Source organism: Anas acuta, chromosome 2 (assembly GCF_963932015.1).
Source record: "Anas acuta chromosome 2, bAnaAcu1.1, whole genome shotgun sequence".
NCBI classification, from domain to species: domain Eukaryota; kingdom Metazoa; phylum Chordata; class Aves; order Anseriformes; family Anatidae; genus Anas; species Anas acuta.
The window spans coordinates 102,672,633-102,744,721 of NC_088980.1; positions in this window are offsets into that span (position 1 = coordinate 102,672,633).

Consider the following 72,089-nt stretch of genomic DNA (forward strand, 5'->3'; position numbering starts at 1 on the left):
AGGATTGTATTGAAACTGTAGAACGCAAAACATCTGATATGTATCCAAGATAAATGTTCACTGTTTTCACAAGGTGGTGCTATTGTTGATGCTTGTTTACAGACCTCTTGCTGCTTCCATTTTTACAACCAATTATTCCTGCCTAACAGTAATATTTTATTATTATTATTATTTAATTAATATCATTCTACCCTTTAAGACTTTAGTTTGTGAAGACAATTTTGAATTCTGATCTTGTTCTCCAACCTACATTCACTCCCTTCCATCATCATGGAGTTCTGAGATGTTAACAAATGTTGTTTTAATCAGTGATATCATTAGTGAAGATATTTAATGCTCAAGGGACACTCTGAATTAATCCTGTTCAATGGTTTCTTCCATTTTGACAATGAGCGATTAGTAGGTACAATTTTAAGTGCAATTTAACCCCACACAACACTACTTTTATCAAAACAATATTTCCTTAGATTTGTTTTATAAATGGCATGTGACTGCAAAAGATCGTCATGTGTAACACCTCCTGTTTTCACTATTAACCTTGTTATCCAGAATCTGAATGAAAATATTGGTTGGCATTACTCAGTTCCTTGCTATCTTGCAAATAGTTAGCTGAATTATTTGTTCCAGATTCTGAGGAACTGAAAATAACCTGACTGGCTGTCAGTTCTCTGACTTTTCTTTTTTGCCTCACCCCTTGGCCTCTTTAAAGATAGACATAATGTTTGACTTCTAGCATCCCATGAATCTTCTCAGAAATGTTTCTGAGATTTCTTCAGTTGAACAGCTGAGCTTAGTGAAATTAAACATACTGAAGTATTGCATACTCTGAAAACAACAAAGAAAATGGACAGAGAAATTTGCAAAGTGTCAATGCAGAACCTTCTTAAAGCAACACATTCTGTCAGAGTTCTAATTAAGTTGGTTTTCTTTTTTGTAATCATTTTAAAATTCAGGAATGAACTAGAGTACATCATAAAGTAATTTTAAATGCCAGTGGAAAGATTATTTCACCCTCTTGTAGACATTTTATTTTCATGAAGTGCAAGGGATGTGCATGAAGTGCGCAAGAACCAAAGTGGAAAAACAACCCTTTTGCTTTTACTGTTCAAGAACAAATCTACATAATTACAATTTTAATAAATTCATTATGCATTGTAATTGTTTATGGTGTATAACATATAGATATTTTTATTAATTATTTAGAGATATCTGCTGGTGCTGGATAAAGGAAATTAATATGATTAACTTGGGAATGTTTTTATATCATCTTATTCCTTCCATAGTTCTTCATTACTTGTCTTCTTTCTGAATGGAACAAAAGATCTAAAAGAGAAGATTACATATTCAAACTTCATTCAATGGTTTGAAATACATACTAGTGAATTTGTTTGTTTGTTGACCACTCACTTGAGTGCACGTCCTTCAAAACTTTTGTGCTTAGTGATTAGCTATTTTGCCTACATACCAAGAAACACTTTAGAAGTTGTTGGATTTTCAAGGTATAGGTATTGCTGCTGTTGAATATTGGGCTCCTTTTATGTATCTCAGTTTGGGAATGCAACAATAACTTGATAATTTTCCTTTATACTATCTGACTTTAAACTGAAAAAAGACAATTTTGAATGTGGATATCAACCATTGGGTGCTGGCCTCATGAAAGGTGAATGATTTATAACTCTCACAATTACTCCATTTTGCATCTGCTGTCTGTATCATCAGCATAAAACAGGTTTATCTTGTTGGAAAGCAATTCAAAAGTTTTCTCCATCAAGCAATCAAATTACCATACTTATTTGTGCTGTATTTTCTCTGCCTTGTTTGCCAGGCTTGCATCTATTACAGCTGGTGAGGCTAGCGAAGGTGGGAGTGGAGGCAAGGAACAAAGAAGGAAGGAGCAGAAAAAAAATGTGGGCTATGAAAATTTTAACTTGTTTAATCAAACACTGTACATTGGAGATTAAGATACATTTCGCTAAATGAAATTTGGTGTGCTTTGATGCATCTATAAACTCAGCACACTTTTCTGAATCAGTATTATGAACTAAAATGCTGATTATTATCTGCTTAGCTGATTGAACTACAAGGAGAAGAATAATTCTACATCCTTAAAGGCAATGGTCTGAAGAAAAACAAATAGCAGAAAGCGATCATGAAAGGGGCAAAAGGAGATCAGCCATTCTGCTAAGGAGGAAGCAGCCTTCAATTAGATATCTATTCATTGGTAATGAATGCCAACTAACATTAAATAAGCATTTAACAGAATATTAATCACATACTTAAGGGCTAATTGCAGTATATTAACAATTAATGGCCCTTTAAGAAACTAAATATACTATGGCACGTAATAAGTGTTAATTGAAAGCTATTTCAGGAACTTTATTTTGCTTTTCTTAATTGGACAGTGACACAATATACTGTTACTGAGCCCTTCTGTCCTTATCCTTTTAAGTAGCACAGTTGCTGCTGTGCTGTAGAATGCAGAAGTAGATTTCAACCAGTTGGTCTCCAGAAAAAAAATCATGTATGGTTTTCATTATGGCTTTCCATAATCTTCGCTGATAGCATACAGGTTTTCATCCAATTCCTTTATTTCCTTCTACCTGGATGATGGTTTAAAAGTTAGTTTATATTTAAAACTACCTTCTAGCAATAATTCACCAGAGCCACATCCCCTCACTAGAAGTCACTGAAACATTCCTGTTGAGAGCTCTAGAGCTGTTAAAAGGCCAGATAAACCTCATTTCAAGCACGCTTTATGCTGTAGCTGTGGAGACTTCATCTTGATTTATAACAGAAATAATGTTCATGATGTTGGAATATACTTGCAATAAACTGTAAGCCTAATTCTTTATCAGAAACTCCAAAAGAAGCAACGAATAGGGAAAAAAAAAATTAACTCAAAACAGGGAAAATAACGGAGGAGAAATTGTTGGGGGAACAAACTGGAGTAATAGTATAACTAAAGTACTTGGGACATATCTTCAGTTTTCTCAAGAATCTCATGAGACCCAAGTGAGAAATTTGCCCTTGACAAGATAGAAATTTTGTGTAGAGATTTTGGAAGCGTCTTGCCTCTCAGATAAGGCACACACACAGTTCCATGTGACTCCAAATCATGGGTTTGTGTTATACCTGGGGTAACAGAGGCTATAGATTCATACTAGATTCATCAAAAGAAGCTGTCTCATTTTTCACTTCAGCCCTAATTCTCATGCCCTCACTGCTCTTTCCCTTTCAACAGCAAAAATGCTCATGTAGTTACAGAGCTGAACAGCTTGGAGGCCTGAGCCAGATCAAATCACATCAGAGGATTAGTTCTAACTCAGGTCATTTCCCAGAAAAATTAAGAAAATCCCAAAGGTTCTTTGTCTAACGTGGCATGACGAGATTTTTCTAGTAGACTGAACCTCAGACTTTAGGTTAGACATCCTGTGTTACCCATTTATAGCAAAATGATGGTCATTACAGGACCAGCTGTCTGCAAATGCTTTCGGACCCTTCATGATTCTTGTAGCAAAGGAATGAAGCATTTAATGGTCAAAGAAGCACATGTTTTGTGCTGAACACAATCTGCTTCTCAAGTGGAAGACATGGAAGAAAAAAATATGTCACAATTATAAGAATACACACTTTTTGAGGAGGTTCTCACTGCAGTTTTAAAAAGTCTTCTGGAGTTGTTCATTAACCCCTAAAAGTAATTTCGCAATACCAGAACTCAGCAGTTTGCCATTTGGAACATCTGTATATATATTTTGTAAGTAATTTTGTCATATAGGAAAGTAGGCGTTTACACACATGAGGAATTTCTTTTTAATCTGTTTTGTTAGGATGACTGCCACATTCTTACTCCAGTGCAGAAGACATTAAAACAAAATCCTTGCCACCAACACTTTAACATATGGGAACAGCGAATAGCTGAAATGGTAATATTCTGAAGTGGAAAATCATTACCAGCAGATTTATAAGCATGAGGTAGTCATGAACCCATGTTTACTTAGAAATGTTGTTTATCTATTCTTTTACCACTTTGAGACCTGTATTTTATAATATATTTTAAGCTGTTTCCCTTATATTTAGATGTGAGTTCTGGGTTTGTTTCACTTAGTATTTTTAGAATATTTTTAGATATTTGTGGGTTTCTGTAAAATATGTACATATTCTTTTTATCAAAAATATTTTCCATCTTAGATTATATATTGAGACAGTGTGAATAGGTGCAATTACTGGAATGTCAGGAGAGTCATACTATTTTGGGGAAGGTAAAGATATGCCCTTTTATTCTAAATAGCTAGTAATCATAGAAGGTGTAATATCTCAAAAGAACTTACCCAGTATTTTTACTCAATTCCATTACTTTGAATAATTTTTGTTTTTATAATATTTAAGTGTTTTGCTGGAGTAGTAGGGTAAATTATTTCCACAGTGAATGACACTAGAGGATGCAAATCAAATCTGTTTTGTTTTGGTTTTGTTTGTTTGTTTGTTTTGTATGTAGTTGTAGTAGGCAAAGATAGGTGCAAAGCAGAAACAGCAGCAGCCACATCTAAAAATTCAATTGTGCTTTTCTAGTCTTCAGAATATTAAAAATAAAAAACAGAGTTCCTAAATCTGTGCTTTATATTGTGAACCAAAAAGTGTTTGTGTGCAAAATAATGCACTGCAACTTATATGCATTAGCATATATTAATATATTATTTATATTTTTATTTATTTATACAGTATTATTTTTCCGTACTAGCACAGTGTACATACTATGAAACCAAAGAGTGCTAGAGGAAGCAACAAACTGAGAAATATAAAAAAGATGTCAAACTAATCTATGCTGTGGGCCACTTTGTGTTTATCCTCTATCATCAAAATACAAGAGAGAGAGAACCTGTCTTTGCCTGTTCTTCCAATATAGCTTATCAACAATGTACTCTCTGTTTCAATTTCTCCTTAACAGATATTCTGAAATATGTATTTACATAGTATGTTCAACAACTATTAACATCATATATTTTTCTATGGGCAACTCTGAATGTTAATGGCATATCTTAATGCCACATACAAACTATGGACAATCTACAGACCACCAAGGACATCTACAGAACATTAAAATATTATCTACCAGCTTTTTGACCTAATTTTCTCTGTCTCTGTCTGAATTTCTTACTATAAACCAGATTTCTCTACATGAAAAATAAGACAAACATAACACAATACAGGCTGATCTCTGCTCCAGGAAACCTGGAAACCAGGAAATTGAAAAGTGGGTGAGCTAACACAGCTCAGCAAATGAAGTATGTACCAAAATTTTTATGTACCAAAAGCAAAGAAGGAAGTTCAGGCACAGAATTCAACAACAAGCAGCTAGTTTCATTCTTGCTGAGTACATTTAATATGTACGTTTAATCACAGAACCATACAATGGTCTGGGTGAGAAGGGACCTCAAATATTACCTAATTCCAACCCCCCTGCCACCCACTAGATCAGGTTGCTCAGGGCTTCGTCTAACTTAATCTTGAACACCTTCATGAATGGAGCATCCAAAACTTCTCTGGGCAAATAAATTAAGATATAGGCTATTAACCTCTTACTTTTTCTCTGCACATGTATTTAGTAAAAAAAAAATCCAGAATATTTCAGTAGTGAGTTTTCTTTGTACTATCATTTTTACAATAGATGCAGACTAGGAATAGAATTGTTTCATCTTTTTTTTTTCTGTCCAATAGTTAGTCCAATCTGTTCTATGTTTCAATTTCTACATAGGCTAAGGTTTCTGTTGGTTAGCATAATGACTAGCAGATCTCAAGTATTCCAGGATCTGTAATTCCCAAACTAACTTCCATGAAAGCTCTGTATCTCTGACAGTGGTGTTGCTTCTTGTGTTGAAAATAGATTTAAGGACAGAAGGCACACAAATTCGTTGATTTCCAGGGTGTGATCTTAATGACTATTTATTTGGCAGCCTAAGAATAGAAGTTATTTTCCAACAAGTAAACACAAAAGCATTTACTTCAGCTTATGTTCCAGACTTCCAAATTTCTAAATTGCCTTAATAAAAATGGCAGCAGTGCCCTCTGGTATTCAGTGATGACTAGTCCAGCTGTGAGAAGCTGGATTTCACAAACGTACCAATCATTCAGCACTGGCACAGGCTGCATATTCTGGGTTAAGATCTCCATAGCAAGCCAAGATCTTACCTATCACCCTCAACAAGAAAGCAAATGGAGAATGAGAGCTCTGAGCCTTCATTAGCATTGATTATGCTCAATGACAGCTCTAGCTTGACATGACTTTTACAAATGCACCTGATCTACCGACTCTTCTCCTTGCCTCTGTCATGCTTGCATCCTAGACAAGAATTCTCTCTTCCCTTATGAGGACTCTCTGATCCTGTTTTGTCCCTATCCAGTGTGTGCTCTTCCTTTATGAATATTATATATTCATTTTCCTAATTTGTACCCTCTAGAAGATCACTGGGAAGAGAGATCCAGTGCATAGTGCAGAGTCCCTGAAATAAGCATTTATCAGAAAATATTCCATTCCCTTATTCCATTCCCCAGGTTGAAAAAAGATTGTTCAATTTCTCCATGGGGATAGCCCCTATTATCTATAAGGTTTGAGGTGATGCACCATCTCAAATACTTTGGCCACTAAAATATGAAAAATCTTTTTTGTTAAAAAGGTGAAAAACATAGTATTGATAGTATGTGTATCCGTCTGCATGTGAATGGGATATTCAAGGGCACTGCAGAGAACTTTATTTTTTATTTCACAGAGATTGAAATTTTCCTGAGTTTGTTTTCTGAAAACTAGAGTGAAACTGAATTAGTTTGGCTGAGCTTTTGCAAAGAAAATGCAACCTAAATTCTTCTGCATCTATATATATAACATTTCAAAGAAAGTAATTAAAATGTGACTCGGTCATGAACTGTTCTCTGAGGGTTTTTCAGAAAACAATAGTACACCAATCACACCTGGAATAACAAAATGGAGTAGATACGCCAGCCAGTACATTCTTACACTGATTTTTCTTGCCCTTCTTGCAGAATGATCTCAGGAGACATCTTCCACTATGTGAGGAATGAACACATAATAGTAGATGTTAGGTGATCATACTTTAACATTATCGGTTTTCTATCTCACTTGTCTCTTACATGTTTTGCCACAATATATCACAGGATGAGGTACTAAAGAATCTCCAAGGACACTGTATTCTCCAAGGAAATCATACATCAATTTTAAAACTTTTGACTACAATTTTATATATGCATTATTCAAATAATAATAAAGGAAATGTCTCTTACAGGATTTGTGTTGCTGTTGTTAAATGATCTATATGGTAGAATTGTAGGTGGATGAAGTGATGTTATTGTAAGTGTCCTTGAAATGAAACCTTAAAATGGTACCAATCTCATTAAAAACAACTAGGCTCATCAAGATTAATGCTAGCACTAAGTAAATCAGTGGGATTAATACTGATTCATCATTAGCATGTTTCCTTGAAGAATGAAAAAAAAAAAAAAAAAAAAGTGAGAGAGAGAGGGAAGCTCCTCCAGAAGGCATAATAACATTTTAGAGTCAAACCACTGTTGGAATAAAGAACAAGGGTTTTGAATGCCTAGACATCATTTGCACCCATATATATATATGCATAATTCCTATAATTGTGATTGATGATTATTTGCTTATTTCCTTAGCAATGACTCTATTCTTGACTTTGAACACAATGCAGATATCAAAACCATCAAGGTTTACAGTTTGGAAGACAAACATGAATGATAAAACACAGTAGGAGAACTGGAGGATAAGTTCCTTGTAAATTATTTTTTTTCTTTGTTTTCTTAGGTGCAGTTTTTACTGTGTTCCTTACATGGAGATGTGAAAGAGCAGAGGTCTGCAGGGTTCTCTGAAAGTATGTGGCAGGAAATATCATTTCCTCCTGTCCCTTTTCGAACTATGGGAGGTAAAGTTTTCCAGCGGTGTTAACAGATAATTCAGTGGATTCTTGCATCCTGCTTTTTTGAATTAAGAGAACAGTTAATACCTGTTTTAGTTATAAATTGAAGATATATGATTTCAGCAGCAACATCAAATTAGCTAACTGGAAAAAGAAAAAAAAATAACAATTTTTTTACTAAATTCTTGGATAACATTGATGGTTACAGACCAAATATTTAATACCAAACTTACTAGCATCTAGAATTTTTAGCTGATAGATGAGAGGGAGAAATAAGAGGAAGAGGAATAGAAAGAAGAAAACTAGGGAGAAGAAGGAGGGAAAACAAAGAACAAACATAAGTGTAGGGAAATTACATATGCCATATAAATGGCATACATGGAAAACAGTTTTGCTTGCTTGGTGTTTTGTTTGTTTGTTTGTTTTTATATGAGAAATATTATGTACTTTGCCTTTTATATTTTATTATTTTTTGCTGATGATTGCCAATGATGTCATTGCCTGCTGGGCTCTCTAGTCTGTTTTCAAGAGAAAAAAGATGGTATCTGCTTGAGTGCTCAAATAGGAGGCAAACTACCATTGGTACATCAAGTATCAGACTTTTGACCATCAACAGTAACATTTCGATTGACAGATTCTGTGTCCCCAAACTATGACTTGCAAAGACAAAGAAAGTAATTAACTAAACTGGCATAATACCTCATACCTTGTGGGCATGCATATTGTTTCATCTGTAAATCTGAACTGCATTATCCGGTCCACTTTTGCTCTTATTAGTAGCTCACCTTACTTAAAAATGAAGTTGAAAACAAATTGATTAAAAAAAAAAAATGTTGGGGTTTAAGCTGGCTGACAGCTAAGCACCACACAGCCATTCACTCACCCTTCCCCCTCCCTCTGTGGGATGGGGAAGAGAATTGGAAAAAAAAGTGAGTGTTTGGATTGAAATAAATACAGTTTAATAGGTCAGAAAATAAAATAATAATAACAATTAATAACAATAATGTGTATGAAACAAGTGATGCACAATGCAAGTGCTCACCATCCACTGACCAATGCCCAGCCTATCCCCAAGCAGCTGGTTCCCTCACCCTGGGTAGCCACCCCATATTAATTTTTCATCATGATGCCATATGGTATGGAATATCCCTTTGGCCAGTTTGGGTCATCTGTCCTGGATCTGTCCCCTCCCGGCTCCTCCTGCACCCCCAGACTGCCCACTGGCAGGACAGAGTGAGAAGCTGAAAAGTCCTTGGCTTAGTGTAAGCACTGTTCTGCAACAATTAAAACATCAGTGTGTTATCAACATTATTCTCATCCTAAGTCCCAAATACAGCACCCTACCAACTACTAGGAGGAATATTAACTCTATCCTAGCCAAAACCAGGACAATAATCTACTGGGCCAGAATGTTATTCACTTTATCTGGTATTATTAGTTTTGGATAATGTCTATACATAGTTCCAGCTACAAAACTTAAGTCTTTTTTTCCATGATGTATTTTCTATTTTCTCTGTCTCATCTTGAAAAGACTTTTTCTGTTTTCCCCAGGTTTTATTGCAAGCTATTTTTTCACAATTCCCATTAGTAAATGTATCTTTCAAAAAGAGTTTTATGTGAAAACTAATATTTAAATAGATCTTCTAGATTTTTGTTAAAATGAGAATTTTCCCTCAAGACTGCAGAATAAAGTTTACATTAGTGACAAAGCAAATTGTGTCCATGCACAAATGAGATAGTATTTGCCCTGCCACTAGAAACAAATCTATAGTGAATCAGCATTAGCAATTAGGTGCTATTCAAACAAAGCTAAGAAAAAGCATGAACATTTCCAAGAGATTTCTTCCTTTTTGTTTAGCAAGCCCTTCTTTATTTTGAGAGAACAGTAGAAAATCTTATGGAAACACAGGATATCTGCAAAGCTTTGAATGCTGCTTTAGGTTAGGGAAATCTGACCTGTGTTTAGATGTTTAAGGGGTTATTCAGCCTACTGTCTTTTCAGTCTAAATGAACATTTTCTCTCTTGCCTCACCATACAAATTCTGCTGGATTCATCGGGAATTTATATTATTATATCTCAATATATTTTGTGTATGCATACATGCAAATGTCTACCTGTAACAAACACAACATTGGTTTAAATAGAAGAGGAGAGCAGTGTAGTCCTTGTGTTATAATGCCTAAGAATCCTTCAAAATAAGCTCATTATTGTAGCTAAATCTCAGTGAAGATGTTTTAGTGACAGGTCTTTGACTGATGTCATTCATCTATGAAACACTGATGGTTTCTCTGAAGTGAAAAGCTGGCTGTCTTTCCTTGTTCAGGATGTAATCAAGGAGAGCAAAAGCACACAAATACAAATATATATACATATACAAATGTATATTTATGAAATTAATTTAACAGAAATACAGAAAAAAGCTTGGATCTGAATGCTGTTTTTTTTTTTGCCACATCAGCTGCTTTAGTTAATACAAGTTAAGAGGAGGGACCAAATGTTTAGTATCACTGGTAAATCAAGGCCTTCTTATGGCATCTGGAGGGGCAGTGATACTTATCCAGATGGGTTTGTTCATTCTTTCTGATGAAAAATATGAAGATAGGAAATAACCATACCTTCTGGTAAACTTGCTTACAGCTAGATGAATTGCAAAGGTGATGAAGTGTATACTATTTGATAGAGGTAAGGAAAATCTAAGTGGATGACAGGATAACAACTATTGAGAAATGCCAGTTCGCCTCAATGACAGCAAACTGTGTGTATTCTGCTAACCTACATTTATGTTTTCTGTCTCCATTTTCCTATCATTTAGCTTTGCATGCTATAGAAAAAATGTGCCAGAAAATGCAGAAATTTTAAGTCTGCTTTTGTTGCTGTTTTTCCACCAGTTCTGTAGATTTTTTACTATAGCTGTCTGAGGAAGGTTCATCTGGAATGGCACTGTCAACCTGCACACCAGAAAAGTCATGATTTAACTTGTTTTGGCTTAAATGTCATTTTAAGGGAAACAAACAAACAGATATGACTGGATAATTAATCGGCATTACTTATCTCTATATGAAGTTAAAATATGTTTTCTTTTCACCACCAACATTCCTCATGCTTTTGTACGGAACTGAAGCAAGCTATGGCACAGACATGCAGTATGCAATCATTACATGGTAAATACCCACTTTCACTGAGATACAGTCAAAACAAAAGGCTGTGACACCCATAAAAGTGCATCAGTGAGGATATAATTAATATTAGCTTGTTTTGAACATGAATATAAGCATGTTAAAATAGTTAAAAACCATATAGAGGAGTTTTATAACCCTGTGAATGGAATTTTACACGTGTATGTGAGCAATGTGAGTGCTACTACTGGGGAAAATGAAGATTAGTATAGGGTAGAAAGCATTCAAGCAACAAAAACTTCCAGAGGAAAAGGTGAGCACACAGCAATGCAAATGGGTAGGCATCTTGATGAATACTCAAGAAGGATAGACAAAAGAAAAGGAAGTAAGCAATATCAAGAGAATAAGAGGAATTTATTTATTTATTTTTTAGGGGTGGGGTGGATAATTGCTTAAAAACATCAGACCTAAGTGAGGAAAACTGGTGACTTAGGACCACCAAGGCCCACAGCCATGACTAAACAGCATCAGCTCTGTATACTCACACCTATTTTAGAACACATTACATTGAACTGTCTGTATGTGTGGTGATGAAGATTAATGATTGTGGTGGTTTTACCGTGCTGGGCAGCTAAACCCCACAACCACTCTCTCACTCCCCCTCCTTAAGATGAGGAGGGGGAGAAGTAAAGCAAAGAACAACTCACGGGTTGAGATAAGGATAATTTAATTAAAGGGAAATAATTATAATAATTAAATAAAGACTACCATGAACTAAACAATTTAACTAAGGGGAAGTAAAAAGGGAAAGGGGAAAAGGGAGGGGAAAAGGAAAAATGAAAAGAAGGGAGGAAAACAAACAAACAAAATAAATGAAAGCTATATGGAAGTGCAGAGGAAAGAAATTACTCTCTACTTCCCACAAATGAGCGATGATTGACCACATCCTTGAAGCAAGGCCTCAACGCACGCAGCCGGTGTTTGAGAGGAGGACCAACGTCTTCTCAACGAGAGCCCACCCCTCCCCTCTTCTTCCTGTTTCCACCTTTTATTGCTGAGTGTGACATCACATGGTATGGAATATCCCTTTGGTTGGTTTAGGTCAGCTGCCCTGGTGATGTTTCTTTTCTCACTTTTTGCCCACCCCCTAGGAGGGTTAGAGAAAGGCCCAATGCTGTGCCACTGCTGCTCAGCAGCAGACACAACACTGGTGTGATAACACTGCTGTTCCAGCTACAAGTACAGAGTACGGCACTGTATGGGCTGCTGCCGGGAAAGTTAACATTCCAGCCAGACCCAGTACAATGAAGTGTAAGAAATTCCAAGCAGTGTATTATTAATGAATGAATTTACTAAAGTTTACACCTGGCCTGCTTTATCCATCTTCTAAACAATGACATCACAGTGATGTCCTCCATGTACATACATACATATACACATACTCAGTGACAACAGAGAGATAAACTGTCACTCAAGGACTTTCTGGGAGTATGCAGTGTTGCTCCATACCCACCATGTGTAAATTTTATGGGGGAACATTTTGTCTGTGGAGTATACTAAAGAAAGTGTGAAACAATGCTTCCTAAGGGGGAGGATTAGAAAATTCAGGTGTGGTGATATGCTTATTGGAGCACAAAAGGTCATGAAGAACAGGCTGAAAAAATCCCTACTATTTCTGTTATAACAGTGTAATTCTACATACAAGGTCTGTTCTGACAGTAGTAGGACTCATTTAAAAAAAAAAAAGAAATTATTCATGAGAATAGAACAAACTATTAGAATTTTTCGAAGTAGCACTCTTCCACATCTACACATTGCTGACAATGAGTTTTCCAGTTTCCATATGCCTCCAGAAACGCCTGGACCAGAATGCTGTTTAGCTCCCTCATCACAGCTTCTTGAAGCACCTCTACTGATGTGTGATGCTTCCCCTTGAGCGTCGATTTTATTCTCGGGAATAGAAAAAAGTCTGGCAGGGCCAAGTCAGGGTTGTCGGGGGGCTGAGGCAGCGTTGCCACCTTGTGATGGGCAAGATACTCCACTACGCGGAACGCTGTGTGGCTCGGTGCATTGTCATGGTGCAGCCGCCAATTGTTGACGATGGCTGGGCGGACACAAGCAATGCGTTTTCACAGTCTTGTGAGGACTTCCACGTAAAAAACTGCATTAACTGTTTGTCCGGGTGGTAAAAACTCTTTGTGGATGACTCCATGTCGATCAAAAAAACAAATGAGCATGGACTTTTGCTTGTATTTGCTCATTCGTGCTTTCTTGGGGCATGGGGAAGCAGGGGTGTGTCATTCTGTGCTCTGCCGCTTACTCTCCGGGTCGTATTCAAACACCCACATCTCGTCACCGGTCACTACATTGTCCAAAAAGTTGGGCTCCTCATTCACATGATGAAGAAGATCCTGGCAGATCGCTTTCCGGTTGGCCTTTTGCTCCTCTGACAACACTCATGGCAAAAACTTTGCGCACACTTTCCTCATGGCTAAGTTTTCTTTCACCATCTCAAAAACTTGGGTTTGAGGAATGCTCAAGTCATAAGCAATCATTCTGATACTCATTCTGCTATCACGGTTCAGTAAATTTTTCACTCGTGACACATTTTCGTTGGTCTTGATGGTTGAAGGGCATCCGGAGCGGTCGTCGTCTTCCACTCTTTCCCTACCTTCTCGGAACAGTTTGTGCCACTCAAAAACACCTGATCTACCCATGGCAGCATCACCGTAGGCCTCCTTAATCACATCGTGAGTCTCTTTGCCCATTTTACCAAGCTTTACACAAAATTTGATCGCATATCGCTGCTTCAGTAAACGCTCCATGATTCTCCGTGACAAGGCATTTTGACAGGTGTTCACAGTACAAGCGACCTGCTCTCTTCAATGGCTGACAGCCGATTTTTCCCAGTGTTCCCAATATCCCCCTCCACCGATCCTGCGCACGCAGACTGCCTCTCGTCTGCCCGTTCGCCCAGGCAAAAGCCAGTCCTACTACTTTCAGAACAGACCATGTATAAAAACACAGTTCTGCCAATTTCTTCCATGCCATGACATTTCCGACCCTTCCTTCCCTTCACATGGGAAACCTCCTGGCCAGGGTTTTGCCTGATATTTACAGAAATTGCTCAAGGAAAAAAAGGTCACAGATAGCGTGGCTGGGAACTTTCCATCTACCCATTGCAATGGGAAAAAACAAGTGTTTTTAGACTTAGTCTGAAGGTAATAAATGGATAGAGACTGCTTTCCCTTTGTGGCTGAAGAAGACCAGTGAATCCTTATTTATATGGCCTTTGAGATGTTTTTTGACGATGTACTCTTTAATTTGGATTATGATGCCAACATACTTCATAGTTACCGAAGGAAGTCAAACAATAAATTATGACAGGTACAGGCAGAAATGCACAAGCACAGCAAGACAAATTGAATTGGTGCAATTCCACTCACTTCAGTGGGACTACACCAGGAGATGAAATCCTCCCTCAGCATTATTTAGGGTTCAAAGAGTGCATTTAAAACACAATAAATGGATAACACCCAACTTGGGCACTTTATTACCAAGGTTTCTTGCTCTCTTGGGGGATGAGCCAGTCAGTGAGCTGTTATAACCTTTCGTTTTTCATTGGTACTAACATATATCACTATGTACCCAAAGCACTGTATATGAGAAAATCAATAAATGCAATGCTTAGATGATAAATGCTTACAATTTATTTCTTTATTGCTATCATGTCCTAATAAAAACAACACCCTCAAAAGAAAGTGAGGTAACACTTACAAAAGGGAAAACTGTTCCTCCTTAAGTACAGAACTGTGCTGTAACTAATGTTCTCTTTTTTTTTTTTTTTAAACACTAGGATATATGGGTTCAGAAAGAACTGAGTCTGGCACAAAGGAATAATGGCTAAGCTTTTTCATTGACCACAAGGTGTTACACTGAGGATTCTGTACTTAAAGCTCAGAGAAAAGCATGGACTGAACTTCATTTTTCCTTTGAATCTGTGATTTATGTGTGTAACAAATGAAATAGTAAATGTGCATCAATTCGATTGGTTATTCTGTCTCTCTGTCTCAAAATACCTTTCTTGTTGATGAAATATCTCCAAAGCTAAATAATCCAGTGTAACCATATTTTATGTGGAATGGCAATGGAGAGTCTCACATCTCTTTTGAAAGGCAAGACAACATGATATGCATTTATAATGTGACAAAGAATTTTTCTGACTTATGTATATTTTCTCTTTTAACTTAGTCAGACACTTCATAGTTGTATAGTTAGGTGATATGCCACACTAGAGAAAAAAATATTTTGCTCTCTTTCCCCAGATGATTTATTTTAGTTTACATATTTGCTGTCTGACTTTTTAATACTTTGGCAAATGTATGGGATACTTTGGTAAGTGCTGGGGCGGGGGGGGGGAGAGGGGCCAATGTGGACAGATTCAATGAAAACTAAAATCCCTGTAAGCTACATCTTTCTTATCTCATAATTGGTACATTATCTAATATTCATTACCTCACTTTACAACCTGTAACTAAAACACCCTTCATAACAATGCTATCTTTATCTCCGGTACTATTTTTCCTGAAAACAACAACAACAAAACCCAATATATTTCACTGTAAGGAAAAATAAAATAATAATTAAAAAAAAAAAGTATGATTAATCTTTGTGTCCCCATCCTGAATATGAAGTATAGCTTCATCCAGACACTCACTAAAAGAGTAGGAGTAGACATGGCTATTTTTTCTGACCATAAAGGCACTCAGAAATCATTCTGAAAAGAAAACATTGACTGGAATAAGGGTGTTGCTTTCCCAGCCCTGAATGGAGACTGCTTCTGAAGAGGGTCACATTTTTACAGAAGTGATTAATGAAAATTTTCCCATTTTCTCACATTTTATATGGAAATATTAACACACATTGTGCCCCTCCTCTAAAACTGGAACATCTGGCGTAGTCAAGGAGTCAAGGTCTAAGTCAAAAAGATAATTATGAAAATTTGACACTCTGCAGAACTGTATATCCCCTTGCCAAAAAGGAAAAAAAAAAAAAAAAAAAGCTTTTCCGTTTAATTCCGTTCTGTTGAAACATACATGCATACAAGAGGCTGAGATGTTGGAAATAATCAGTTTTCATATTTTTAAGATGGTCATATTTAGAGAAACACTGGCTTGTCTTTGTTCATTGTATTGTAGAAAATAAGCAACATGGTGCCCTTAAGAAATGATGAATAAATCAGCTTATTCTGCAGATTTTGGAGCTATGCTAAAACCAAATTGTAAAATGAAACCAAGTCTAAGAGTAAAAAAAGAAGAAAGAAAAAGACATCCTTAGTGCATGTAAATAATGGTTAGTCTGTGAGAGAATATTACCAAAAGAAACTGAAAACAGTTAAAAAGGTGAAAAATATAGTGAATCTCTTGGTTCAAAATGATAAGTGAATATTTTTCTTGTAACTGAAAAACAATAAGCAAAAACACTGTATTTAAATAAGAAGTAAATTGAAAAAATTAGAACAAAATTTGAACATCATTATCTGTGCATGTAAGATGAATAGAAATATATATAAAAATCAAGTTAAACGGTTTAAGAACTACTTCACTGGTAGATTACAAAAGTTAATGTACACAAGAAATAACCATCCACAAAGGATGTTTTTCCTACTGGTATCTTGGATCGATTCTTGGTTTAGAACAGTAAATATCATTAGCAATATTGACAAAGAAACTAAAAAGCTTTCAGATGCTGTTAAAAATTAACAAATGTCACAGAAGTGTGTGGAATGTTAAATAATGATGGGACAAGCTGTTGTTCTAAAATGTGGATTCCTTTGTATGTTCCTTTGATGCTGTAATGTAACCAAATACAGGTTCAGGCACTAGGAAATAAGAATGTAGGTCATATTTATGAGAAGAAATGTATTCTGGATTGCAGTAACATTGAAAGAGATTTAAGGGTCAAGAGAGATAATGAAATGAAGAGTGAAATGCTGTAACTAACAGGGTGAGCATAATCCTAGGATACGGAAGCAAGAAAATATCAGATATGAGAAAAGAGACTCTCACTAATGGCATTCATTGAAATGAAAGAACTTGTGTGCAGCTCAGGTATTTTCTCAGTAAATCATTAATGAATTGGCAAGAGTTTTAGATGATGGCCATGAAAGAACACTAAAAACAAATAAACAAAAAGTTTGGGCAACTTGTAGCAATACTGTGAAGCTCAAAGTCTGTACTATCAATCAATAAATAAATATGCCTCAGTACTAGTCCACAGAAGGAAATGTAAGGAAGTGAATTTAGACTTAACTTCCAGTGCAAGATGAGAGAGGATCTAGTGGTTGAAATCTGAAACCAGGAAGATTAGATTTCAATACAAACAATAGTTAGAAAGAGTTATCTAGAGATATGTTGATACAGCTAATGCAAATCTCAAACGAGGCTGAATATGCTTCTAAAATGTATGTCGTAGACAGGTTTAGAGGCTTGAAACTACTTGAGATTTGGTTCTACATCCTGGATAGAAAGATTAAATTCTCTGTACCAGCCTTAAATTTATAAGGACAATGTACTCGAGTCTCCAGGACATAGTCCAAGATTTTTCTCCTAAAGCATGAAAATTAGCAAGCAACAAGCTGGTTCTCCTAGGAAATTTCAGAAAATGGGTAAAATTTTCATGTAAATTTGAAATGGTCAAGATAAACAATCTCATTAGGAATACTATCCAAAACAAGCGAAAAGTAAGACCTATAGTTACTGGGAGAAAAGGCTGCTAAAATGGCTGCTAAAATTCAACTGATTAGACAGGAAGATCACAGGAAATATTTGTTAAACCTTTGAAGTTAACTGCTGTCCTCCTACACTTACAAAAGATGTATCCTACATATGCTATATCATTATATTTTTGATTAAGAACCTTTTCCAGCACACCATAACTTTTCTCTGTAGTAAATTTAGCTCTAACTGTTGAAATTCCACAGGTAGTTTAAAACTTTTCTGATAGATCTTCATTAGAATAATAACTAATACTATAGGTTGAAATAGCCTATATATATTTTAGCAGTATGAACAAAATTCTCTGACCAAGTATTCTCTGACCACCTTTCTTTCATCCTTCAGCCTTTAGGAATTAACTTGTCTGAACACACAATGGATTTGTTTTCAAAAGTGATTACCAGGTAACAGACATCACAAACAAATGTTCCAAAAGCTAATCTTTAATTTGATAATTATATAGAATTAAATCTTCAAAACAGCACAGCAGTTTATGTTCCTAGAAGGAAAATCTTAATGCTTTTTCTATTCTTTCTGTTGTATTTTAATAAAAAATGGTCATTTTAAATGGTCATTTTCCTTATATGGCTTCCTTATGTGGCCTTCTGGTCATGTTCCTCATCATACTTGTGTATGACCTGTGTAAATTAGATCTGGGCACAGATTTGGTTGTCCTATTTGTATTGTTAAGCCTCTTGACTTCACAATATAATAATAATAATAATAATAATAATAATAGTAATATATTCTGTAATAATAATATAACATTCTGTATAGATTCTTCAGGATGATTATTACAGACACAGGAAGTATCAGCTCATTTGCTTTACTGTGATCCATTTTTCCCTGGCAGTGTATTTTTTGCATCTCCTACTAAATTGTCAGAGACTGATTAGGTTGCAGACTACTTTCCTCTCTGTGAGTATCTCTGCTTCTCTCAGATTTGCTGCACATAAGTTAAAGTGAAAATTTTACAACAGTGTTTTAAAAATATCTGTGTAGCTCCATGTGGTGGTTTCAAATTCCCAGAACAAATTAACATGTTTCTTCAGGAACAACCAGCAAAACCCCAAAAGGCTACATAGTCTTCAATGACATCTGGTAATCTAGAGACATTCCTTTTCAGAATTTTTGGGAAGGAGCAAAGGAGTGCTTTTTCTTGCACAAAGAAGTAGATGTCTTCTATAAAGAGTCACCGATTTATTTCTAACATACTTATCTCAAACTAATAACTGCGTGTGTATTCAATGTCTGATGATAGGACTTACTTGGAACAGTCAACTTTTCCTGTTTCAATTTTTATGTTTATATTCATGCATTTTCTGTAGAAGAAACTACTTCAAATAGCACCAATAGGCAGCTTGTTTACCAACTTAACTAAAAGAAACATTTGCTTATGGTTTATGTGCATGCTCAGGATTTTTTTTTATTAGCTTTAAAAACAGAAAAAAAAAAAAAAAAAAAAAAAAAAATCTTGAAGAAATCTTGCCTGATTATTTTGATGCTAAATGTTTACAGTGTGCTGTCCATTCTTTTATAGTGCAATTATTTCTTTGTCCATATGGCCACCTACCGTGGTCAGATTTTTTTAAGCAGGAACACAAGCATTTAAAATGAGAGGAGACAAATTTTTGTCCATTAGTAATACTTAATGTGTACTATTTTATCCACACTAACTCAGGTGCTATGTGGTTGTTTTCTCTCATTAAATTGGTTTCTTTCTCTTTTCTCGCTCATTAATGAATGAATTCTTCTCTCCCATCCCTCCACCACAGTATTCGAGATTGCATTCCAAGTCCTTTCTTGGTAATAAGATAAAGGTCCAGCATGCAAGAGCAGATCAGTAATTACTAAGGAATCTGAAATCCAGTGTGCCTCTCTCACTTCAGAGAGGAAATTACTAAAGCAGCCATCAGCACCTGTGCACATGCAACCACACAGCTTTCACCTGTGTGTTGAGCTAGTTGATCTGTCAACAGGCTTCAACTACTACTTTGTGAAAGGACACGTTGAACCACTGTGTTACAATGCTTAGAAACAGGAGCTGGTAGCTTTTCCTGCCAGGCACCAAGGTATCTGTCATCACTTTAAATCACTAGGCGCTGTGAAGGAGGTGAAAGTCCTTTTGATCAGCAGTCCAAACATGTTTATAATTTAAAATATAAAATTGCACTGTCATCTGACACATTTAAAAATCAGAGCTGGCCCACCACAGAACGATTCCATGATTCTAGGGCTTTTAACACTTAATGAAAGGATGGGAGAGAACATCCTTTTGTATAACAGAAGATAATACCCATGAACAGTCACTGCATTTCTTAGTCTATAAAGTCTGCAACTAATGAGCTAAAAATAGGTCTGTTGTGCAATATTATGCACGTAGCAATTATCACAAAGGAATTTGATTATATTCATTCATATTAATGGAGCAGTTTTCATTTATAGGTTTGTAAACATTTCAAACTCTATTACCTAACAGTATTATTTCATTCTGTTGACAGAATATATTATCTTTTGTTTTATAGCCACAATGGAATGCAAAGAAGCCTATAGCAGCCAAAAATTCAGTCTAGATAATAAAACTGAACTTGAATGCTAGCAATATAGAGGTTCTCTTCAAAGGTCACTGCAATGGATACAAAATCTATTTGTCATCCTCATCTATCATCTGAATCCATCTCTCTCAGAATGTTAGGAGTTCATCACCATAGAAACCACTTATGAAATTGGCAAAGTTGAAAATTTAAATGATCTATTTGGAGAATGCATTTAATTGCAAATGGAGACCTTTAAAAACCTAGCTTACTACTCAAGATATAGGAAATTCTCCTGATACTTAAAAACGTGAAATTATTCTGTAGGAAAAGTGTAACTGAGAAGGATAAAGAGGGGAGAGGGTGGTGATTTTTCATGGTGGGTCAAAAATGAAGTTTAAGTTCTGTGGTACAGTGAATCAAAAGACATCATCAAAAGTGACTGAGAAGAGCTCAGCTCTGTAGGCTAAAATTTTAGATCCTTGCTGTGGAAGCACAGCTGCAGCAAAATTAATCTTGTTACAATGTTTCTTGCCTTTTGCCAAGTTTAGCAATATGTTTTTGAACATATTACCACTTCAGCTAATAAAGATTTCCCTCTAACATTTTTCTCCAATGTATCTGTTAAAATTAAAAATAAAAATAAAAAATGCATTACTGTATTATATTGCTTGGGTTTGACTCTTTACTGACAGCCAGAATTCAGTAAATATATATATATATTTAATCAACATGAGGCATAAGAATAATTTAATAATTTGTTGTCAGACTCTTATGCTTTCGTGGCTTGGAAAACCTGTTGGCTTCAATAGTAGCTAAGTGCAAGCATATACTTTTACATGACTTGAGTGCAAATCTCCAAAGTGCAGAATTTCTGAATGAAATTATCTTGCCCTATTTTTAGGGTTGCATAAGTGATCCCATTTCAAATGTCTTCCATTCATTTCAATGAGAGTTCTATAAATAAAGTATTCCAAAATTATCAGTACATAAAGCTCTCATAGTCTAGATTTTCCAGTGTCCAGTGCTATCAAACCAGCCTAGGGGGATGTTTGCAGAAGTACTAAGCTCTCATTTTATAGCTTCAGTAAGATCTGGGAGTGATTGTGGACAGTCCGCTGAATATGAGCCAGCAGTGTGCTCAGGTGGCCAAGAAGGCCAATGGCATCTTGGCTTGTATCAGAAACAGTGTAACCAGCAGGGCTAGGGAGGTGATCGTCCCCCTGTACTCGGCTCTGGTGAGGCCGCACCTCGAGTACTGTGTTCAGTTTTGGGCCCCTCACTACAAGAAGGACATCGAGGTGCTTGAGCGGGTCCAGAGAAGGGCGACGAAGCTGGTGAGGGGCCTGGAGAACAAGTCCTACGAGGAGCGGCTAAAGGAGCTAGGCTTGTTCAGCCTGGAGAAGAGGAGGCTCAGGGGCAACCTTATTGCTCTTTACAGATACCTTAAAGGAGGCTGTAGAGAGGTGCGGGTTGGCCTGTTCTCCCACGCGCCTGGTGACAGGACGAGGGGGAATGGGCTTAAGTTGCGCCAGGGGAGTTTTAGGTTAGATGTTAGGAAGAACTTCTTTACTGAGAGAGTTGTTAGACATTGGAACAGGCTGCCCAGGGAAGTGGTGGAGTCACCATCCCTGGAGGTCTTTAAAAGACGTTTAGATGTAGAGATTAAGGATATGGTTTAGTGGGGACTGTTAGCGTTAGGTCAGAGGTTGGACTTGATGATCTTGAGGTCTCTTCCAACCTAGAAATTCTGTGATTCTGTGATCTAGATTTTCACAACTGTTCTGAATACAACATAACATTTCTGAAAGTCCAATTAGTTATTCAACAGAATAAAACGAATGTCCTTGAAGACTTGGAATGCCAGTTGTCAGTACTAATTTCTATAAAAGAACAACCCTTACTTCAGTTAGAGTGTTCTATTTTAATTCAACATTCCTGATGAAACGGAAGATGTTGATTTCCCCTTTCCTGTCTATGGCTTATTGCAGCACTACTCAATATGATTATGTTCATAGCTTCATTAGTTCAATAGCATAGACAAAAGAAAAACAAATTTTGTTAGACATAGTGCTTTCAGTAAACATAAGCCCTACTTACTTTACAAAATCTCCATAACTAGGCTAAAAAGTTATGGCTCATTTATATTTACATATATATGTATTTTCATAAAAAAAATTTTGGTAAATGTACTTTTGTTCGGTTGACCTTTAGTTACTCCTGTTACAAATGAAGTCTCATCTCAATCTAAATTTAGTAATATTTATAAAAGAATATTTATAAAAGGTATAAAAGGCAAGTAAACAGCACTGGGTGTGCGGGGAGTCTACGCTCCACCAACAAGCACACACGAACATCAAACATTAACATTGCTTTTACATACTAAACCTGAGTATGCCTATACATACCTACAATCAGGAAAGGTAACAAATAGTCCTTTAAGTTCCATGACTTAACAGTCTCCATTTTCCATTCCTTTTGAACAATATGTCTATACTTTAAGTTGTCAAGCAACTCGCTCTTTGGGCCTTATGTATCCCGTTCTTCCCAAATCGAAGAAAAGCATATCTGCCTCCTTTTCAAGGCCAATAGGGCCTGGATCAAAAGGCACGAATGACATGGACATGGACATGTTTTTGTTCAATCCATGAAGATTAGGATATATAAGGCCCAAAGAGCAAGTTGCTTAACAACTTAAAGCAAGACATATTGTTCCCACGACTAGCCCTGGAGTTCTCCGGTGTTTGTAATCAAGAAACGGAATGGAAAATGGAGACTGTTATATGAAAGGATTGTTTGTTACCTTTTCTGATTATACATATGTATAGGAATACTTGGGTTTAGTATGTAAAAACAATGTTCTGTACATGTATATTTAGAATGTTTGATGTTCATGTGTGTGTGTTGGTAGAGCATAGACTCCCTGCGCACCCAGCGCTGTTTACTTGCTTTTTATAAATATTCCTTTTATAAAATATTACTAAATTCAGATTGAATTGAGAGTTCACTTATAACAAATTAATCAAACAGAAGCACATGAAAGACAGAAAAGGGAGTAAAACAGAGCAGAGCCAACAGCTGGTAAAGGTTGTTTTACCCAGCTGGGCAGCTGAACTCCACCACAACTACTCTCTCACTCTCACTCCTCAAAGGGAAAGGGGGAGAAAATATCATGAAAAGGGCCCAAGTGCCAAGATAAGGACAGGGAGAATGCTCAACAGTTATCATCACAGGCATAACAGACACAGCATTGAGGGATTAACGTAATTGATCACTATCACTAGCAGACTAGAACAATGAGAAACAACAACAGGGGAAAAAAAAAAAAAAAAAAAGGAAACTAGAAACACCTTCCCCAATCCACCCTCTTCTACTTCCTCCCCCTGAGTGGCATAGGGGAAAAAGGGAATGGGGGCTGCAGTCAGTCAGTCCCTAAGCATCCCTGTGGAGATGCTTCATCTCCATAGCTCATTCACAGTCACTCTCTGCCGCTGCTCCAGCACAGGTTCCCTCCCAGCTACCACAATCCAGTTATGAACCCCCAGCTACCAAAAACTTGCCATGTAAATCCAATACAGTGGTTTATTCTGTGTTTAAGAAGGTCATCAATCTAAATACTTACGCTTATTAATAATACGCTTATTAGTAGTATAAAATATTAGGGAAAATGCACAGCCATAAGTAGCCATACATATTAATAAAGGTACAATAACGTGAGCAACACTGTTAGCTGGAAATTCTTCTTTAACTTATTTGTGTTTCAGTCTCTGTCTCAATTCTTGTAACAAATTATTCTCTCATTCTGAAAATGCTGGCAAAAATGTGGTGTTGAATAGTGTTTTCAGATGTGTGATTCTGCCATACTGTCTTAAATATTTTGTAACATTGTTTCAGCATCTTCTAAAATATATTCATATTCTTTTTTTTTACTGTAATATTGTCCTATTCATCTGAAGGTTTCCAAAATCAGACTGAAACAAGCAGCTGTCCAAGCATAGGCACTGGTGCTGGATCCAGTCCCCAGAAAGGAATAGGCAGTGCTAGAATCACCTGTAGGAGGAACCTAATGTACCCCAAAGCAACTGATAAAAGAAAAGACCAAAGTGGAAGCATAAAATTATGGACAATGGGATGATTTTACCACGTGATTTGTCTGGGAGAGAGGAAGAAAACAACACAGACTGCAGAGCAAATGAATGAGATAGAAATCAGGATGGGTGTGAAGGTATGCTGCTGGTGGATGAAAGAAGAAGGGAACAGACAAGAGACTAAACACATTGATTGCATACAAATGACAATCTCTCACATAGCACTTCAAATACGTGTCAAATGCTCTTCAAAAGTAATCAGCCTTCTAAGCAGGCAACAGATGCATTCTTCTACTGAAAGAAAACATTTAACAATACAGACATCCGATTGCTCTAGAAACATTCACACGATATTGCTTGTTAAGAAAAGCAACTGTCATATGTGTTAGCTTCTTTATGACGTCTATGAATAAGAAAGGTGAGTCCATTAGACAAACTGGTAAGATGAGGTGAAGGAAGGAAAAAAAGAATCCTTTTGTTTGTATAACGTAGTGTTTTTACTATATTAATCCTTTATTGTCAAATATATATTTCCCAAACTATCTTTATCTGTAGAGCTTTCTTATTCGTATTTCCTAGTCCAGTGTTAACTGTATGAATCTTCCACTTGTACAGCCACACTGCCATCCATGCTTGCATCCATAGGAAACTACCTTTTTGTAGAAAATAAGCTTTTTGGAGGGAAGGGGAAACAGTCAATGCTCCTTCTATGAAATTTACCAGGATCTAAGAAATTTCCTCTTATGCTGTGAGGGCAGTGGAAAGGTCTAAAAAGATGCATATCCCTACAATTAACCATCATTTCTAGGGATAAGTATGCTATATATGGAGTTATAATTAGTGTCAAGAAAATCGTTGATATTAATAAAGAAGGGGGAGATGTGGGTCTGAAAGCCCCATGGCTGAGATAACATTATACTCTTAACGATGAGGCCATCAGGAATACAAAAGAGTTTAGAGGGAACAAAGGGTGATTCAGGAGACTCCATGCAGTCTCAGGTTTCTTGTTCTCCAGCTGTTAAGGCATGGAAGTTTCTGGATGTTTGCTGTTGCTGTTTTATTCAAAGTTGTTTGACCAATGAAAAGTTGTTTTGAAAAGAACTGCTGTGGGGTGAAGGGTATAAGAGGGGAGCCTGTCCTCAAGATAATAAAAGGCAACAGGATGTGATGAAGTTATGTCATCAATAAAGAAGCAGAGAGAAGGAATGAAAAGGAGCAGGCTAGCAGAACGGAGACCAGGACAGGAACAGGCACATTGATCGCCTCATGAAGATGGGTTCGGCCAAACTCAGCAAACTGCTCAGAGAAGTTCATACAGAAAGTCACTGGAAATGGGAGCACTGGAGCTGGAAAGAAGCTCAAGCAGAGAGAAGCAGACCCGTGCACACAACTGCAACTCGCTGGTAAGCAGTTGCACATTATGGGGAATCATACGTCCTTAGGAACAAAGACTGTCCTGGTAACCTTGCAGCTTATTCTCCTTCTTAACAATTGGACAGTTTATGAGCCTGAAATATGGGACCAAATTGAGGTCAACGTTTGGGACTCTGCAACTAAAAACAACAAGGTTGCAGTTGGATTGCTCAGCACCTGGTGAGCAGTCTCTGAGGCCTTAAAGAGTCATGTGGGACCACAGTCAGAAAAGTGTGGTTTGCCAGATAGTGAGGGAACTGCAGGCTCCTTTACTCATCCGACTGCTATGCCATCAGCCCCTTTGCTGCTGCCGCCATTGAAGGCTTTTGCTGTTACGCCCCCTGCTGACCTGGATATGCCTTTTGACCCAGGCTTATTGGCCTTGAAAAGGAGATGGGTATGCTTTTCTTCGATTCGGGAAGAACGGGATACATAAGGCCCAAAGAGCGAGTTGCTCGACAACTTAAAGCAAGACATATTGTTCAAAAGGAATGGAAAATGGAGACTGTTATGTCATGGAACTTAAAGGATTGTTTGTTACCTTTCCTGATTGGAAAGTATGAGTATAGGCATACTCAGGTTTAGTATGCAAAAGCAATGTTAACGTTTGATGTTCGTGTGTGCTTGTTGGTGGAGTGTAGACTCCCCGCACATCCAGTGCTGTTTACTTGCCTTTTATACCTTTTATAAATATTCCTTTATAAATATTACTAAATTCAGATTGAGTTGAGACTTCATTTATAACAGGTAGAAAAGGCAGTATATTGTCAAGCTAAGAAAAATATTGAAACATTCCTCCTTCTAAGGGACAAGTCCTACTATCAAACAACTCACAAAACCCTTTCCTAGGAGCTGTATTGCTGTGGAACAGAGAGGGGAGAGTGTAGTGGTTTGACCATGGCCATCCACCAAGCACCCACAGCTGCTCATTTGCTCCCCTCTCCTGTGGGAAAAACAGAAAATAGAAGGAAGGCTTGTGGATTAAGATAAAAATGGCTGAATAGGTGAATCAAAAGCAACGTGTGCAAGAAAAGCAAAAAGAGGAATTTATTCACTACTTCCCATCATCCAGCAGATGTCCAGTCACTTTCTGGAAAGCAGGACCTCACTTTGTCTAATAATTACATTACAAATGTCATAACCACAAATGTCCCCCCTTTCTCTTCCTTTCCCTGAGCTTTTATTGCTTAGCATTATGTCATATAGCCAAGGTCATACGTCAGGTGGCCAAGAAGGCCAACAGCATCCTGGCTTGTATCAGAAATAGTGTGGCCAGGAGGACTAGGGAAGTGATTGTCCCTCTGTATTCAGCTCTGGTGAGGCCACATCTAGAGTACTGTGTTTGGATTTGGGCCCCTCACTACAAGGACATTGAGGTGCTGGAATGTGTCCAAAGAAGGGCAATGAAGCTGGTGAAGGGTCTAGAGAACAAGTCTTAGAACAGCTAGCTTTAGAACAACAAAAGCTGTCGAGGGAACTAGGGTTATTTAGCCTAGAGAAAAGGTGGCTCAGGGAGACCTTATCACCCTCTACAGCTACCTTAAGGGAGGTTGTAGTGGGGTGGAGGGTCAATCTCTTCTCACAAGCAACAGGTAATAGGATGAGAGGAAACGGCTTGAAATTGTGCCAGGGAAGGATTAGGTTGGATATTAGGATATTGACTAATTGATTAGGTTGGATATTGACTATTTATTCACTGAAAGGTTGTGAAGCATTGGAACAGGCTGCCCAGGGAAGTGGTTGAGTCCACATGGTTTACTGGGAGATTTGGCAGTGCTAGGTTAACAGTTCGACTTGATGATCTTAGAGATCTTTTCCAACCTAAATTGTTCGGTGATTCTGTATGGTATGGAATGTCTTTTTGGTCATTTGGGGTCACCTGTTCCAGCTGTGCCTGTTCCCAAACTGTTGTGCACCTCAGCCAACTCACTAGAGGGGCAGAGTCAGGGAAAAATAAAGCCTTGATGCTGTATAAGCACTGTTCAGCAACAGCCAAAACACTTTTGTGTTATTAGAACTGTTTTAAACCCAAATGCAAAGCAGAATCCCTTACAGGCTGCTATGAAGGATATTAATTCCTTCACAGGAATTAGCCAGACTGAGTACAGATAGCAAAGATCAAGCACACTGAGAAGATGTAATATTCCTAACGTTCCCTATTGCAGACATATATTTGGCATCCTGCCGTCTAGTGTAACTGAAGTCCACAATGGGGATTTCCCTTCTGTAAGAGGAAAAAAATCCTCTCCTCCATCCTCCTAAAAAAAAAAAAAGAGTTTTATAATGGAAACCTAATGAAGAAAACTAATCAGAGGCTGATTGTCCCTTAACCTTCATGATGCAATTTCTCCAGTGGCAAAGCAGCTCTAATGGGTTTCCTATTCCTATTCCAGTTCATCATTACTTCAATTAAAAGGTGTCACTTCTTAACAGCTAAATGTTATAACTGAGGAGAAGGAAGGAATTTTTAAAATTTGACTGCTCTTTAAAGAAAATATTTACATCCTGCATCTCCACAAACATCACTTAAAGATAGTAAACTAATTTTTTTATTTTGCTCACACTACCTTCTAACCTGCAAATTAATTATCTGCAAATCACTGAAGTCACATGAGTCTGTGTACTGATCTTTCATTAACTTTTCATAAGTTTGCCAGCATTTGACAATTGATCCCCTAACAATTACAATAGCCTTCAGTGTAATTACCACTTTCTGCTTGCTTTTACAGGTACTTAGTATACCACTTAAATCTCTCACCTGCATGTTTTTGAGAACCATTCAGAAGGTCATTACTTAAGATCAGTTTTAATCATCCAAGTATTTATTCCCAAAAGGAGAGTAGAAGGGATCATACAGTACAGCATGTGAACATAATCCCTATTGAGCTTCTGTTTTTCTATAACCTGTGCATTTATTAGGAGTTCTTTCTTTAAGACCAAAATTTGCATAATCATTTTCTGAATAAAAAAGTCACTCAGGTGAATCCCTTAGCATTTCCTCTAACTTTTCTTTCCAGAATAATTCAGGGCAAATCAGCAGAGAGTAGAATGTGGAAGTTTTCTAAAATGGTCTTTTGTTGTTGTTTCTGTTGTTTGTGTTGCTGTTATTTTCCTTTTCAAAGGGCATGAAATTGAACATTGTTGTCCAGGTGGGAAGTCACCAAGTCAGGATGGACCCCCTGACTTGAAGTTTTCAGTCTGATCAGTACAATCAGTACAATCCAGATCAGTATAATCCAGATATAAGCCAGTTTTGTTTTTTGGTTTGTTTTTTGTTGTTGTTGTTGTTTATTTGTTTTTTTTTTTTTTTTTTTTTAACTGAACTGCATGACATGAGAATAACTCTGCCTCCTGCATCCTTTTTTTTTTTTTTTTTTTTTTTTAATAAGAAAAATGTTATTTATGGCTCAGGTGCTTCAGCACAATAGCCAGAAAGTAAAACCCTGAAAGAAGTGGAACAGGCATTTCCGCTAAACAGAATTTATTTAGATTTTGGAACATAATAATTTATATGTATTTGAAACAGCAAAGCAGTGTACTTGGATGAAAGGCAGAAGGGAACAGAAGATTCTCAAGACTAAACAACCAAATGCTGATTATTTGTGTTTTATAAGTCCTACCAGTGATAATCTGCAGCATGTTGCATCCATTCTGTGATATAGGAAAACGATGGCGTCTCAGGTCTGATTCATCTCAGTGCTGTAGTGCTTTTTTCTTTTTTTTTTTTTTTCTTAATGTTTATCTATAAGAGAACATAACAGAAGCTCTTAGACAACAATGCCATTCAGAGACAGCTGAACCTTTGTTCATTGTGTGATGCCTCTGAGTGTGGCTTTCCAATCATCTACCTTTCCAAACACAAAATTATGTGTTTCTCCCATTCTTGTACTGTGTATTTTTTTTTCTGCATCAATGACGCCTGTTCAGTGAGTCTGTTAACAACCTGTTTTCTCTTTTCTGCAGAAGCTTTACAGTTAGCTACTGTATAGTTACACAAGTATCATCAGCTATGCAAAAGAAGCACAGTAAAAGAGAAAAAAAAATTCTGCAGGAATGTTTCTTATTTTCCCAGGATGATAGCCATTTCCTGATAATTTCAATAGTATCATAAGACAGCTTCCTTATACAACTCCCCCCCCCCCCTTTTTTTTTTTTTTTTTACATCTTACAGTCTGTTATTTAACTCTATGATAGTTCTTTTGTCTGATGTACGCCTAGAACTATTCTTGTCCTGCCATCGTTTCTTCACAACCTTAGAGGTTACAAAGTAGCTTATCTAGATCCATTCTTTTAATTCAGGCCCCCCTATTTTTTTGACCTCACTATCCATTATTAAATTAAATCTACTTCTTTATGTGACAAATATTTTACTTACTACAAAGTAACAAAATTAATTACTACTGAGAAGTTCTAATTTGCCTAAATTGTACCCCAACATACTTGCAACAATTCAGAAGGGAACCTGGCTACTTTGTTTCAAAATAATTATTGCAGTCTTTGAGGTACCCATGTGGCTAATAAGCACTACTGAAATTATATTTTCAACACACTTAGAAGGCCTCAACTATTTTAATTCTTGTAGATGTAAAAGGAAATTAATCTTGTGAGGGTTATCAAAGGTAACAGAAAGGGCTTTTCTAAGTACTTAAGTGGCAAAATGAAGATTAAGGAACACAAGAGCTCCCTGCTGAATGGGGAAGGGGACATGGTGACATAGGACAAGGCTAAGGTATTGAATATCTTATTCGTTCCAGGTTTACTTGCAAGGCCAGCCTTCAGGAATCCCAGGCCCCAGAGATAAAGCGGGAAAGGATGGAGCAAGGAAGATTACCCTTCATGGAAGAGGATCACATCAGAAAATATTTAAGCAAATTTGACATATGTATGTCCTCAGGCCCTGACGGGATGTAACTGCAAGTGGTGAAGGAGTTGGCTGTTGTGAGGCCACTCAGTGGTCTATGAACACTGTCCTACAGCTTGGGTGGAACCAGCACATGCTGTAGGCCAAGCACCTGAAGAGTAGCTACACAGAGAAGGACTGGCCTGGGCTGGCCATCAAGTTGAACATGAGCCAAGAATGTTCCTTTGTGGCAAAGAACGCTAACAGTGTCTTGGGCTGCATTAAGAGAAGTGTTTCCAGAAGATTAAGGTTAAGATCCTTCCTCTCTACTCAGTACTAGCAAGGCCACACTTGAGTACTGTGTCCTGTTCTGGGTTTTCCAGTATCATTGAGATAGGGATATAATGACTAGAGTACATCACTGAAGGGCCATGAAGATGATAAAGGGACTGAAGTGTCTCTCCTGTGGAGAAAGGCTGAGAGAGCTGGGACTGTTCAACCTGGATGAGAGAAGGTGGGAGTGGGAAGGGGAGGGGGGGGAGGAGGGTGCATCAATATATATTGAGATACCTGAAGGGAGCGTTCAAAGAAGACAGAGTCAGGCTCTTTTCAGTGGTAACCCACTACAGGAAGAGGCAATGGGTACAAACTGAAACACAAGAGGTTCTGTCCGAACACCAGAAACCACATGCCCGCTGTGAGGGTGACTGAGCACAGGTTGCCCAGAGACATGGAGCCTCTCATCTTGGAGATACCTAAAAGCCAGCAGTCCTGGAGTACCTGCTATAGGTGGGGGGTTGAACCAGATGGTCTCCAGGTGTCCTTTCAAGCATTCTATGATTCTGTGATATCAGATTAATATTGGACCTCAAAGATAAAAAGTAGTTGAAGGATATTATTCTCTAAATCTGGTAATGAATTACATTAGAGCATCCTTATCTGAAAACCAAATGGAACATACCATTTTTTCTTTATCTACTTCCTGTCCTTGGGCTTCCTTCAGATTTGATTTTTTTTCTGTGTGTTTAGGATCTTGTAGCTTTTTTGGTGAGTATCAGGGAATCTTTCCTGTGAGTTCCTGCTCCCAGAAGGGGGATGGGAGCCCTAACTTTTTATAACTTTTACTTTTTTTAATTTTATTTTATTTTAGGTCTCCAACACCCTCCACCCTCCCTGGTTTGTTTTGTCAGGCAGGGTAAGTAATGAGCAAGTAATAAACAGAAAATAGTACCATAGGTCCAACAGAGGTGGTAGCTCATTTCTCTCTCATGGAAATACCTATAAAAAGTCCTTTGAGTGGAGATAATTACCTTATCTTTGCTGTCAGAGAAATTAGAAGTATGCAAAGATATGGCCAAAGCAGTAGATTAAAACTATCTTTGCAGTAGCCTCAAGATGCATCTGAGTACATCATGACCGTATTATTCTTCTCAACAAACTTGTGCTGAGGCCATGGCCAACAATCAAAGTGTAGGTTTTTGGATTTGTTTCTTCTTCAGAAAAAAAAAAAAAAAAGTGTTTAAAAAGCTTATCTATCCACTAAAATATTATGCACTGTTACAACTCTCTCTCATATACTGTCTAAACAAGGACATCAAGTTTTACAAAATGACATTCTAGAAAAATCATTTCTTGGTGATTCACATATCCCATAATTTTATTGAAAAATGTTCTTCGTTGCAATTACAAACATTAAGCTAGATGTAAATGCATATTCAGCTAGCTATTTTGAATGAAGATGTCATCTTTGTGCTAAATTAGTACATTTATAAAGTCATTTTATAAAATTAAAATAGCCTATATTTGAAATTCTTAGAAAAAAATATTGTTTGGTAAGTTTAATTCTTACATGTTTGTTTGGTCTATGTCAAACGCACTATGAGAGAGCTCAAAAAAATTCCTGGGAAACAATCAGAAATAAATAAAACTGCCCATTTTTCACCAGACAAGGATAACTAAGAAATTATGAATTATGAAGCACAAAATCTCAATTTCTTTGATCTAAATGTAGGGTTTACATATTTCTTTAGAACATCAGAACATTCAGTTCTCATATGAACTTGAAGATTATGCCTGAACAATGTGAACAAGTGCTGCAAAAGAGGGACAAGTAAAAACTGAGACTCCGTGTGTCCTCTCAGAGACCAAATCTCTCCATCCTTTATGTTTAGGCTATTTTCAGAAGGGCTAGGAATTGAACAATTTACTTTTAGTTTCTTCTGCTCTTTGTAATTCTGAGTAATACTGTACAGTATCCCAGAATTTTTGCCCATTCAATTTATACGTAATATTTCTTATTTTATGAGAATTTCTCCAGATTAACCAGATGAATATCCATGAAGAGGTAAGTATCATTCACGATAGCATGTAAACTAAGGAAGACTGTGGCCTAGAATATTTGAGTTCATGTAATTCTAGCAATTCAGGTCACATTAAATAAAAACAGATAAATAGTAGTCATCCACAGATCTACTCCCCATCAATAAGTTGCCTTTCTAAATCCAGCTAACACAATATGCTTAGTATCTGTGGTGAAGGTACAGAAAACCGTTAGTATCCTTTCCACTTTCTTTTAAGTTAGCTGTGTTGAATTATGACATTCATCCTTATTTATACAACATGAATGTCTTGAGTGAAAGTAGAGAACAGTAAGAAAAGTGTGAGATCTGAATAGCACAATGAAAAACCAAACAAAAAAAAAAAAATGCATCCTATGTCTCAAAAATGAGCTACAGACCTTTTTTCCTTGTTTTGACTTTTATCAGTATTTTTTCCCTTCCACTTCTGTAATACAGGTATGGGTTCTTTGGGAGCAATTCCAGATTTCCCAGCAATATATATTAGTCTCTTTTTTCTGTGCTCCCACATCTTAGCTACCCATGTATATATTTTATAATGAGAGCATGTCCTTCTGATGCCAGCAGATGCCATTCCCATTAAGAAACTATATGAAGTATCAAGAGCCAGTAGACATAAATCCCTACTGAGTTCAGGCTGGCTTTGATTCCCAGAAGTATTCCATTGAACTCCCTTTTACCCGCATTCTGTCTGTCTGTTTTATCCATTATACATACCCTTTGAAGATGAAATACATTTCTCAGATTTGAATGTAGAAAGATCAAACTGTACAACCAGAATTGCACCCAGTCCACTCGAAGTGTAACTGGAACTTAACGTAAGTTAAAGTTGTGCAGAAATGTCCAGTAATGAGAGTAGACTGACTCTAAGGAAAAAAAAAAAAAATGCCTTTCTTGTTAACTTCCTATTTAAAAGCTTTCCTGAGAGCTGTGGCAACCATGTGTCACAGAAAGGAAGAAGCAGGAATGCAAGTTGTTGCTGCAACTACTGCAGGGGTATCAGGACCATCAGTTTCAGATAGAGTGACAATGTGATTTTGTAGACAGAGGCAAGAACTAGAAGCTGAATCATCACCACAGTTAGGATGCTTATGCTATCCTCCATAAGGATTTGTAGGTTTCTAAATATTGTCTTTCTTTTACATCTGAGTTTGTCTGCAAAGCTCTGAATTTTAGGGGGATTTAACAATGATTAAGGAAGAGATTTAAAAAAAAAAAAAACACCTTTTTTCCCTTTGGTCTCTAAGCAAAATATAAATAAAGCAATTTGCAGCTTAAATGACATTCCAGTCTGTACCTATAAAGTCTTTATTTAGACATAAGCTATGATTTTTTAATAATAAGCTAAGATTTTTTTTTTAGAACAGACTTTAATTTTGACCAGCCTACAAACTATTAACCATACAGTAGTTTGTGTTCAGAAGGAAGATTTTAAATTGTGACCTGACAGAGGTCTGAGACAATGACGTAGGGTATGAAAAAAGCCTATATCACTAATTTTGTTGTATTAAGATATTTGTAATGTAAATATTGCATTCCAAAATAATAAATAAATATTATAATTGGAAAAAAAATATTAAGCAAGTTTATCTTTAGCTGAGAGCAGAGCTAACACAAATAAGGCTGTCTCTGAGGAAGAAATTATGGAAAAACTGATTTCATATTTGATCCTATTCTACCTCCATAAGTTTATAACAAGATTTACAATAGCCCAGCAACAGAATTTGCCTAATGAACATGCATCCAACCACTCACAAATATTTCTCACTTCTTATATCAGAAACTTCTATTTTTCTGATTCAGTTAAATGAATAGAGAAGAACAGATAAATGTACGCCTTGAAAGGGGTAACAGCAGAAAATGTCTAATGTATTTTATTGACTTTTTTATGGTTTACAGTACTAAAAAATGGCTGGTATATAGATAATCAATGTATTAGTTGACTGGCAGACAAAGCTCTCTGTAGTATGCCAGAAAAATATCCGATGTCCCTGCAGCCCAAGATTTTGTGTTTAGAGCTCTGATTTAGCAGAAAGAGGCTTAACATTTCAATATTGCTTAAATCACAATGCAAACAGATTGCACATATAAAAAGGCTTATGTGAATGCTGTTTGTTTGGATTTGCTTTGCTCCCAGGAAAAAAAAAAAAAAAAAAAAAAAAGGACTAAGTTACAATCCAAAAATTCATTCCTATTAACCTTGTTTCAGGAGGCTGTGTAAGAAAGTGGTAAAGTACAAAAAGAATAAATCTGGTGATATGTAGTCTTCAGTCTCTTTTGCCCTTGCCTTCCAATATAAAGGGTGACATTCCATCTCTGCAGGAACACCCACATCTTGGCGAACCAGTAACATGTACTTCATTGCACAAATAGAGCAGGGAGCAGCTCAGAGAAGGGAGGTCTTCTCAGGAAGAGGTAATTACCGTTTATTAATTTAAATGTCCAATTAGTAGGAAAAAAAAAAAAAAAACACAGATTAACTAATTTCTCACACCATATAAATGACAGGAGATGTGTCAGCTTGTGAAACTGAGCAGGAACTAATCCCTTCTGTTTTTTCAGATTTCTGTGTTGCAATCCTAAAAGGAATGAATTCTAATAATTTTAGCATAATTCATATGTATATTCCTGAGGAATTAAAGATTTCACAATTATATAAAATATCTTGCAAAGTAAAAGTAAAATCTCTTGACACTTTGTGCTCATGCTAAAAAGACCAAAGAAAATATAGTATAGGCCCTCCTTCATGAAGAGAAATCATTAAATATGGTAATGGTTTAACTGCCCCTTGTCTCTCATCCTAATCCTGTTACTTTCTGAGCCACAGCTGGGGTTGACAGCTAAACTGAAGTTCCTCTTTAGCTGACAGAATACTATTCAGCATATCCCAGTACTGAGCCCAACCTTTGCAGCCACTTGGATTTAATTTGAAATGAATAATTTCAGGAGGAATTGTTGAAAGTATTTGAGTAGAAGTGTCTTCTAGACACTCAAAACTTCAAGAAAATTGTGATGGATACATAAAATAAAGTAATTTAGAACAGAAGTTTCTTTACTTATATTTTCAGTTCTTTTTCGTTTTCCTTGAGAACTTTTTAAAGACTAGTTCTATATATTATTATTTTTTTAAAGTACATGTGTACATACACTATAAACCTCCATTCCAGATGTCTGTACTTTGAAATAGCTTTTTTTTTCCCCATTTAAAATGTTGTAGAAAAGAAAGATAATTTGGTAGTTTGTTCCCCACCCCCACCCCCACCCCATTTTCTATCAGTTTGGATAAGTTACTTGCTATATTACTGAGCTGAGAACTTGTATCTATTCTGGGAAGAACCAGATTGCCCATAATTTATAAACTCCCAAAAAAGCAACTAATTTATTATGTAAGTATTCATTTTGTCATTTCATCCCATATTGAAAGAATGTGATAAGCAATCCAGGTTAATGCAATGATCATTCTGCAAATCATATACTATATGTCTTGATTACTGACTTTATCATTACCACTAATTTTAGGTTCGGAGGATGTTTAGGGTTTCTAGAGAAGATTGGTTGCCAAGTGTACTTCACTAGCAGCACTCCATTTTTGCTTTTTTTCCTCACAGTATATACAGAGGTGCTGTAAGGCTGAATGTCTGTTTAACAAAATGGTGGTATATGAGAAAAAGCCTGTGGAGGAATGACACTGTGCGACCGGTTATGCAGTCTTATCTCTGAGTACTTCTGCATAAAATGCTGATGCATTACTGAGCAGTTTTTCAAGAATCAGCTTGATCTTCTAAAGCAAACATAATGCAAAATCAATTTGAGGAAGCGCAGCCCAGCAGTGTCTCTCAAGTTTGATTTTTGTAGCACGTGATTACATGCAATCACATTCAGGGCATTCAGGATGCAATTGTATGAAAGACATACACTGCACTGTAAGTTTTGGTTCTTCAGTTGGTTAAGAATCATAAAATATCCCGAGTTGAAAAGGACCCCCAAGGATCATCAAGTCCAACTCCTGGCTCCATACAGGACCACCCAAAAATGCAATCATGTCTGAGATCACTGTCTAAACATTTGAGCTTTGTCAGGCTCAGTGCTGTGACCACTTGACTAAGACTGGCCAGGAACTTGATGTGGTTTTTTTGTTTGTTTTTGCTTTAAACAACTTGAACAGGAGATCGATGAACTGAGCCTTGAGGAGGCAGGATGCCAGACCACCTTTCTTTGCATCTCCTTTCTGGTTGGGGAACATCAATTTGGGCAACTTGCTGGGGAATCACCAAGAACCCTCACGAAGCTTCCAGAACAACAAACCATGCATGCACAAGACAGTTGCTGCCCCCAGGGTGGTCCTGGACCAATGAGACTATATAGAGGTGAGCATGCACATTTGCCAGTGTTGACCCCTCTACCTATGGATCAAGACTCTGACTAGAGATGATAGTGCTGGATCTAATGGTGAAGACATACACACCCTTCGTACCTCTATTTCTGTTTCTCCTTTGCTCTCTTTTCCTTTAACTTTCCCCTATTTAATGCCTGTGCTAAACACCCTATTTGCAATGTTTGTCATTTGCTGTTGGACACCACCCAGTTTTTCCCATAAAGCAATTGGTGACAGTTTAACACCTGTGCCAAACACCTTTCTCTGCACCTTTATTGATTGTTGTTAGAAAGAACCAACAAATTGTTTATAGTGTTCCTCTGAGTCATCTCTGTGATTCTGCCACCTCCACAACCCCTGCACACCATGGATAGCCCTTTCAGCAGTGGATTATGAAGATTCACCTCTCTCACAACCCACCAACTGGGACAAGACACCACTTCCCTGGGGAGCCTGTTCCATTGCTCAATCACCCTCTTCATGAAGAACCTTTTCCTAATATCAGACCTGAACCTCCCCTGATACAGCCCCATGCCATTCCCTCGGGTCCTGTTGCTGTCCCCAGACAGCAGAGCTCATCACCTGCCCCTCAGCTCATGAGAAAGCTGCAGGCTGCAATGAGGCCCCTCCTGTCGTGGTTTAACCCGGCTGGCAGCTAAACACCACGCAGCCGTTCGCTCACCCTCCCCCCTCCCTCTCTGGGACGGGGGAGAGAAATGGAAAGTGAAGCCCGTGAGTTGAGATAAAGACAGTTTAATAAGACAGGAAAATAATAATAACAAAAATAATAATAACAATAATAATAATAATAATACAATGGTGATAATATGAAAGTAATAATAGTATGTACAAACAAGTGATGCACAATGCAATTGCTCACCACTCGCTGACCGATGCTCAGCCTAACCCCGAGCAGTCCAGCCCCCTCCCCCCGGCTAGCCACCCCTATATATTGTTTAGCATGACGTCAGATGGTATGGAATACCCCTTTGGCTAGTTTGGGTCACCTGTCCTGGGTCTGTCCCCTCCCAGCTCTTACTGCACCCCCAGCCTGCCCGCTGGCAGGACAGAGCAAAAGGCTGAGATGTCCTTGGCTTAGTATAAGCACTGCTCTGCAACAATTAAAGCATCGGGGTGTTATCAGAACTCTTCTCATCCTAAGCCAAAACACAGCATTCCACCAGCTACTAGGAAGAAAATTAATTCTGTTCTAACTGAAACCAGGACACCTCCTCAGTTTGCTCTTCTCTAGTTTGAACAAACTAAGTTACTTCAGCCACTTCTCATACATCTTGCTCTTCGGACTCTTCACCATCATTGCCTTCCTTTGAAGTTTCTCTAATAATTTCATTTCCTTCTTACACTGTAGCACCCAGAATTTCACACAGTCCACAACATGAGGCTGTACCAGCACAGAGTGGGACAATCCCTTCCCTTGAGCAGCTAGCAGTGCCATGCTTGATGCACCCAGGATATGGTTGGCCCTTTTGGCTGCTAGAGTAAGCTGTTGACTCGTGTTCAACTTGCCACCTACATGAACCCCCAGATCCCTTTCTGCAGGACTGGTCTCCAGCATCTTGTCCCCTCATCTGTACATATATTCAGGGTTTCCCCACTTGCTTTTGTTAAATTTCATATTGTTGATGATTGCCCAACTCTCTAATTTGTCAAGATCTTTCTGCAAGGCCTCTTTACTCTTCAGAGAATCAACCATTCCTCCCAATTTAGTTTCTTCTGCAAGCTTATTTAGCATGCATTTGACTCCTGCATCATGATGATTTATAAAAACATTGAAGAGAACTGTCTCTGAACGGAGACATGCAGGACCCCACTAATGAGTGGCCACCATTGTAACCCCATTTACTATAATCCTTTGAGCCTACCCCATCAACCAATTTTTTACCTATCATATTATATGGCTGTCTAGCTGCATGTTGGACATTTCATTTGGCAGGATACTGTAAGAAACTGTATTGAAAAATCCAAAAAGAAAATGCAAAGAGATCACATATACTAAATGCTCTATCAGCTAAATGATAGCTATGGTCTAATTGACCATAGATAGCACAGAAAGGCCAAAAATTTGTCTACTACACAACTCATTGACACTGGCTGAAAAGAATAGATTTCATGTTGATGAAATCTGCCATATTCACTTCCATAATCACCTTTATTTTCCTGCAAGTAAAAATGAATTCTTAATAACCAAAGTAAATATGTATTCTTCAGCTACATAGTGAGGTCAAAGTTCTTTGTCCTCAAACAAAAACATAATGAAGTGGATTGCTGAGCAAAATGGGTACTGTAGTCATAACAGTTCTGAACACAGTAGCAGAAATGGGTGTAAATAGTGTATTTTATAGATAAAACACTACCAACAGTTGTTATTAAAGTCACATTTAGAATTGTATTGCAAACTGAAAATACTTTCAGTTATTCAGTGTTTTCTGAAATAGCATTCATCAGCCTGCACTTTTTTCAGGCCTAAAACATACCCAAAAATGATGACTACGGAAGTGTTGTTAAGAAAACTTTTCTCAAAGAAGAAGTTAATAGAGTTCATTTTCCTCTTACAAAAACACTTATGCCCCATTTTTTAAAAGCCTCAGCATAAAAATGATTGAGATGACTGAAATTTCAAGAGAATTTTTAATAAGTAACTTTCGGTGTGGATATTCATTTCATTTCTGGTTTGGCCAAATTTAAGAGCTTCAAATATGCATTGCATGCATATTTACTGCATGAATTGGATAACATGAATAGAGGCTATTTGCACGTGGGTTTGGGAACAACAACAACAAAAAAAGCTTCCTAATCTTTTTTTCTTCAGACTTCTTCAAAAGTGGAAAACTATTTTCTGAAGCCTTAATTCAGGAAAGCAATGAAGTGTGTTTAAATGTTTTGCTGTGCTGAAGCCAACAGCAGCAACAAATACAGATCAAATAGAAGTCCTTCAAAATACGTCCTCTTTCTTCATTGCTCACAAGAAATAGATTGCTCACTAGGTATATATGACAAGATGGGTAGCTACAAATGTATTTAGGTTTGATTATTTACAGAGCCTATAAAGCACAGGCTGTTGACAGGATTGATCCAGTTTGAAACAAATTCCAACAGCAAAAAGCGATAAATCAAAGACAGACATAACATTTCATAATTCCTTATAGCTGGCATAATTTGGTTTGAAGATCTTATGTATCTGTAATATGGCTGGTGGACTATTTACTTATATGTTCAATATATAGCTAATAAGTATACACATATAAAAATATTGGCTATATCCAACACGTGTCTTAAAGACTCAGAAATAAATACTTTTTTTGATATTTTTTTTCAATTTTAAGACATTTCTACACACTGAAAAAAAAAATATATAAAGGTTTCCTTCCCCTGTGCTCCTCTCTTGTGGAGTAAGGACCTTACTCTACCTGGAATAAGGTCCAAGTCACTGACATCCAGGTCTGTGGCCTGCAGCATACAAAAGACATGGACCTGTTAGAGTGGGTCCACAAAGATGATCAGAGGACAGGAGCACCTCTCCTATGAAGACAGGCTGAAGGAGTTGGGGTTGTTCAGCCTGGAGAAGAGAAGGCTTCAGGAAGACCTTATAGGGACTTTCTGGTGCATAAAGGGAGCCTACAGGAAAGCTGGAGAGGTACTCTTTGTCAGAGAGTGTAGTGATAGGACAAGGAGCAATGGTTTTACACTAAAAAAGGGTAGATTTAGATTAGAGGATGGTGAGGCACTGAAACAGGTTGTCCAGAAAAGCTGTGGATGCCCTACCCCTGCAAGTGTTCAAGGCCACGTTGGATGGGGATTTGAACAACCTGGTCTGGTGGGAGGTGTCCCTGCCCAGGGCAGGAAGGTTGGAACTAGATGGTCTTGAAGGTTCCTTCCAACCCAAATCATTCTATGATTCAGTAGTCTGCATGCAGAAACTTTTAACAGGTATAAGGACCTGCATCTTACCACTTATTCTGATAGAAAGAACATATGCTTAGGTAAAATTGTGACTGCTTTCCATTGGTATCAATGTTACTAAACCTTGTTGCTCTCTATAAAAAGTGTATTTTTTGCCTGTGCCAACTATGCTGTTAGGCCTACAAAGTACATTTTTCCTCTACAAAAACATGTAGTTTTAGTTATTCTAGAATAATAAAAAGTTTAATATATGTCTTAATGTTTTCAGTATGCATGAAGTTTCTGATGGAGATTAGGCAGAAACAGAAAGTGTTTCGCTACTGGAAGGAGGGCCAGGTGTCATGGAAAGAATACAGGGATGCTGTTCGTGTTTGTAGGGAGAAAATTCGTGTGGCTAAAGCACACCTAGAGTTGAAGCTGGCTGTGTCTGTGAGAGAAAATAAAAAGGGTTTTTTTAGATATGTGAATGGAAAAAGGAGAACTAAAGAATACATAGGGCCGCTCCTTGATAGGGAAGGTCTCCTCACAGACGATGACATAGGCAAAGCAGAGACGCTTAACGCCTTCTTTGCCTCTGTCTTCAATGCCGATGATGGGCTTCGGGACCCAGGGTGCCCTGAGCTGGAGGACCGGGACGGTGGGGATGACAAACTCCCAACCGACCCTGAACGTGTGTGGGATTTGCTACTCCACCTGGATCCCTACAAGTCCATGGGTCCGGATGGGATTCATCCCTGGGTGCTGAAGGAGCTGGCGGACGTCATCGCGGAACCTCTCTCAATTATTTTTCAACGATCCTGGGAGTCTGGAGAGGTCCCGGTAGACTGGAAGCTGGCAAATGTTGTGCCGATTTTCAAGAAGGGTCAGAAAGAAGACCCTAGCAATTACAGGCCTGTCAGTCTCACGTCAGTGCCTGGTAAAATCATGGAGAAGATGGTTCTCGAACTTATTGAGGCGCACCTGGGGGACAAAGCAGTCATTGGTCCCAGCCAGCATGGGTTTGTGAAGGGTAGGTCCTGCCTAACTAACCTGATTTCCTTTTATGATAAGATCACCCGTATGGTGGACCAAGGGAAACCAGCTGATGTGATTTTTTTGGACTTCAGCAAGGCTTTTGACACGGTTTCCCATAGGATCCTACTGGACAAAATGTCCACCATACAGCTAAATAAAAACATCATACGATGGGTGAGCAATTGGCTAACGGGCAGGGCCCAAAGGGTTATGGTGAATGGCGCTGCGTCAGGCTGGCAGGCGGTCACTAGTGGGGTCCCTCAAGGCTCCATTTTAGGGCCGGTACTTTTCAATATTTTTATAAATGATCTGGATGTAGGAATAGAAGGTATTTTGAGCAAGTTTGCTGATGACACCAAACTTGGAGGAGTTGTGGACTCGAATGAGGGTGGAAAGGCCTTGCAGAGGGATCTGGATAGGTTGGAGAGCTGGGCGATCGCCAACCGCATGAAGTTCAATAAGAGCAAGTGCCGGCTCCTGCACCTGGGACGGGGAAACCCTGGCTGCACGTACAGACTGGGCGATGAGACGCTGGAGAGCAGCCTAGAAGAGAGGGATCTGGGGGTCATGGTAGACAGCAAGTTGAATATGAGCCGGCAGTGTGCCCTGGCAGCCAGGAGGGCCAACCGTGTCCTGGGGTGCATCAAGCACGGCATCGCTAGTAGGTCAAGGGAGGTGATTGTCCCGCTCTACTCTGCGCTGGTGCGGCCTCACCTCGAGTACTGTGTGCAGTTCTGGGCACCACAGTATAAAAAGGACATGAAACTGTTGGAGAGTGTCCAGAGGAGGGCTACGAAGATGGTGAAAGGCCTGGAGGGGAAGACGTACGAGGAACGGCTGAGGGCACTGGGCCTGTTCAGCCTGGAGAAGAGGAGGCTGAGGGGAGACCTCATCGCAGTCTACAACTTCCTCGTAAGGGGGTGTCGAGAGGCAGGAGACCTTTTCTCCATTAACACCAGCGACAGGACCCGCGGGAACGGGGTTAAGCTGAGGCAGGGGAAGTTTAGGCTTGACATCAGGAGGGGGTTCTTCACAGAGAGAGTGGTTGCACACTGGAACAGGCTCCCCAGGGAAGTGGTCACTGCACCGAGCCTGTCTGAATTTAAGAAGAGATTGGACTGTGCACTTAGTCACATGGTCTGAACTTTTGGGTAGACCTGTGCGGTGTCAAGAGTTGGACTTGATGATCCTTAAGGGTCCCTTCCAACTCAGGATATTCTATGATTCTATGATTCTAAGTTATAAAACCATGCAAGTTTCTGGAAAAAAATAGAGTTGCTTTTCAAATCTATCAAATTTTGTGTTTCTAATTCATACTAATTTAGAAAACTGATCATGCACTTCTAATTTGTGGTTGTTATTGTTAAAAGACAAAAATGTACATGTTTTTGTATTCCATTCTGATAATATTTGATCTTCTTTTAAATTCCCTGCAATACTGTTCTGGCACCATACCACAGGTAAAAATGTGACAATAAATAAAAGTTATTTTGAAAACAATTGATATCAGAAAGCTGTTTGAATAAAAATAAATTACTTGTGAAAATACATAGTTTTTATTATTATTTCTGTTAAAAATATTTTATCTTGTTTTAATAGTTGAAGTTTAAATTTTGAAATTTCATTTTTTACTCCCAAAGACTGTGAGGAAAAGACAGGGCACATTTTGAAGCAGAAAAGAAAATAATTTGAGATCTCTACATACTAGTAGATATTTCTGATGTGAAAAAAATATATAATCTACTGGTATTTTAATGTCATATTACACTTTCATAATAATACTTTTTGACAGAATGTATGTCAAAATATACAATTAATCATAATGAACACCAGTCTCAAAGAAGCTTCCTTTCACAGGAAAATTACCTAATGTTAACATCTCTTATTAAACGAATTCTAAGTTTCAGTCATCTATATCATACTGTCTACCAACTGCTTGATTACTTCTATAAGTAGCTATGTCATACCTAAAAGTAACTATACTAAGTGATATTAATATAATGATATAACAATGTATAGTTTATTTCTAAGGAAAAGTCACAAAAAATATTAAACATTCAATCACCTGTACCAATATAATTGTTTTTATCCTTCCATGTGTATTTAGTATTAGAATAGCACAAACTTAGAACAGCTCTGTATTTGTGGAGTCCAACATATTTCTACTTTCAGTAAATGTATTGTCCTAGCCCAGAAATGAATTTATATCTTAGTGTCACAATTTCTCTTACAAAAAGGGATAGCTTGCAGTATGGAGGGAAAATTAATTTGCACCTCAACACATGTAAGTGAAGACAAAATTACCCATCTGCCAGGTAAGAGATTGCTTTAAAACAGAATGAAAAGTGTTAGCTTTGCTTAAATGGAATTTACACCTTGCTTTTGTTGGGGAGTGTAAGCAATGAGGTTATTCAGTATACATTTTAAGGAGCCTAGTACAATTCTTCATCATCCTCCCAGAAGTCTTGCCATACATGCAATAATCAGAGGTTATAAGCAGAGTTTATTTCTATGATTACCTATGCATGACATGGATACACATGCTATTTCCTTTTGCTTACAGAATGTTCCTTTCCTATGAATTGTCCACAACATTAACGATTCTGTCATATTTTCAAATACTGATTCAACAGAATCTTGTTAAGGATGGAAAAATCCAGAACTTCATCATTTTCAAAACTGTTTTGTCTGAAAGATTATCCATAACCATGAAACAACAATAACAAGCTTCAATCAGCTTGTGAAACGTTCATCTCTGAAGCTGAGTCTACAGGCCCAGAAATGCTGTATCTCAAAGGCCAAAAAGTAAGCATAGCCTCCTTAATTACAGAAGCATTTAGTTAATTTTAGAGCCCCATGAGTTATTCCTATCAGCTTGAAAATGATGATGGAACCATCACCAGCTCTGATGCAGTTCTTTCGTCCCTTGGGACAGAAAAAATTAAGATCTAGGATGCCATCTGTCTTCTTAGTGGCCTAAATCAGTAGTTAGCTGCTAGGATTCCCTCAGAACCCTAATCTCAACATTTCTCCAGCATAATGCTGATTTGATCTTTTCAAGTGTGGTTCTTGCTCTTCACAACACAGGAATTGTCCACCATGCCTGTCTCCAAGGAGTGCACATTTTTGAGTACTGCCATGTCCTTGGCAGTGCAGTACTGCCAAAGTTTAAGGCTGTGGACAGATTAAATAAATAAATAAAATTTTTACTTCTCTTAGCTATCTTTTAAACCATAGCAGCTACCCATGTCTGTTCTTACTTACAACAACAATATTTCATATCCAAACTAGCTATACTCTAAAGAAATGGCATAGTCAGTTTTGTGAAGTAAAAATATTCCCTTACAAAACTGCATGCCTAAATTGCTACAGTTGGCATTTTTAGATTACCTGGGTCCACGCTGAGGAACCAGAAACTCCATGTCAGCCAGATTCCCCATTCCATTAAAGAAATCTGAGATACGCAAAACAGCCTTCAGTCTGGTCTGCCCTAGAACTATGAACATGGGCATCTGAGGCTCCCCAATACACACAAAAAATACACAGACACACCTACCTCTCAGCAGCTTTCTTTCACAACCTTGCTTGTATCCTGATGTAGAGTGTCAAAACAGGGGACTATCTGTTTTGTAAGTGTTTCTGACCTGAGAACAGCCCTGAGAGACTTTTAAAAGGGCAACATGATGGCAGATCTCCCCAGTGGCATATCCTCACAAAGACATAGCCAGGCATAAAACCTGCAGGTAAATCAGAATGTGTGCAACATCCAGAAACTCTTCCTCCACTTCTGGAGACCTCAAGTTTGATGTCCACATTAGAAACAATGAATAAAAAACACTTTACTAGTCCCACTGTGAATATCAGAATGAACAGGCACTAAACATAAGTCCAAGTACCACAATTTGAGTTGTGCATGTTAGTTGATGGGCTCACTGCTGTGTTCATTTTAAACTTCTTTTAATAGCATTTAAATCTGCATTTTATTTATTTTTTTTTTCTTAAAAGAAGCTACAAAGAAAGAACTAAAGATTTCTTTGCCCAGATGGCTAGACTTTAACCACACAGATGGAAGACAGCAATTCCTGCCTGGACTTCTGGCATATTTCTGGGGTCCGCCGGCTGAGAAAAGCTGTGCCAGACAGGCTATGCTCCCCCATCATGTTTCCCCAGGGCAGGCAACCACCACGGTTTTTCTAGGTTCAATGGGAACTTCAAGGATTTCAGGAATTCCAGTACTAACCAGAATTCAGCTGTTGCCTCTAAAGCCCAAATCCCTATAAAGAAGCTAAGGACTTGGGACTGTTTCCCAGGGCTCTTGGTTCTTATCTAACTCTAGCATTTGGAAAGCTTGCATGCTTCGAATAGCTTAGTGGACTTCCTAGAGAATTGTCGTGCATTTATTGGTCCTTATACTACCACTCAGCATCTGAAAGGTCCTTGTTAGTATGTTTTGCTTCTGAAATAGCTGTTTGTATCTTGAATTTTTGTCTTATTTTTCTTGGCCATGCTACTCACTGGCATATTTCAGGTCTGCCTCTGACTCAGTAAGCATAAATCCTCATTATTAGACCCAAGGATATTTATCTTGTGTAGAACGTGACGGAAGAAGGCGTTATATAACTCCTGTTACACTCCTATACTATCAGCAAATGTCATCCCTTCTCCATAAAAGAGCTACTATCCCTATGAGGTCCAGAACTATCAACTGTTAATAAATAAATAAGCACATATGACATGAATACCGAAAGAATCTATTCATGCAAACATATACAGAGAGGGAGACCATATGTACTGGGAGAGGCATAGAAAATGATACAACATCCAGCAAGAGAGTTATTGTACATGCTACAAAAAGACACAAGATCTTTTCTTCTAGCTATACTGGTAGAGTTTATGTTAACAAATACAGAAATTAAACCAAATAATCCTACTAGAAAAAAGCATCTGGAAAAAAAAAAAAAGACTAGGACAGAGACAGAAGATGTATTGGAGGAGTGTGGGGGGTGTTCTTTTGAGTTTTTAGAAATTTTATTTATAAAATACTAAGTTATTAAATATTACTTATTAATTAAACACTAAAATATTAAGGCATAACAAGTCAATCTTCACTATCAAACAGGAATAGGCTTGACCAGTTACCAAAAAGTAAGGTTTTTATATGTATTTTCTCTTAAAATGCAAACCAGTTGCCACACTATTTTGAACTGCATGACTGATGCATCATTCAGAGCACTGGAGAGATAAAAAGTACCTTTGTTTGGTTTTGGAATTAGCTGATAACCATACAGCACAAATCTTTCACACCAAGTGTGAGAACTGGAAAAACTTTCACACTGGAAAAAGCAGATACGGTAAAAAATTACAGAGAAATTTCACAAAGATCTTCTCTCTCCCTTGAACCGTATTACCTTTGTTGGTTCTGTGTCACTGGAGCAGCCACTGACAACCTGGAGCACCCTAGAGAGAAGGGTCTGTGGCACTAAGCATGCAGGTTGTCCCAGCCTCAGCCACCAGGCACCTCCCTGAGGACAGGGCTGGGAGGAGACCGCAATGAGCCACAGGCCTGCAGGTGAGCCCAGCTGGGAGACAGCCATGTCAGAGCAGCTTGTAGGAAGCCAGAGCCTGGCCCTGCTGTGACCTCACTGGGGCTGGGACTGACAGCCCTGGGGCTAATACAGGCATAGGCCTAGCCAGGTTTGGGGACCCATGGGATATTTAGAGATGGGCAGGTCTAGGAGAGCCAAAGGGTTACAGCATCAACACAGCTGTAAGGAGTTTGCTGTTGTCCTGACAGAGCTGGAGAACAGATGAGAGGAGGTTCAATCTTTTGTACATTATTTTATTCCCCCTAGTTTTATGTAATTGTTGTTGGCAATAAGAATTAACCCTCTAACCTTTAACATATTTTAAAAATAAAAATTAAAATTAAATCAATTATTTCAATAAACAATGTAATTGTAGAAATTTGTTGTAAATAATATCACCAAATACATACTTTTCCACAACTTTTAGAGTCATAGACTCATAGAATACCTTGGGTTGGAATAGACCTTAAAGATCACCCTGTTCCATCTCCCCTGCCATGGGCAGGGACACCTCCCACCAGACCAGGTTGATCAAAGCCCCATCCAGCTTGGCCTTGAACACTTGCAGGGATAGGGCCATTAACAAATTCTCTGGGCGACCTATTTCAGTGCCTCACCAATTATTTTTTCACTTTTATCAAAAAAGGGTCTTATTGATGAGAACTAGAGAGAAAGTGTTTTAGTTTTTGTTTTCCCTGTTTGTTTGTTTGTTTTTGTTTTTGCTTTGTTTTTTTTTTTTTTTTCCCTCATTCATTTCCCTTTGATTAAATTATTCTTAATCACCTGTGAGCCTTTTTCTTTCCATCAAACTTTTTTCTCTCCCTCTTCTTTCAAGGAGGGAGAGTAAGAACAGTTGTGATGTAGTTCAGCTGCCCAGCAAGGTAAAAGCACCACAGATAACAATATAACTTTTGATGAGACCTCTATTAATTCAAATTTTTGAATGTTATATATTTTCAAATAGGAAATGTCAACTTTCTCGGGAAATTTTCTGTAGTATACAGTGATCCATTGTTCTCTGCTCTAGAATGAGTGACTATCACAGGTCTAAAAGTTGCTGAGAATAACTCAAATATGTCATGAATGCAGATCTAAAACTCTCCATGACTACATTAGTGGAAAGAGCCAAAGGCCTTCCCTTGGATATGGGTAATTTGGGCATAAAGCAGAGCTAGTATATATGACATATACAGCGCAGTCATATGCATTCAGGTTTCAGGGCTGACTTAAAATGTTGTAAAAATATAATTTGCAAAAAGTCATTTGTTCTTATATGCAACTATTGAATTGACTGTCAGGGCATCAGCATCTAGATGTATCCAGGCTCCATATGAAGAAACATGAACTTTTAATGTAATGGAGCGGCTACTTTTTTAACCTGTTGATTCTGCTGTGTGATTCATTCATTAAATGAATCTGTCCACTCCTGCTCCTGTCCCTTCAATTTTTTACTATTATCTTCCATTTTATTAATCTGGACATTAGCAAGGGACTGTGGAAAATATATCACAAGACAACTGTAGATGAACATCATGTGTAAGAAGTAATCAACATACAGTCAGGCCTGAAATAAAAGTGATGTTCATTTGCATTATGAAAACAGTTTCTCTAGCTATAATAATTCAGCAAACAATTGTGTATGTCCATAAAACCCCAGTTTAACCTAAGAGAATTATAAAGATGACTGCAGAAAATGTAATTGTTCTGTGGATTCAGACACAGAACAGAAAGACATCACAGGTAATCTGCCTGTATATCCTTTGCTGTCAGAAAGGAAAGAATGGAGGAAAGAGAGAGACACAGCATGGTTGAGAGCACAGACCATGCTGTGCTCTCCCTGATCCACCCTCTGGAACAGAACCATTTCCTGACAGTAAGGGTTTTGTCTGTTATGAGCTATGAATGAATTTTTGTGAATAGCCTGCACCATGTCACCAGGACAACAGAGATAACAGGAGGAGCTGCTTGAAAAAAATAAAAATAAAATAAAATAAAATAAAATAAAATAAAATAAAATAAAATAAAATAAAATAAAATAAAATAAAATAAAATATAAACTCTTGATGCCATGGGCTGCTGATCTAAGACATAATGCCTATGTCTTAGATTTGACATACATGTAGGCCAAATCTCTTCTTAAATAATTCAAGCAAGTCTGAATTTAGCAATTTAAGAGTCGTTGTGAGATAACTAAGATGGTCACTATAAAATCATAGAGAAAATATAAAAATAGAGCAAAACTATGTGTTCTTAAAGCACATTACCTTCAGTTTTAGAACCCTGTTGTTTAAATGTGATGAGGATTAGAACTTTAACAGCATTTCTACAGAGCTTTATGGGCTTATTGTCCATCCCAAAGTGGCCAATTAGTGCTGTGAGAATGAGAAATATGTTTCAGATACCAAACAACTGAGGCAATAACAAAGAGAGGTCCTGATAAGGATGAAACAAAATACAGTGGGAAGAAAAGGCAAGAAAAGTGATAACATAAAGAAAGAAGAGCTGCAGTGAAGCATCTGGTGAAGTACAACAAGTTCTAAATAGGGGAAGGGAAAAGGCAAACAATCAGGAAAAAAAAATAATGGATAATGTGTCCTTTTTACTCTCCCTTCCCTATTTATTTTGCTTCTATAATAAATCACAATCAGTCTGGGTTCTCTTCCCTGGAAAACTCTTACTTTTGAACTTTGAAATTCTGAACTGGAATGAAAAGTGTTTTTCCATTTTTTTCCATTTTCCATTATTTGGAAGTAGATTGCTTTGAGCTTCAGCATTTGGATGATTATGTAATATGTACTAACTCACTTATAACTTTGAAAAAATAAAATATTTTCAGTGAAACAATATTGTATCATACCTATTTTATACAAAAAAAAAAAATCAAAACATTTCAGTAAGCCTGAAACATATTGTTTTGTGCTCTTGTTTCAAAACAAAATATTCAGTAATTTTATTTTTGAACTATGAAGTAAATCTAGTTATGCCCATTAAACATTTTAGTTTATTCAATCAATATTTCACAGTGGAAAGATTTTTTGTCCAAATGTTTCTGAGCAGATGTCATGCTGCGTGACAGGGAATATATGGACATATACTTGACCTTAAGTGTGTTACATTCAAATGGTAAAATTATTACTGTGCTTATAAATAGCCATAGGATTATTCTTGATAGCTACCTTGAATATGGTTATGACAAATAATGTGCATTCTGACTATGATGAAAATTTTTTTAAATGAACCTACACAAGTATTTTCTTAAAAAGGACTATTGACATGAATCAGCTGAGTATGGTTTGTCCCACAACACAGCTGCCAGGAAATTTACCCCTCAGGAAAAAACAGCTGCCAACTTGAGTTTCTTACTGAAAACATGTGCTAATTATGCAAATACATATAAAAATATTTTCAGTTTTTCTTTTTTCTTCTTGTCCAGCCTGCAGAAAATGTTGATTTTTAATTCAGGAGAGTGTATGTGTGTTGAAGGGAGTGAGGGGTTGAGGAGTGAGGGTGGGGTCTAAAGCTTTTGGCATTTCTTGACCACATTGCATTAGCAGGCTTTACAGTTAATATATTTCATTTTCTAAAGGTGTTAGACCAGTGTTTAGATGAAAAACTATTATTTAATGACTCGCTAGAAGAGGCAATGGTGATTGGGCTTCTCGGACTATATCTATCCTAAAACTGTATGTCCTTCATTAGCTGTCAGCTCTGGGAAGCTACACTCCTAAATTTGCACAGAGCAGATTGAGAGGTGATTCTAATTCTAAACTAAGTTATGCAGTCATCAAGATTTTTGATAAGCCAAAACTGAGTCTTGTTTCATTTACTGCTTGCCTTGTATTAAACCAGGTCTTAGTAACTGTACTGGATCAACAGCAAATGTCCCAGATGGATTTCTGATTCTGTTTTCCAAAATGTAGTATTTTGAACTAAAATTCAGTTTACTTTTACTGTATCTGGTCCTATTTCTTCTTCTATCAGTATTCTATTCATCTTTTCCTTGTGCTGTATCCACACCACCTGTTAATCCATCTGTGCTGTTTGTGTATCTGTTGCCTATATAGTGTGCATTACTTGCCTAGCATCCAGTAGCTCCTTATCTATCTGCAAATGAAACCTGCTGCCTTCATCCTGACAAATTCCTACCCTAATTTATTCTCCTTTCTTATAATGACCCTTCTCCATCTATGGTTAATCAGGAAGGCTGAGTTAGTTAATATTCTGATACACAATTGTCTCAACCATATCATTGCCTTGTGAGGCTGAAGTAAAATACCTCCCAGAGATTCCCCACACTCTTCTGTTGGACCCATATAGATACGTGAGATACTTCTCTCAAGAGAGGAGTGAGATACTTCTCTCTTACTGCTTACCTATCTCCTTCATTTTAATAACAGAATAACACTCTGCATGACTCCCTTCCTGATGCCTAAAACACCATGTACTCACACAATCCAGATTCTGTGTATGCACCCTACCTCTGTCCCCTGCCCTAGACCAGTATGTTCCCTTCCCCCTCCTCTTATTCGTTCCTCCAGTAAATTTCCATTCCCCTATATGCATTTGCCAGAAGCCTGTATTGTTACGCCACAGTTCCCTAATATCTTTTCTACACATTAGACAGTCCAAATTTATCCACTTATCAGAGGACTCCCTGGGTTTTCTATTTTCTCTTTTTTTCCTCCCATCACAGAATCACAGACTGATTGAGTTTGGAAGCTGATCATCTAGTCTAACACCTCTACTCAAAGGTATGAGCTACAACGGGTTGCTCAGGGTCACATTTGATCAGGTGAGCAGGAATGGAGACTTCACAGACTATCTGAGCAACCCATTCCAATATTTAATCACCCTTACAGTATTTTTTTTCCTAACATTTAAACAAAATTTCTTGTATAGCTATCTGTGTCCATCTTGACCTGTCACTGGATGCCGCAAAGAAATTATGGCTCCATCATCTTTACACCCCTACCCCCACAGGTATTTATACACATTGATAATATCCCCCTGAACCTTCTCTTCCCCAGCCTACATAGTCACAGTCTCTTATAATATTTCAGACTCTCCAATTTTTTAATTATCTTTATGGGCCTTCACAGGTACTGCTCCAGTATCACAGAATCACAGAATTGTCTAGGTTGGAAGACACCTCAATATCATCGAGTCTAACCTCTGACCTAACACTAACAGTCTCCACTAAACCATAACGCTAAGTTCAACATTCAAATGTCTTTTAAAGACCTCCAGGGATGGTGACTCCACCACTTCCCTGGGAAGCCCGTTCCAATGCCTCACAACCCTCTCAGTAAAGAAGTTCTTCCTAATATTCAACCTAAAACACCCCCAGCGCAACTTTAGCCCATTCCCCTTTGTCCTGTCACCAGGCACGTGGGACAATATACCAACCCCCATCTCACTACAGCCTCCTTTAAAGAGTGATAAGGTTGCCCATGAGCCTCCTTTTCTCCAGGCTGAACAAGCCCAGCTCCCTCAGCCGCTCCTCGTAGGACTTGTTCTCCAGACCCCTCACCAGCTTCATCGCCCTTCTCTGGACTCACTCAAGCACTTTGATGTCCTTCTTGTAGCAAGGGGCCCAAAACTGAACACAGCACTCGAGGTGTGGCCTCACCAGAGCCGAGTACAGGGGGACAATCACTTCCCTAGATCTGCTGGCCACACTGCTTCTTATGCAAGCCAGGATGCTGTTGGTCTTCTTGGCCACCTGAGCACACTGCTGGCTCATATTCAGCTGACTATCAACCAATACTCCCAGGTCCTTCTCTGCCAGGCAGCTTTCCAACCACTCATCTCCCAGCCTGTAGCTCTGCTTGGGGTTATTGTGCCCCAGGTGCAGGACCCAGCACTTGGCCTTGTTGAACCTCATACAGTTGACCTCAGCCCATCGGTGCAGCCTATCCAGATCCTCCTGCAGAGCCTTCCTACCCTCGAGCAGATTGACACACGCACCTAACTTGGTGTCATCTGCAAACTTACTGAGGATGCACTCGATCCCCTCATCCAGATCATCGATAAAGATATTAAAGAGGACTGGCCCCAGTACCAAGCTCTGGGGGACACCACTAGTGGCTGGCCTCCAACTGGATTTGACTCCATTCACCACAACTCTTTGGGCCCACAACTGGCTATCCAGCCAGTTTTTAACCCAATGAAGCGTACGCCAGTCCAAGCCTAGGGCAGCCAGTTTCTTGAGGAAAATGCTGTGGGAAACGGTGTCAAAAGCCTTGCTGAAGTCAAGGTAGACCACATCCACAGCCTTTCCCTCATCCACCCAGCGCATCACTTGGTCATAGAAGGAGATCAGGTTTGTCAAGCAGGACCTGCCTTTCATAAACCCATGCTGACTGGGCCTGATCACCTTGTTGCCCTGTAAGTGCCATGTGATGACACTCAAGATAATCTGCTCCATGAGCTTCCCTGGCAAATGTGTGTCCATGTGTGTGATATGTATGTCCATGTGTGTGAAAATGTATGTCCATGTGTGTGATATTCTCTTCACAGATTCATAAAATCACAGAATAGTCTGCATTGGAAAGGACCTATTAAGATTATGTAGTCCAATCCCACTGTTAAGTGGGGTCACCAAGAGCAGGTTGTCCTCTTGTGCTGGAAAGCTAAACCTGACACCCCAGAAAAGGCTTCACCAGAGCTAAGCAGAGTGTAAATACCACCTCCCTCAACCTGCCAGCAATGCTCTTCCTAATGCAGTCCAATATGCTTCCCTCCATATATCCTAAATATGCTCATATTGAAGTGATTCTTTAGTAATCTATTTATTTTACAACTCCAGCAAGAGGACATTTCTGCCTTAATTAAAACTTCAGTATTTATACATGCTACAGCCATCCTTGCGTTAGTCTGGCAGTTATTACTAAGTCTCACAGTTAACCTAAATCTTCACCATAAGGCGATAAATTTCTTGCTGTTCTATACAATCATTTATAGTCTAGTGCCCAGCCATTGGTCATCTGCCTGCATTTCAAATCATTAAAAAAAAAAAGTTCAAACTTAGGATATGACCAGTTCTGCAATGATGAGAGTGGTCATTTTGGAATGTACTATTTCAGCCCAAGGTATTTTTGTACCTCTTTGTGTATGATATCATAATGTTTTTTTCCCTATTTGCTGTTCCCACCACTATGGACACAACTGTGTCATTATGTGTGGAAACACAGAAGTAATGCCTTGTGAGAACTGTCTTCTGAAAGAAGAAAACAAAAAAGACCAAGGAATGAGTGGAGTAATGGGCATAAGGGAGGAAAGGAGAAGCATCTGCAGAAAATAGTAATGAATTGGTAAATAATATCTGCTCCCCATATTATATAATCCACATGCAAATTATGTGAAGTGAAGTCAGACAATATGACATTTTAGAGACTTGGCTGAATATATGAAACAATCTGTTGATCTGGATTAAGTGTTTTAGCATATCACTTAATGTCTTCAGAAGCAAAATGAGGATCAATATTCCTATCTAAACCAAGCCAATCAGTTAGATAACCTTTTATATCACTATTACTTCTGTGATCTGGAGCAGATATGCCTTAAATTAACAGGATTAGAGAAAGTTTATCTAGGTATAATATTTTTGACCTGCAAGGAACTGTGGTGGTTCTACCCAGCTGGACAGACAAACTCCACAACAACCATTCTCTCACTCCCCTTCTTCAAAGCAAAAGAGAGAGAAAATATGATGAAAAGGGCTCAAGGACTGAGATAAGGATCACCCACCAGTTATCATCATGGGCAAAACAGGTTTAGCATAGAGAGATTATTATAGTTTATTACCTATCACTAGTAGACTAGAACAGTGGGAAACTATACCCAAACACCCCCTCCACCCCCCCTACTTCCCAACCCCCAGGCAGCACAGGGGAATGGGGAATGGGGGCTGTGGTCAGTCCTTAATGCTTCATCTCCGCCACTCTTTCACTCTGTCACTCTGTGCCCCTGCTCCAGTGTGGGGTCCCTCCCATGGGATGCTGTCCTTCACAAATTGGTCCTGTGTAGGCTTCCCACAGGCAGCAGCTCTTCAAGAACTGCTCCAACATAGGTTCATACCACAGGGTCCATTCATTGAGAGCAAACTGCTCCAACACAGGTCCCCCATGGGCAGCAGCTCCCCCCAGACCACCTGCTCCTGCGTGGGCTCCTCTCCATGGGCTACAACTCCAGCCCAGGTCCTGCTCCTCCAGAGGCTAGCCGTGCGCCACAGCCTCCTCCAGGCCACATCCACATGCTTCACTGGGAGTCTCTGCACAGGCTGCAGGGTATCTTCTGCTCTGGCACTTGGAGCACCTCCTACCCTCCTTCTGCCCTCCTTAATGCCCTCAGGGCTGGTTATCTCCCATTTTCTCACCCTTTTCTCCCAGTTGCCGTTGCACATTTTTTTTCCCTTTCTTAAACCTGTTCTCCCAGAGGCCCACCCAGCACTGCTCACTGGCTTCACTCTGGCCAGCAGTGGGTCCCTTGTGCAGCTGACTGGAGTTGGCTCTGATCTGACATGGGGCAGCTGCTGGGCTCTGCGCACAGAGCTTACCCCTGCAGCCCACAACTACCAAAACCATGCCACATATACACAATTAAGAAACAAAAGGTGAATGTCAAAATAAACAATTGAAAATTAAGTTCAGTTTATTTAAATTTCAAAATCCAAAATATATTCAAACTACACAAACTTCCTTTAGTGATTTCACCATTTCTACAAAAAGAACAGCAAACTAACTCACAAAAAAATAAATAAATAAAATAATAAAATAAAATAAAATAAATAAAAAATAAAATAAAATAAAATAAAATAAAATAAAATAAAATAAAATAAAATAAATAAAATAAAATAAAATAAATAAAATAAAATAAAATAAAATAAAATAAAATAAAATAAAATAAAATAAAATAAAATAAAATAAAATAAAATAAAATGTGTGGTGCATTGATCTTGTCTGGCTACCAGACACCCACAGTTGCTCCCTCAGTCCCCTTCCTCAACAGGACACAGAGAGAAAATAAGGTGGAAAAGATCATGGGTTGAAATAAAGGCACTATAACAAGAAAAACAAAAGCTACATGTAGAACCAAAGCAGAAAGAGTAATTCATCCTCTACTTCACTTTGCCAGGCAGATGTCCAACCATTTGCTGGAAAACAGAGCCTCATGGAGGTTGCTTGGGAAGACAAATGCCATAAACATCTATGTCCCCAAAGCCTCCACCTTTCCCTTAGCTCTTACTGCTGAGCATGACTTCATATGAATCCCTTTGGTCTGTTTGGATCAGCTTGTTTCAGCTATGAAACAAGTCTCTAGTCCACCATGTGCCTACCAGCCTTTTTGGGGGGGAGGGAGGGAAAGAGCAGAGGGGAAGGGTAATAACAGCAAGAAAGCCTTGCTGCTGTGTAAGCACTGCTCAACAATACCCAAAATGCTGCCATGTTATCAACATTGTCTTAGACCCAAAAGCAAAGCAGAGCACTATATAGGCTACTAAGAGGAAAATTAACTCCATCCCAGAAAGATTGAACTAGTTTTCTTTCTTTCATCTTGACTTTCCCTTCAGGATGAATTATTTTCAGTCCTTTTGGCAAAGATAGTCATACATTATATTAAATAATAATAATAACAATTTTAATGTTGTGAACTACATATTTCTTAAATATAATCTATGGTTTTCCTAAACATTACTAGGTATGGATTTGATGGATGAACTATTTGATGGATAAGGAACTGGCTGTGTACAGAGAGTTGCTAGTCAACAGCTCAGCATCCACATAGAGACCAGATGAGTTCTGTCTGTCAGCGGATCTGTCTGTCTTGGGATCCTAACTATTTAATATCTTAATTAATGACAAAGACTGGAGGATTGAGTACACCCTCAGAAAGTTTGAAGATAACACTAAACTGAGTAGCACATTTGATATGATAGAAGGAAGGGATGCAATCCATAGACAGCTTGACAGGCATGAGAAGAGGGCACATATAAATTGTTCAGCAAGACTAAGTTCAAAGTCCTACACCAGGGTTGAGGCAACCCCTGGTACAAGTACAGAGTGAGGGACCAGTCTGTACCAGCCATACAGAGAAGGACTTGGCATTGTATCTTGAGATGCATAAAAAGAAGAATGGTCAAGGGAGAATGGTCAAGGGAGGTGATTCTTCCCTTCTACTCCACTCTTGTGAGACCCCAAGTGGTGTACTGCATCCAGGTCTGGGACCTCCAGCTCAAGAGAGACATGGATCTATTAAACTTGGTCCAGAGGAGGGCCACAAAAATGGTCAAAGGCCTGGAACACCTCTCCTACAAAGAATGGGTGAGAGAGCATGGGTTGTTTAACCTGGAGAAGTGAAGACTCCAAGGAGACCTTATAGTGGCTTTCCAATATTTAAAGAGAATTTATAAGAAAGATGGGAAGAAACTTTTTGCTAGGGCATGTAGTGATAGGAAAAGGGATAACGGTTTTAAACTGAAACAGACTTAGGAACAAACTATTTAGTGGTGAGGCACTGGAACAGGTTGCCCAGAGAAGCTGTGGATGCCCCCCATTCCTGCAAGTGTTCAGGGCCAGGTTGGATAGGGCTTTGGGCAACCTGACCTAGTGAAAGATGTCCTTGTCCATGGCAGAGGAGTTCAAACTAGATTAAAGGTCCATTCCAACCCAAACCATTCTGTGATTCTATAATTCTATGAAAATTAATTAAATGGAAATGATTGTTTTTGATGGAGGCTGGGTTTGTTTTTGCCCTCCTCAATGTCAACTCCTTTCCTTTCCTTTCCTTTCCTTTCCTTTCCTTTCCTTTCCTTTCCTTTCCTTTCCTTTCCTTTCCTTTCCTTTCCTTTCCTTTCCTTTCCTTTCCTTTCCTTTCCTTTCCTTTCCTTTCCTTTCCTTTCCTTTCCTTTCCTTTCCTTTCCTTTCCTTTCCTTTCCTTTCCTTTCCTTTCCTTTCCTTTCCTTTCTTTTCTTCTCCTCCCTCCCCTCCCCTCCCCTCCCCTCCCCTCCCCTCCCCTCCCCTCCCTCCCCTCCCCTCCCCTCCCCTCCCTCCCTACCCCTACCCCTCTCCTCTCCTCTCCTCTCCTCTCCTCTCCTCTCCTCTCCTCTCCTCTCCTCTCCTCTCCTCTCCTCTCCTCTCCTCTCCTCTCCTCGAGTCTCCTCTCCTCGAGTCTCCTCTCCTCGAGTCTCCTCTCCTCGAGTCTCCTCTCCTCGAGTCTCCTCTCCTCTCCTCGAGTCTCCTCTCCTCGAGTCTCCTCTCCTCGAGTCTCCTCGAGTCTCCTCGAGTCTCCTCTCCTCGAGTCTCCTCGAGTCTCCTCTCCTCGAGTCTCCTCTCCTCTCCTCGAGTCTCCTCTCCTCTCCTCGAGTCTCCTCTCCTCGAGTCTCCTCTCCTCTCCTCGAGTCTCCTCTCCTCGAGTCTCCTCTCCTCGAGTCTCCTCGAGTCTCCTCGAGTCTCCTCTCCTCGAGTCTCCTCGAGTCTCCTCTCCTCTCTTCGAGTCTCCTCTCCTCGAGTCTCCTCTCCTCGAGTCTCCTCTCCTCTCCTCGAGTCTCCTCTCCTCGAGTCTCCTCTCCTCTCCTCGAGTCTCCTCTCCTCGAGTCTCCTCTCCTCGAGTCTCCTCTCCTCTCCTCGAGTCTCCTCGAGTCTCCTCTCCTCAAGTCTCCTCTCCTCGAGTCTCCTCTCCTCGAGTTTCCTCGAGTTTCCTCGAGTCTCCTCTCCTCTCCTCGAGTCTCCTCTCCTCGAGTCTCCTCTCCTCGAGTCTCCTCTCCTCGAGTCTCCTCTCCTCTCCTCGAGTCTCCTCTCCGCCCTGCCTTGCCCTTCACTTTATTATGTAAAGGAGTTTTACTTTAAATTCTATGGTATTATAAATTATGAGTATAAATAATGAAAATAATTTGCTATTAGCAGAAAGTACTGCCTTTTAGGTGCTGCACGGACATCTATAGTTTGGACCCAGGATTATTGACTCACAGATATGCATTTTTTATCTATAAGTGGGCTCCAAATTTTACTACTGTCTACCAGGAAACACTGAAGCATCTGAAAGCATCAAGGAATAGAAGTTCTGTAGTAATTTAGGTAATGTCAGGTGATGCAATATTTAAGCTGTGTTTAGAGTCAATATTAGTAACAGTGCTGAAACTGTACTGTAGTTTAACATTTGATGAAACAAAATGCTGATTCACCAAGGTAGTTGCAGTTGCTATGTATTTTTATTATACTTTGGATATCATGTGGGGGCAAGGCAGTATAATGATATGGCACACTTTTTAATCATGGATGTAGCTTTGTTGTATCTTCATTAAATGTGTCTGATCTTATGCACAATGAGATGAAAGTAGGCAGTACCTTTGTATCAAAGGAAAAAATTAAAAAACAGCCAAGATCAAGACATCACTTCAGCAGATGAAGCACTGAGCAGACCTAGATTCATCCAACATTTTCAAATACAAATGGAGAAAGTAAAACTGTTTGTAAATACTACTTCATCAGAATAAATGTTTTCCTCTGGAGGATGTTGACCATTACTTGGGAAAAAAAAAAAAAAAAAAAAAAAAAAAAGTTTAATTTAGAGAATTTGAAACTCAATTGGTTTTGGACTCTCTGGCTTCAAAAATTATTTGAGCTGTATCCGCTACATTGTCTCCAGAACTGTACTGATTTGAAAGGGTACTGAATATCTAGAAATCTTGGGAGCCACAGATGACTACTGGAACCTAATTTGTGAGAATTTTTCTCATAGCTTTGGAAAACCTCCAGCTGAATACAGACTGCTTGTTACAGGCAGATTTCTTCAGACAGAGACAAAAGCTTGGTTGCAGTCGAGTCAACTTATGTTTTTATAAATTTTCTGTATCCTTTCCTGTGCTTTTGGGAAATAAACAACATAAAATTTCATAATCCTGAGATCTGCAAGCTATAATATTGAAAACACCTGTCCTGAGTAATCCAAAAATTCCCAGTCTTTGACAATGCCATGGTTTGTGATTTTATGACTGCCCTTGGGGATCTACAGCACAGAGTCACAAATCCACAAATCCATCAATGTCCTTCACCTGATCACTTTTGCAGAATAGGGTTGCCCTGGAGATTTAAAGTTCCCGATTTCAAGTTCCTCTGCAAAACAGTAATGAAACTAACAGAAAACAAGACCTATATCTCATTGAAAGTTCAGTGTCTCCAGTTCTCCAGTAACTATCATATTAAGTATAAAGCAGTTAGATTTAGAAAAGACATTTTCTCAGACTACCCCAATCAGATTCTAAATACATTGGAATTAAGTCCATTTTTCCATGATATATTTGTTTTCCTGATATTGTTTCCTCAGACAGATATGAGGGCAATCTAAAGGTTATAGGAACATGGAAATTGTTATATAAGATTGGTTTAAGGAAGAAATCATGATATTTATAATCTGTTCCAAAATTACTGTTGCCTGCCTTACTGATAGTCACAGAACTGCCAAAACCATTTCTGAATCTTAAATTCTCAGTTTTAAGATTTACTGACCTGGGAGTAGGGAGGAAGGGTAGAATAGTCCAACATCAGTGAGTTTTTTACTTTCATTTCCTAGTACTTTAACTCATCCTTGTTCCTTTGCTAATGAATGGGATAGGAGAAGTTCTAATTTCTCTACAGCTCCCATTCTGGGGTTGTCTGCCGGTGTGTGGTATTCCAGATGAGGGTTTCTACTAAGGATTTATGCAAAAGCACTAGAATATGTTTTGTGCTAAACATCAATACTTATGCATTCTGATATCTTGGCCACTGTTTTTTTAAAAGGATTTAATTGGGCTCCCTGCATGGTATCTGTCTCCCTTTCCTCAGTTGCCACAGTCAATGAAAAACCCCTGTGAGGTGCAGCAGTAGTTCACAGTAGTTCACAGCTTCAAGACAGTTTAATTTATATGTACCAACACTTACTTTCCTTGCCCCTGCATAAACCTTTCACCTTATTTAACACCAACTGCTTTCTCACAGTTCTCCCTGACCTCACTTATCTAAAGATCATTATTGTATCTGGAGTTCTGTCTAGCTCTCATTCAAATTCTTTTCCAGATTATTAATACAAACATTAAAAAATAAAAATAAAACATAAACAATCTTATATTTTGCATTCTGTTACTTGGTCAGGCCTTTATCAAAAAGTATATTGTCTTTTCTGAGGACCATTTATCTTCTATAGTAGATATTGGGAGGTGGATTTTGGTAAAACTTTGGAAATGAGCATGAATTGCTGACTGGTTCTCCTTAACTGCCTCCTTTTTAATATGCTCAAAGATTTCTGAGAAATAACAAAGGCAATGTAATTTTTTTCCCAAGCTAAAATATTTATTGCTTGTGTCAGACCTCACTAACTTGCTACCCAAACATACATGTAAAATTGCTGGGCTTTAGAGAAGTCTTGATAAAAGTTGTTAGTTTCTGTGATAGGTGTAAAAGCATCTGTATGCTTGCAATAGCTAAAATTAATATATGACTTTGGATATAATATTACTACATTCTATATTTAACTTAGAATAAAGAATGTGATTTCTGTTAACGAATCAATTAAAGCAAATGACCTTGTAATGTGCTAATGTGGTGCAGTAAAGTGCTTGTCACTTATGTAATGGAAGTATTTTAGTATAGACTATTTTTCTAAGACGTTTGCCAGATAACATTATGTTTCTCAGATAACTTGAACGTCAGCATTTGAAATAATTATGATTCTTACTGTGTGATGCAAAAGCCATATAAATGTGGGATTGACCAATAAAATAAGGTAATCCAAGGTATTCAAATGCATACGTAGATTCATATGTACTGAAGATAACTAGAGTATGTTAAAAGACAACCAGAGAAGGTTTTCTTACTGTAAAAATGGATTTCCAGTATCTGATCATCTGCTAATCCAAAAAATACATCATATCAATCAATAAAAGTTTAATGCTATGTGAAAGCTGCCTTTATTTTATAAATAGGAAAAATGTCAAATTCAGACTTTGCTTCCAATATGCAATCATACTTTCTATTGTAAATTGAATAACTGTCATGTAACTTCTTAAAAGTATGTACCTTATAGTTATCTACCAGTGAATACAAAGACATTATGATTAAAAGAGGAACCATTGCTTTGATAGCCCTGTTCCTTTCTTTGACTTTAAAGTTACATTTGGAACAGCAATAACTAACCAGGTCAAAAGACAACCTCATTTTATTCATATCAAGGCAAGAATGACAGTGATACATTGCCAAAGAGATTACTGCTAACAGGTATCATTACCAATGACACATTGCCATTTTTAGGACTTAACCACTATTATATAATGTTTTACTTTATAAATAACCCACAGGGAGGGCCAAGGAAACCACCCACAGAGTAAAACATTGGTTTTACTTTAGTATGTAAAAAAGATGAAGGACTCTTTTTACTTGGACTCTTTTACTCTTTAATGATAGCACAAGGGGGAATGGTTTTAAACTAAAAGAGGGGAGATTTAGGTTAGAAATTAGAAGCAAGTTTTTCACTCAAAGTGTAGTGAGACACTGGAACAGGTTGCCCAGAGAAACTGTGGATGCCCCATCCCTGGAGGTGTTCAAGACTAGATTGAATGAGGCCCTGGGCAACATAATCTAATTGGTAGCAACCCTGCCTATGACAGGGAGATTGGAACTAGATGATCCTTGAGGTCTTTTCCAACCCAGGCCATTCTATGATTCTATGATTCTGATATGAAAAATAAAGTCACTTCAATAAAATTATCAATTGGTTTTCAATATATGCAAGAGGACCTACATTCTTTCCTCAGGGAATGTAAAAGAAATGCTTAGCATCTTATTTTTAAATTAAAAAACATGGAAAACATACAAACAAACAAAAAACAGACAAAAACAACAATAAACCTAGGATTTTTTGTATTGTATTCTTTGAAATAAATAATTGCCTATGCAAATACAAATTAGAAGCTACAAATACAACATTTCCATAGTATCCTAGTACCTTAAATAATTTTACAAACAACCAGTCATACAATCCAGTTTTCAATTTTGAAGTTATTACTATTTTCCTGATTGGCAAGGAGAAGCCTGCATTTTTCTAAGAAAACTCCATAGCTGTTCTAGGTTAGAACAAATATAATGTGACTTCAAATCTGTATTTATCTACAGATCTATATCTACAAGCTTTAATGTTGTTTTCATTTTTCTTCTATGTTTTTTGTTTGTTAATTATTCATCAAAAGAAAACCCTATTAAGTTATTATCACTCATAATTTCTGTTAACCAATTATCTTACAACAGTTTTTTACTATACTGCTGCTGAAGCCTTGTAAATCTTCATTTATTGTGCTATTGTAGAAATCTCTTTCATTCTGATATTGCACCAATTAATTGGATTTATTTGACTGATTAAGCATGTCAGAATAGAGAAAAAAAGAGAAAGTATGTCATTAAGTGAGATCTCTTGTATTATGTACTAGTCTACCAGATGTGAGAGGTTCACTACTGGAGTTTAAAACTTGCTGAGAATCAGCTTTATCATGATACTGATGTTTTGGACTCTCCAAACATTTAAGTTACTCATGTGACACAAGTTTATTTGAGCTTTCAGTTCCTCGATATTTACTACAGGAAAAAGACCCTGAATATAATATTTGCCTTTTAAAACTTTACTAAATAACAGAATTAGTGAAGAATTTTCCATCTGGATTAGGAGATGAGCTCCACATGAAAAAATAATTAAGTATCCACTTTTGGAAAAGAGAATCCTTTGCCAGTTGTGTACCTCTGCTTGCTCCAATCAGCCCCATTAACTTTTCAATGATCTGTTGCAATAGCATTGTAATTGGAAAGTGCATTACAGGAGACTAATCGGATGGATGACGTATATTACTTGTTCTAGTCTCATGAATAATAAAGTTTCTTGAAAAGTGAGGTGTAGAACTTTTGCATGTAAAACCAACTTAACTCAATGAAGTTTGAAAGCCACAGCAGAGAATCATGGTCAAGTATTACATGGGAATCATCCTGATCATCACAGAAACCACAGCCACAAAGATGACAAAGGAAAAGCAGAGAATACTAATGCTATTCAGGTGTCAATCTAGGTTTGTCCATAGCTGAGATATCTGGGATAATATCATCTTAGTGAAAGAAAATAAAGTTTATTTTCTATTATAGAAAGTGAATTTTCCCTTCAAATCTAATACACTAATGGACCAATAGAATTTTCATCAATACTTTTAGATCAAAGGCTTTTAACCAAAACAGACCTCCTGGTTCTTTTTTAATGTGCTAATATTTCTTCAGGCATTTCTAGAAGGTGGAAACCGAAACTAGAAATAGTCAAAGATTCCAGAATTCACACACATTTACCTATCACTCTAAGTACAATGTACCTTACAGTGAAGTGACAATACTATACTAATATATATACTAATACTATATATTATATATACTATATATATATACAACTATACTAATATAATACTAATAATATAATAATTCACCAGAACTGTTGCTGCTCTGTTCATATATAGAAGAGCCAAAGAAACTGTACTTTTAGTGGGCATTCTGTTTTCTATTTTGCTTTTGTCTTTTAGTCTGTAGGATTTTGTTTTGGTTTGGTTTTTATTATTTTGCTAGCACAAGATCCTAGGAAGTGTAGATAAGGCATAAAATGTAAGCACTGGGCTACAGAGGATATACGTGTATGGTCTAGAATTTTACAGCAGTTCTTAGAAGCATAAAATTTATTTTGTCTTATTTGAAATCCATCACTGCAAGTAAAGATGTTAATTGTCCATGTACTGAAATAGATAGTCAAAATACTTTACAAATGACTATGTACCAAAGTAACTGGAGTCATGGCATATTTATTGTTTCCAGTCTTGAATATAGATGAAGGTCAAGACATTTTCAAACTTGATAGCTGAACCATTTTGTGTGTACTTCACATTTAAGTTCACTGTTAAGTCCATTTGTACTTTGGAAATCATGTTCTCTGAGTTCTTTTCTTATGACAATTCTGTGTTGGTATATAACTGATATACCTGATCATCTGGCAGTATTTCTTAAGACCGCTCCTTCAGTCCTTATGTTAAACATATCTTAAAGGAAGAAGAGATTAATTTTTATTCTTAACACCAGATATGATACTTTTCATTTGTGTTGACTTTCTCTTTGACTACATTTAACCAATTTGCTTATGTTTCAGTTTCTATACATAACATCACAATTGTTCATTTTCTCAAGTTTTCTGAAGATGCAAAATGTTCACATGCATGAGAAATAATATAAAAAGAACTTGAAATTGTCGTACCAAGAGAGTAAACAAGGAAGCCAGACATTTTGTCCTCAGTTTCTTATGGAATCATTAGATTGTTAGCATAATAATTACCCTATCATGAATCATGAATCTTCCATTCATGAGCAACTTCTAAGCTACCCCTTCATGAAAATCTGTACACTATGCATTCCCTTCTTACAAATTTCCTCATATCAATGGACTTCACAGGCTAGTCTTTACATGGCACTGAAGACACATGAATAAAGTGGAAGAAAATTATTAGAAATGGTGATGATATTTGATAAGAAAATAACTTTTTATAGAGGTGACTTCATATTGAAGAAGCACCTAAACTAAATCATGGAAGTGCTCATAAAGTTACAGCATATTTTGAACAGAAGTATTTTTTTACTATAAGGGTTGGTATTCTTGTAACTGGACTAATGATAAATGTTGTCTTTTGATTAGGTTATCAATATTTTAATTAGACTAACAAGTCAATTTTTAGTGCTGTGCTCACTTTTACCATAACAATATATTGACTGTAACACAAGGGACATAAAGAGGTCATTTGGACCAAGGCCCCAGTCATTGTAGATCCTCCTTAGTTCAGGATTCTCAGGGATACTTAGTCACATTTTGCATATCTCCAAGGCAGACATCCAAATCTCATTGGGCAACCTGTTCCATACTGGACTACCTCCGTTGGGATTTTTTTTTCCCTAGCACCTAAGTAGAATTTGTGTTGATGCAACTTGTGTCTGCTGTCTCTTGTTCAGTCACTTTAAATCTCGGATAATAGTCTACATCCACATTATCTGTCAGCACCCATTATGTAATTGGAGACAGCAAGTAAAATCATCTTTAGTTTTCTTTTCTTTAGGCTGAACAAAGAGAGCTCTTTCAACATGTCCTCACATATCAAGTGCTCCAGCGCACAAATCAACTTTGGACTCAGGCCAGGATATCAGTTTCTTGTACTATTGAGATCAAGACTGGACATGGTGCTCTAGACACAGACTTACAAGTAATAAAGATGAAGAATTTCTTCCTTTGGTCGCTGTGCTATAGACCATATAGCCAAGGATGCAGGTGGCATTCTTAGCTACAATGATGTGCTTCTGACACGTATTCAACTTGTTCATCAGCAATGCTGCACCTACAAAAATTTTTCTCTATCTCGTCTTGAGAGTGTACTGTTGCATGGGCTTATTCCATCCAAGATGCTGAACTTTACATTTGACTTTGTTCACCTTCTTGAGGTTTCTTTCAGCCCATTTCTCCATCCTTCCATGGTCCATCTCAGTGAGCCATGTCCTCCACTGTACAGACCACTCCCACCTCAGTGTAGATCTGTACATCTGCAGATTTGCTGAGAGTGCTTGCTACCCCATCATGCAGGTCATTAATAGTGAGATTAAACCTTACTCATCTCTGCATCAATGCCTGAGGAGTGCCACTGGTAGGTAGCCATCAGTTTAACTCTGTATCATAGATAAGATCATAAGATGAAGAAAAAGATATGACTTTCATCAAATGGCTGCTGACAGAAAGAACCTGTTTAGGGAATCAATAATCATGCCCTGTTCTTTGGAAAACAAACTGAAGAAGTAGATGATGAAAGTCATATTGAACACAAAAATAAAAGAACTCCTCAAGCTTAAAACAGGATTCTTGTAAAGCTCTATATCTGATCTTTGTCTATGAAATTGTGGTGTTGTTAAACCCTATTTAATCTGTAACAACATATCACAGCTAGATAATGTAAGATTATAGAATTCCATGCTAAAGTGTCATAAAAATCTAATTCATTTTGTGAGATTTGATAAATGACCAATTTCTGTCCTTGTGAACTGAAATGATACCATCTGGGTATAGTTTTTTTACACTTTATTTCTGTTAGGAAGATCTCTACTATCCATCAAACTAATTACCTTGTTCTTTTAAGGCACTGTAATTGCATTATGCCCAATGTTAATTTTTTTAACAGTTACAACATATTCAATAGAAACTTGACCTTAAAGCTTTGCTGGTACCATGCTTAGCTTCATCTGAGGTGCATTTCATAGCCTTTGTACTAAATAGTTGTTGCAGCTGCAGCCAACTTGTTTGTCTTTTTGTTTATAACTAAAATATATTAAAACTCAGGAACTGGTTCAACATGAATCGATGCCACAAAAACATGAATGGAAGCAAAAAGGATCTCAATATTTATTTTCCATTTGAATTGTGTTTTCCCCAATGAGGATGTGATGCCGTTATTAAAGGTGCTTTAAAAATGCAGAGAAAAGCTTTGTGTTTTTACAAAAGCAGTAATAATTGGCAAACACTTTGAGATACATGTAACAATTCCTTAGCTATCTAATCAGATTACTAATTCTGTCGCTAAGTATCTCACTGCAGAGTTTCCAAAGAAATAGATCCATGTACAGGAAGTTTTAGGAAATCAGTCTGATGATCACATCAGTGGATCAGTTCTGAACTATTGAGTTTATACTTGTTAAAAAGAGACAAAATGACACATGAATCAAGATATCTGTCTGTTATTGCTGTCCTGGATTATTAGGGAACCAACTCCTTTTTTTCTATAATAGATGTTATTTGCCAACCAGAACCACAAACAAGGACAGAAAGCAAAGTGTCTTAAAGTTATTCTTAAGGCCTTACTGCTAATTCTAGTTCACCTTTCTTTCAAAAGATCTAAAATTATTAAAGAAGAGTCACCTTAAATCTAGGATCATATTGGTTCTTAATGAGGCTCAGAGAATAGGAATTGTGAACTGCTTCACTAATGGGCTTACGTCTAAGGACCCTAAGAACAAAACTGGTGATTATCTAGACAGGAAAAGTACCTGAGATTAAAACAGACTTTATAATCTCATATATAAGTATATATTTTTATTTTTAGTAAAGTGCATGACAGTCACAGTGCTGAGATTAAGGAGATATGTGCTTTCTTTTGGATCAGAGTAAGTGCACTAGAACCTAATGTTTCATCCAGCAGTAAATGAGTTATAAAGGGAGGTTCTACATCCTAAAAAATGAAGAGCAAAAGCCCTCATGTTACCTCAGATAAACTGCTGAGTTTGCTTATAGGGGGAAAGGGGTCTACAGTGGGCCAGGAGGAAAAGACTACAGGAAACAAATATTTATTACCATTGCATAAGTCAGGACAATCACAAGTCTGAAAATAATGGGAGAATAGCTTGAAATTATATGTTATATTTGTTGCCTTAATACTTTGCAATCTAAGTCAGGATGACAGAAGAAAAGGTGTAGGGTGTATTTAAAATATGAAAATTGAGATACAAAAATACAAAGTTAATTGTCATACAATACACTGGAAACCATAGAATCATAGAATCATTAAGGTTGGAAAAGACCTCCAAGATCATCTAGTCCCCCTACCACCAATGTCACCCACTAAAAAATGTCCCTAAGCACTACGTCCAAACTTTCCTTAAACACCCCCAGGGATGGTGACCCCACCACTTCCCTGAGCAACCCGTTCCAATGCCTGACTACTCATTCTGAGAAGAAATGTCTCCTTATTTCCAACCTAAACCTCCCGTGGCACAACTTGAGGCCATTCCCTCTAGTCCTATTGCCAGTTATCTGTGAGAAGAGGCTGAGACCCAGCTCCTCACACTTTCCTTTCAGGTACCTATAGAGAACAGTAAGGTCTCCCCTGAGCCTCGTCTTCTCCAGACCAAATAACCCTAGTTCCGTCAGCTGCTCCTCACAGGACTTGTGTTTTTCACCAGCTTTGTAGCCCTTCTCTGGACATGCTCCAGGGTTGTAGTGAGGGGCCCAAAGCTGAACACAATACTCCAGGTGTGACCTCACTAGAGCTGAGCGCAGTGGGACGATCACCTCCCTGGTTCTGCTGGCTACACTATTCCTGATAGAAGCCAGGATGCCGTTGGCCTTCTTGGCCACCTGGGCACACTACTAACTCATGTTCAGGTAAGCATTGACCAACACCTCCGGATCCTTTTCCTCTGCAGAACTTTCAAGCCACTCCACCCCTCTCCTGTGGCATTGCATGGAGTTGTTGTGACCAAAGTGCAGGACCTGGCACTTAGCCATGTTGAACCTCATCCCATTGGCCTCTGCCCATCAATCCAACCTCTCCAGGTCCCTCTGCAGGGCTTTCCTACCCTCCAGCATGTTTACACTATCCCCCAACTTGGTGTCATCTGCAAACTTACTAAGGGTGCACTTAATCTCAAAGTAGTGTTGGAGTTGAGTGAAGGGGTGGAATCCTGATTCTGGTGACATCACAGATCCTAACTCACCATCTCAGCTCTGCTGTAAAGCACTACTCTGCCTTGCTCATACATTCATACTGCACTTTACTGATGATACAAGGCAACTAACTTCTGGTGAACAGTTCCCCTGATCTTATTCTAAAATTTTATGAAGACTACCTTAGGGATAAAAGCCAATCACTCCTCAGAGACTTTTACTATGCACTAAGCAATGTCATTAACTACTTACATATGTGCGTGTGAATAAATATATATAAATATGTGTGTGTGTGTGTGTCTATGGGGGGTCTCAAACTCTTTCCAAAAAAAGTTGCATTCAAACTTAAGAAAGCCTTTGCAATTTCAAAATAGACTACTTAGGAAAGTAAATTACTTAGATTTGTTAGGAGAGAACTTTCTGGAAAAGAAGGCTAAAAAATGAGCAGTTGAATCCCCAGTGACTTCTGACAGTATTAGGGAATTCTGTAAATAGCTGGTCACAAGTTGTTGTGCTAGCTTGATCATCCCTAGGAGACCTTCTCTGCTTTCTATTTTTCCCATAAAATGTCTGCTGACTCCAAGGACAGTGCATCAAGGGGCAGAACTGTGACCTACATGTATAATATACATGCCAATGTTCAGGCATGATAAAGTTTCTATGCTTAGTATAATTACTGAAAATAGTCTTCTGAGTCAAGGTTGAAGGAATTAATCACTTCAGATGTTGACTGCTGAGGACATTTTCTATCTTCTGTCAATGATTTATAAAGACAGCTCATGGGTGACAGTGAAGATTTTGCTTTAGATAACATTTGAATGCACAGAAAGTATGTTATATGATAAGACTTTTATTCTTTCCTTTTTTTGTATCATTCTTGTTATCTGGGTAATAAAAAATAGACAGTTATCTATCTACTTATAAACAAAATAGTACAGCAACAGAAACACAAATTCCTCACATTACCTTTTTACAGTAGCCTTAATCAGATAATTAATACCAGCTGTTGTGATGGTCTTTGCATGGTGATTCCCATCTATCTGAGCTACACTGAGGCCAGCAACTCATTAATCATTAAGCCAGTGATTGCAGCTTTGAGCAGGTATTAGCTCTATAAGGGCTGAAAGGAAAGGATATGATGTATCAATCTAAGAAAAACACAACTTTGATTTATTCCAGTGTGGAATCATCTGTAGGGCCTTTATCTTTAGTACTTGCCTTTGAACAGAGTTATTACTTGGAAGCAATGACCAAAAAGTCATACCGGTTCCCTGATCCAGTTTGTTACTTGGACTACTTTAGTGCTTGTCATTGATGCATTGGTGCTTGACATCTGTCTTTCAGTGTTAAATATGTGAAATATAGAAATGTGTTTTAAGATTGATCTGGTTTTAGCAATTTTAAGACCAGTTAACTAACATCCCAGCAATACTGTGTTTTTCTTATTGAAAACTTCTAGGTGTCTCTCTCATTTTCCATACAGTTAGCTGATCATGATTTTATGTAATCAACACAGTTCAGCATCCTTGGAGAATGAAATGTTTCCACAAACGTGTTCCTTAAATGATTTGTTGCCAAATAGAATTTTCTCTTGAGTATCCTAACTTCTGT